At 43.8% G+C, this 71,123-nt stretch overlaps 3 protein-coding genes and 1 pseudogene across 6 annotated transcripts in view; 3 read left to right on the top strand and 1 right to left on the bottom strand.

Moving 5' to 3' along the window:
- Positions 1–11,252, top strand: part of RIPOR2 (RHO family interacting cell polarization regulator 2) — a 110,479-nt gene extending 99,227 nt beyond the window's left edge. For all 4 annotated transcript variants that reach the window (XM_032424634.1, XM_032424635.1, XM_032424636.1 and 1 more), the window contains 3 exons: positions 3,014–3,097; positions 5,208–5,298; positions 9,399–11,252. In XM_032424634.1, coding sequence (XP_032280525.1) covers positions 3,014–3,097; positions 5,208–5,298; positions 9,399–9,496 — 273 coding nt within the window. In that variant the 3' untranslated portion in view covers positions 9,497–11,252. The remainder of the gene's footprint in view (positions 1–3,013; positions 3,098–5,207; positions 5,299–9,398) is intronic.
- A 3,118-nt stretch (positions 11,253–14,370) lies between these two features.
- Positions 14,371–17,298, top strand: ARMH2 (armadillo like helical domain containing 2). Its single transcript, XM_032424768.1, has 2 exons — positions 14,371–14,643; positions 16,871–17,298. The coding sequence occupies exons 1-2, from the start codon at positions 14,376–14,378 to the stop codon at positions 17,296–17,298; spliced, it is 696 nt and encodes a 231-aa protein (XP_032280659.1). The 5' UTR covers positions 14,371–14,375.
- An 8,064-nt stretch (positions 17,299–25,362) lies between these two features.
- Positions 25,363–33,784, bottom strand: GMNN (geminin DNA replication inhibitor). The gene is made up of 7 exons (XM_032424981.1): positions 33,648–33,784; positions 31,707–31,764; positions 28,975–29,052; positions 28,200–28,347; positions 27,491–27,573; positions 27,079–27,189; positions 25,363–25,767 (listed from the first exon to the last, which is right to left on the bottom strand). The coding sequence occupies exons 2-7, from the start codon at positions 31,755–31,757 to the stop codon at positions 25,606–25,608; spliced, it is 633 nt and encodes a 210-aa protein (XP_032280872.1). The 5' UTR covers positions 31,758–31,764; positions 33,648–33,784; the 3' UTR covers positions 25,363–25,605.
- Positions 33,785–45,990: 12,206 nt separating this feature from the next.
- LOC116644902 lies at positions 45,991–62,836 on the top strand (annotated as a pseudogene).
- The last annotated feature ends 8,287 nt before the right edge of the window (positions 62,837–71,123 follow it).

The following is a 71,123-nucleotide window of genomic DNA, read 5'->3' as shown; positions in this document are numbered from 1 at the left end:
GCTAAGCTAGGGAGTGATGGGATGTTTGCGTCTCCAGTTCAACTCTCATCCTTAGGTCTTGGATTCATTTCTCACGAATGAGCCTTCACTAACCAAAGATGGCTTAGGTGGCACACTAGTTAAGAGGAACAACTTAGATACCACCTAGAAGTGTTTGACCCGCCCTCCCCAAACCTTGAGTTCTTTCCATCTTTTCATGTATGAAACAGCAAACGTTGGTACGTTAATTCTGTGCCACCAGATGTGAAGGGCTAAAGCCGTACAAAGCTACCTCGGTGAGAGCTGGTGTTTTTGTAGATCTCAAACCTTCAGAAGACCATAGGTATTGAAGCAAACTAGACATATGTTGGTTCATTTTTGATGCTTTTTACTCACCCCTCCTCCCCGGACCCAAATAAGTGGGAAATATCTATTCTTCTGGCTGTTGGGGTGTTGTTGCTCCTGTAATCATCTAGGACCCGCCAGAGGAGACGCTTACTACCTTGCAAGGTGACAGGGACTTCTTGCTTCCCAGGGCACCTCCTGTTGGCTTCCTGGAACTCTTACCAAGCTGAGTATCGTGGCAGCCACCATTTCTTGGGCAACTGCTCAAATTCAAGTGAGCAAGGTGACGCTTACTTGTTCTGTGAGACTGTACATCTCTGCAAGGCACAGGGAAGTGCCAAATGCTTTGTCGAGTCAGGAAACAGTGCCCACTTCCCGCTCAAGCCAACAGAGTTTCAGTCCTCTTGCTCAAAGGGACAGTATGGTCCAGAAGTCTCATCCAAAGATCCTACTACCAGTGGTGGACTGACCCAGGCCCACATCCAGCACCTTATCCCTCTGGAATCATTGTTATAATGCAAACACGCCTGAGAGCAAGGACCATTTAAGTTGTTATCGGCCATTTAAGCCTTGGAATGTATGGTTTGGGGAACTGGTTAAATTTTGGCTTGGTGGCTAAACCTGGGGGCTCTTGGGAGGCGTACCAGAGGGAAATGGGAAAATAGAGAATCATTGTGTGCTCAAGTTCATCCACTTGATGAGGACTATGCAAAAGCCAAAGTGAAATGGAACATTTAGTATTATTATTAATTCATAGCAACCAAAAAGTGGCAACAATCCAAATGTCCATCAGCTGATGAATATACAAAATCTGACCTCTCCTTACAATGGGATATCATTCAGCCTAAAAGGAATGAAGTGCTGACACAGGCTTCCACACGGATGAACCTTGAAGCCATCATGCTCAGTGAAAGCACGAGACATAAAAGGCCACGTATTATGTGATCGCATTCCCACAAAATGTCCAAAGTAAGCAAATCCAGGGAGAGAGACAGAGATCAGTGGTTGCCAGGAACCGGACAGAGGAGCAATGGGAATGACTGCCAATGGGTACAGGATTTCTTTGGGGAGTGATGGAAATGATCTGGAATGAGGTAGTGATGATGGTTTCTGAGTACACAAAAAACCACTGAGTCAAACACTTTAAAGGGTGAATATTGTGGTATGTGAATTATATCTCCATTTTTTAAAAGAGTAGGTTGTTCTATAGAACTGAGAAAACAGGCCGTGTTTAATCACAGCTAGATGCCGTGTCATGAGCAAACACATCATCAGGTGGTTGATGACACTTTCACGCTCTTTCATCCAGGCTGTATGGTGTCATCAGATCTGACTGGGCCATTCACTATGTATAGAGTATTATTCATTCTAGGTGCTAGGAATTAAATCAATTTAAAAAACAAAAAACCAGAGGCCCCTGGGTGGCTCAGTCGGTTAAGCATCTGACTCTTGATTTCGGCTCAGGTCATGATGTCAGGGTCACAGGATCGAGCCCCACGTCAGGTTCCTTGCTCGGCAGGAAGCCTGCTTCTCCCTCTCCCACTCCCCCTGCTTGTGTTCCCTCTCTCGCTGTCTCTATCAGATAAATAAATAAAATCTTTAAAAACAAAAAAAGTAATGTTGATGCTTATAAACACAGATGTATGTAAGTAATGATAATTAGCTTAGTAAGAACCAAGGAAAAGATAAGTCAGGAAATCAGAGAGAAGACGGTAGAGAGCCGGTCCCAAGGTGGTTGGTGAAGCAGGGCCTGGTTCTTGAACCAGTTCTGAAGATCATCAGGAACGAGGTCTGTCCAAAGGGGAGCAGAGCTCACAGGGCCCCCCTGTGCGAAGGACGGCACCCGGGCGCATCCGTGAGCCTGGCAGGAACAGCGGGCAGCTGGAGGGGGTGCTGAGCCAACTTCGCAGGATCTGGAAATGCCCATAAGGAGGCAGGCATTCCCCGTTGATGCTGGGCACAAACAAAGAAGGGAGGCCTCTGCTCTTCTGAGAGAGGGGCCAGTCGGTGGGCTCCTGATGGACGCCACGTGCTCTTGAAGAAGGGATCCCTCGTCATCAGGTGCTGGAAGCAGAAATGTGGTGGCTGGTGATCCAGGCATGAAATCAAGACCTTGACAAGACGTGTGGCCGTGGAAGAGACAAATCTAAGAAATATAAGGCATGGAGAAAGACACGAGCTTTCTCATGAAATAAGAACTAATTTTTACGTTGAGATTCTGATCCAGAGCATCCTTGGGCCCGCCTCCTCCACTCCTCCTTCCTGCTGGGATGTCCTCTTCCCAGCTGACATCTAACCCATCCTTCCCAGCCAGTCCACACATCGCCTTCCTGAGCCTGCCCTGTGACTTTGGAAGGTGACTGTCTTCCATGTGACTCCCCTAGCCTCGCGCAGCGTTCCCTGGAGCTAACACATCTCTTCTGTGCCTTCCTTCTAAACACTCTGAGCACTTTCGCTAGCCCTGAGGGTCTCTGGAAAGCTGCATTCGTAACTTTGGATCTTCCAACTTCGATTGCCCAGTGTCGGTGACCTGGTAGAATATAAGCAATTAACGTATTGAATTAAGAGACAGCTCTTTGAATAAACATGAATTTTAGTGGATTTTTGTTTTGCTCTGAAGGTAGTGTGACATGTCGTATCTGTGGCGATAGCTCTAAAACCACAAACGGGGTCCCTCCCTCTCTTTCAGGCCTTGCTCTATTACTGTGAAGCGCTGACGAAGGCAAACCTCCAGCTCCAGAAGGCAGCTTGTCTGGCCCTGAAGAGCCTGCAGGTAAAACCCAGCCTTAGAGACCCAGACAGGTCAGCTCGGAGCAAGTCGGGGGGCCAAGGACACCGAAAGCTCTCTTCCCGTGCTTGGGAGCGCCGCGTTAGCAGCGCATCTTACTTCCTTCGCTGTGGAACCTGTGTATTTGGGGATCTTTGTTGTTGATTTTCTTTTTTCTTTTTTCTTCTTTTTAAATTCTTTATTTAAATTCAATGTAGTTAACATATTATTAGTTTCAGAGGTAGAGGTCAGTGATTCGTCGGGTGCATATAACACCCGGTGCTCATTCTGTCACATTCCCTCCTTAATGCCCGTCACCCAGCTGCCCCATCCCTCCGGCCCCCTCCCCTCCAGCAACCCTCAGTTTGTTTCCTGTCATTAAGAGTCTCTTATGGTTTGTCTCCTTCTCTGATTTTGTCTTGTTTTATTTTTCCCTCCCTTGCCCTAGGATCCCCTGTTGTGTTTCTTAAATTGCTCACTAAATGTGACTTTGTTAGAGCCAACAACTTTCAGAAAACAATCGTGTGTTTCAGTAGCCCGCAGGTCAGGGTTAGAAATGTAGACCTTATCCCAAAAGAGAGGTGACATGATGATTTCCCCAATCTTTCTCATGTACAAAACAACAGCAGGGACGGGGCGCCTGGGTGGCTCCGTCGGTTAGGCGTCTGCCTTCGGCTCAGGCCTGATCCCCGGGCCCTGGGATCGAGCCCCGCGTGGGGCCCCTCCTCTGTCACTCTGGGCTAAGATAAGCTGTGGTCTGCCCACACTGCCCACCGCGGTCAGCTGTCCCCCCGCTCCAACACCAGCGCTACCTGAGCCTGGCTTTCTCCCAGGAAAGATAGTCGCCCTCTGGTCCCTTTGTCAGCTCGTCACAGTCTCGGGAGCAGCTTTTTGTGTCGCCCCACGCGGGCTCCTGCGCTTCCAGCCGCCCTGGCCCTGGCCGGTGCTGTGCCGAGAGACCCCACGCGAGGCCCCCCCCGCCTCCACACGCTCGCTCCCGTGTTCCGTCCCCGTCTGTGCACTGATGACCCCAGCCCGCGCCCCCCCAGCATGTAGCTGGCCCGCTGCTGGCTCTGTCCGCTAGCAGGTCACCCGCAGATGCACCCAGCCCACCCACCCCAGCCCTGGCATCTCAGTGGGTCGTGCGGCTCACCCTCACGCCCTTTACAGCCCGCGTCCTTCCAGCCGCGTCTGTCCACTGTCTCCCCGCTCTGCGCACCGGATCCGAGCCACCTCCCCGCCAGCGGCCTCTGCCTCCCCGGAGTCCGAGCGCCTGCCGTGCGTGCTCGGCTACGGTCAGAGCGCTCTTAACACAACACGAGCCCTGCTTCCCGAGCCCCGCCGTAGCTTTCCACGATTCCACGAATGAAGGCCCAAACCCTTCCTGCGGCTTGTAGGGCTGTCTTTGAGGGGCGCCCCTCGCATGGACTGTTTGTCCTTCTCCACCCCCCAACACACACACACACACACCCCACTGCCCCACTTGGCTAATTGCTCTACGACCGCCCTTCCTCTGTGGACACTTCCCTGGTCAGACCAGGTCACATTTCCCAGCCATGTCATGCCCTGTAGTGACTCTCTGTCCCACCGTCTGGCTTTCCACGGGACTGTAACCTCTTGAGAGCCAGAACCATGTCTTCATGGCTGAGTCTCCCATGCCTGGCGAACTGCCCGGTTCGGAAGGTGCTAGATGAATGCGCAGTAAACACAGACGAATTCCCACTGCCGACCTTTCCTCCGCGCCTCCGTTTTGGTCTAAACTAAGCATTAACAATTCGTACGTTAGCGCTGTCTTGGAAGCAGGGAGGTACAGCAGAAAGAACTCCCAGGAGTGGCTTCTCTTCTGGAAAGCAGGCTGGTCTCCCGGCTTCCCGACGCCCTCTGGGGTGTCCTCTGGGAAATGAGGGGTTTAGCAGATTGTCGGGGCTCCTGCAAGCACGCGCCCTGGGCTCCGTCCCAGGAAATTCTAGTACCGCACCCCCTGGATGACACTCAGCGAGCCGTGGGCCCCCCCGGGGGAGACGGCCTTAACGTCCGCACCAGCTGTGGGGTACTGCGTCTCGGGGGACCCCAGACAGAAGTGTCAGAGCGCTATCTCACGACTTTCTCCCTGCAGGCCACCGAAAGCATTAAAATGCTCGTGACGTTGTGTCAGTCCGACACTGAAGAAATCAGAAACGTGGCCTCCGAGACCCTCTTGTCTCTCGGTGAGTTTTTTTTTTTACCCGATTGTTTCCTTTTGGCACTCAGGAAGGGAAGTGAAAGGAGATGTTCCGTGTGCACTGTTTGAGCAGTTTCCCTCCGTGGGCTCTCTGCTCACACTCACACACACTCACACAGCGTATGTCACACTCACACACGCAGGGTGTGACACACACACACACAGGTATGAGGAACTGGTCAGTTTCCATCTTGCTTCAATGCCCTGTTCTCACCGTCTGGTGTAGAGGGTGAGGGTTGCTCTCTGGAGCCTCTCTAGATGGATCCGTCTGTGCGCTCTCTGGAATCAAGAACATAGATTTGAACCGGGAGGCTGAGACCGTAGTCAGGAATCCAGCTGGGATGGCGAGGTTGGGCTGGCCCTCGTAGGCGGGGCAGTGAGTGGCTGAGATTGCGGAGACGCGCCCCAGGGTATGCCCTAACCCCCTCCTCCCAGGGCCTCACCCTGGCTCTCCGATGAACCCCTGGTTGCCCCGTGGGCCAATGCCCACCTGAGCCCTGACACCAGAGAAAAGAAGTGAAGTGTATCTTTTATTCTGGAATAGCCAGATAAATTTTGCCCTTCACTTCACTTTAGAAAGCTTCGTGCCCACCAGGCTGCACACCTTTATTCCTGCTGGGGAGTGAGGAGGGTGGAGAGAGGCTTTCTTAATCCTGCATAACAGATAGTTGCTATTTTAATGCTACACCTGCTCTCAATGTGTAAAAACTAGACTCCCGAAAGTCCTCAAATCTAATCCGGTTGATAATACTCGTTGGAAAAAAGCCACCCCGGCTTGACTATAGTAGCTTAATAACGTAAGGGAGAATCTCATGGCATTTGTAATCACCGTGAAGATCACATCCATTGTAGGCGTCCTTTCTTACAGTTACTGGTGTAATAACACTTCCTTCTGCTATTGAATATATCATCCACTGCACAGAAATCCAAGCCAGCGTATGTTTGTTTAAAGGATAAAACAGTTATTCCTTATGGCTGTTTTAGGCATACAAATGATTTAATTCCCTAAAAATGTGCCCAGGGTGTTATTAGTTCGAGCTTCCTTTATCCCTTCATGCCCTGAAATAACAGTGAAGGTAAGCCAGACGTTAGGAACGCAGAACCAGCAACGCCTCTTCACCCAGTGCAAGCTGAAGAGCGTGAGCCCTGCTGGGGGTGCCCCAAACTTCACTTAAGCTGCACCCCCAGCAGCATTTCCGGGAGGCATCCTTATCCGCGCTTCACTTTGGCTTTTTATTTTATTTTACTTATTTATTTGACAGAGAGAGAGCATGAGCAGGGAGAGGGGCAGACGGAGAAGCAGGCTCCCCGCGGAGCAGGGAGCCCGATGCAGGACTCGATCCCAGGACCCCGGGATCATGACCTGAGCCGAAGGCAGACGCCCAACCGACCGAGCCCCCCAGGCGCCCCTTCACCTTGGCTTTTCCCCTGCGCTGCTCCCCCCAATCCCCGTGCCCCCTCACACCACCAGCTGGTGGTTCGCAATGTCAGCCGCACATCGGCATCACCAAGAAAGCTTTAAGATGCGCCCCTGCCTGGGCTCCGCTTCCAAAGATGCTCTTTCCATTGGGCCTCGGCACTGTGTTAAAAGCCTCCAGGTGATTCTACCATGAAACAAGTTTGAACTCAATGCTCTGAATCGCCTTTGACCCTAATACACAAATACAGTCTCACACAGATGGCTGAATCAGTCATTGTATCCACTGGATCCCCCTCTGGTAACGGGGCTGTCCCAGTATTCACAGGTGGCTAGGGAGCATTTCCGTATGGCCACTGTGAATGAGGAACTGAAGTTTAATTTTATTTAATTTTGAGTAGTGAGCATTTAAACTTGCATAGCCACACGAGACCGGTGGCCGCCATGTTGGGCAGAGCAGTTTTCCCCATTAGCTATGGCCATTCCACTGTGCTCCGGCTAGATCTCAGTCCGGTTTGGAACCACATGCCGGACATCCCAGAGCGCAGGCCCTTTCTCCTCTAACACCCTGACTGCTTCACAGGGCTGTTAAAAGAGCAGAGGAGGAGCCAACACAGGTCATCGGCCACTGGACGTTAGTCAGGGTGAGGTGCCCCGTAGACGGGCCCCAGTTGTATCTCTGTGGTAATGTTGGGGTACAGCTATAGAGGATTTGCTCTGTGCCGGGCACTGGGTTGAGGGATCTGCATGGGTTAGCTCATTTAATCGTCCCATGGACTCCATGAGGGAAAAGTGCAAATAGTCCCATTTTAGGGAGCGGTACATGGAAGCATAACTCACCTATGGATTCCCAGAACTTGTAAGCACTGGGATGGAATCCTGACCCACCCAGACTCTGGGGGACTCTAGGGAAAGAACTGAACACTTCTGATTTGCAATATATCCATGAGCAAACTAGGAACTGGCCAGGTATTCGCTCTTTTTTAAATAGGGTTCGTTAGCCAAGGTATCCAGGGTATGTGCAAGTAGGCGAGGTAGGAATGGGCCTAACTCAGGCCCTCTGTCTCTGTCTCCCCCTGTCATCACCTGGAAAGATGCTGTATTCAGTGTTTTACGTATCAGGGATTTGTGTAAATATTTTGTTTCAAATAAAGGGTTCTACTCCAAAGTAATAAAAAAGGTGAAAAAATATAACATTTGCCTCAGAAAAGTCAAGGCATGCAGAAACAATCAACAGAAATCTCTAAAAATTGGTGGCCTTTGCCAAGAGAAAAGTTCATCATGTTCTTTTAAATGCAGGCGAATCCCTACTTTTCTATGTGATGTATTACCGAAAAACTTAAATGTACCCCCCCTAAAAGCAAAGACAAACTTTTGGTTGATTGAGAGGCTTCTGTTTTCAGGGACTACAATATATTATAAAACCCATAATTACACACCCTTTCAAAAACCCACTAACATCAATGTAGTCCCAGCATTTCATGAATCTTTTTTTTTCTTCGCAATAACTTGTGATTGAGCACAACTCATACTCCCATCTTTGTCCTTCTTGTATTAAATGCATGAACGCCTGCTTCTTATCACTAGTTATCTATGATTTTTTTCCCATTTCCTAATCATTGTTTTAGATAGGAAAAACGGTACGGAGTGTTCAAATAATTTGCAAATCAATGTTGGCTGTTCGAGATGACTACTGATGGAAGTGACCTAGCTGCTGGCTGGTAGACAGATCACCACATGGGTCCATGGCAAAGAGTAATGTTTTAGCTCAAGTGTGACAGCCTAAGTTTGACTTTTACAAAAGACCGTTTAGATATGCCAATATGTAATGTGAAAAAGTAAAAGTCCTGTCGAAGTTCAATGCTTTGAAGTCAAGGATCAGCCATACTGAAATCCCTAACGCACTTAAAATATAATCCATATGACTTCTCAGGAAGAAATCTATCGTGTGAAATTATCCCCATCAAATGCCCATAGAACTTCTACTGTTTCACACCCTGACATTCATTTAGTCTCTGGCATTCCCTCAAAAGTTCTTGCTTGTTCTACGAAGGACAAAAGAGACAAACCCATAAAGCAGACTCTTACCTCTAGAGAACACCCTGCTGGCTACCAGAGGGGAGGTGGGTGGGGGTGGAGGGAAGAGGAGATGGGGATGAAGAGCACACTGATCGTGATGAGCACTGAGTAAGGTATAGAATGGTTGAATCACTATACTGTACACCAGAAACTAATATAACACTGTATGTTAACTGCACTGGGAGTTTTTTTTTTTTTTTTAAGGGCGCCTGGGTGGCTGAGTCGGTTAAGCGTCCATCTTCGGCTCGGGTCATGATCCCAGGGTCCTGGGATCGAGTCTCGCATCAGGCTCCCTGCTCAGCGGGAAGGCTGCTTCTCCCTCTCCCTCTGTCCCTCCCCCCACCCATGCTCTCTCTCTCTCTCAAATAAATAAAATCTTAAAAAAAAAAACATATAAAAAAAGTTCTTGGTCATTTAAACATTACCTAGAAAACAACATAATTAAGAGTATCAGAAGATGATGTCCCTACGTAAAGTTAACAGCGAAATTACACAGCGATCCATTCCCAAACAACTGGTATTGTTATCCTGAGGGATGAATGAGAAAGCCACGTTCCAACTGCTGTTGGTTTTTGATGTTCTGTGTGCAGGGGAAGACGGGCGGCTGGCATATGAACAACTGGACAAGTTTCCTCACTGTGTTCACGTTGGAGGGCGCCATGGGACGGAAGTCGCTACGGCATTTTAATGCGCTCTCCCATACAGCTCTCTTTCTAAATGGCCCTGTTCATCAAGGTGGTGCTGGGGTCGAGCGGGAATGCTTACAACTTGAAGCGCTCTGTTGAGATTGTCTGGCAATGTAACGTGTTATAGATAGAATTCAAAATCGAGTTTTCCAGGACCTAGCCACTTTTCCTTTGGCCAGTAGAATCGGGCTGTGTAGTACTCTGTAGATTTTATTGTCGATGGCGTCTGACAGTACTTAGTTAAAGAGCCCATCTTATCGCATATGTGTGGAATTTTAAAACAGCCATCTTTGTACTTTTTTGGAAGTTCTTCTATAAGCCTAAAATAGTCACGTGATGCTTTGATGCCTATCCTACGCCTTGCAGTTTTTCTCTGTCGTGTTCTCAGGGTTGAGTGGCCCCGTTAGCTACCTAATTTCACCTTAATGCAAAGCACACAAAAAAAGAATTTCTTCAAATAAAGGTTTGCCTGCAGAACTTGGTAAAACGACACATTGTAAGAGTTTAATTTTTCTTTTAATTTTATTTTCCTCAAGCCTCCACTACTTCTTCTATTTCTTTTCTCCATCCTGAAAGTCCCAAAAGCATGTTTCCATGGTTAAAAGACAGGTGGATGACTAAGAGCTACCTTATTAAGTTTATACCTGTACTCCTTAAAAAAACACATTGAAAGTTTAAGCTTTTTTAAACAAGAGCCATTTTTTTATGATACTTTTACAATAGAGATATTTTGCTGCTATGACAAATCAAAACCAAAAGTCATGGATTCAGAAAGCTGTGATGCTCTTTGAAGTAGAAGTACTTGGAAGTTGGAGGACTCTTAATGGAGTGAGAGCAGAAGGACATTCCAAGTGGTCCTTGTTTCTACAGGAATTACCATGAGATTAGGAAGGAGAAGAATGCCCCTAGGGACCGTCACTGCCCCCAGAGAAATCATTCATCACTGGGTGGGATCTCTTGGCCAAATAGTTAAAGTAACAGCTTCCTTTATTGCTTCCCTATGAGGGTAGCAAGTCCTCTAAATAAACTACAAGACCACTCAATAGCTTTTCTTCCTCTTAAGAGTATACATGATGGGATATGCCAAGATCTCAAAATAATATGTGTGAGTGTTATTTAAACTGTGGAGTATCAACTGTATTCTGGACGTGTTTGTATAAAATATCATTTAGGTGTCTTTTAAATATTTACATTTTAGCAAGACCTTTAAGAACAACTCGTATTCCATTTTAAAGTAAAAATTGTTGGGGCGCCTGGCTGGCTCAGTTGGTAGAGCGTGTGACTCTTGATCCCAGGGTCATGAGTTTGAGCCCCACATTGGGCGTGGAGCCTACTTAAAATAAAAAATTAAAAAAAAAAAAAGTAAAAATTGTTTGCCAGGCTTCCTGGCAAATAGTTCTTTCAACTGTGAAGTCATAATGTGTATATATATTTGTATATTTATAAATATTATATATATGCATATATCCTTCATTTTAAAGGTTCCTTGTACAGTCTACGGTTAGTATGTATGTCTATAGTCTATGTTAAATGGTTGAAATGATTCTTTTTACAGAAAGTCAAATCACAAATGTTACAGAGTTTTTTGTTTGGTTTGTTTGGGGTTTTTTTCTAATTTTTTGAATATTGCATGAGTAATTAATTCCATATCTTTTGTATTCATTTCTGCATTTTATTTTTGCTCGAAGGGGGTGCTTTTAGTTTTGTGGCATTTGTATCCATCACTCTTTCAATCATGTAAGTTAAAATAAAAATTATTTTTGAATTATTAGTCTCATGTGCAGAGCCTGCTCTTTGTTTTTCCCATGCCCTCCTTCACCTGGCATTTCTACAACACGGTGCACCTCATTCTCAACCTGAATTTATCATTATCTTGAAATTCCTTCACTTGTAAATGAGGATCATAATATTGCCCTCTCAGATTTGTTGTAAAGCTAATGGGAGCAAAAAGAGCTGTGTTTCAGAATCGTGTTATCTATGAGCAGAGACCATGAGCCCCCTGAAGATGAAAAGAGCCTTCATTTATTTGTGTGTGCTCCCAGCCCGGACCCCACCAGCATCATCACAGACGGGCCCCTCGCACTCAGCTGTGAGCGCAAGTATTCACCGACTGACATCAAATACCAGTGATTGTTTTTACTGAGTCAGCAGGAAAAGATTTTTTTTCTATAAGGTTCATTTCTATACTGTTTAACTGAATTGCCTTCCTTACTTCACAAAATTATAAAGTAAAATTGTAAACCCCCATTCAACAGACAACACCAGCACTTCTCACTGTATCCGAAAAGCAAATTAGTCAAATAGAAAAATGAAGATTTTTATCCCTGAAATTTTCGCAGAGACAATATCTCTTATTAAATAAATACTACCTTGATTTTGAGAAATTTCTAAGTATACTTTGTGTGTTTGCTAAAAACTAGATCTCTAATTTCTCATTTATGCAACAAGTAATTTTTTTTGCATACTTACTGTGAATGAGGTGTACGCTCAAAGAATATGACTGTTTTTTGCACTGCAGATCAGCAGTGAGGAAAACACAAAAGGCATAAAAATCTTTGCCCTCATATGCTGGCAAGGGGAGAAAACGAGATCTGGAAGGCAGTCATAATTGTACAAGGCTGGGGATGGGACAAGTGACAGGGCAAAGGTCACAGGGTAGAAGAGAGTGGTCCGGGAAGGTCTGACAGAAAATTGCACGTGCGGAACTGATGGGGTGAACCATGTGGATACCTCCGGGAAGAACATTCCAAGCAGAGGTAACAATAAGCACAAAAGCCTTGAAGAGGAGCCATGCTTGGGGTTTTAGATTTTCTAGTAGCCACGTTTTAAAAAGTACAGAGAATAGGGGACGTTAACTTTAGTAAGATATCTTTTATTTAGCCTAACATATCCAAAATATTTCAACTTGTAATCAATAACAAAAATTAGCAATATGACATTTTGCATTTTTTTCATACTAAGTCGTCAAAATCCAGTATGTAGTTTACGTTTACAGCCCATATCAACTCAGACTCGTCACACTTCACGCGCTCCAAAGCCCCTGTGGCCACCGTGCTGGACAATGCATGTCTCTTGTTTCCCACGCTGTCGCATTCCTGCCCTTTACTGCATCTGCACACGTGCTCACGTACGTGCACGCACACAGGTGTGGATTCAGGGCTCCAACGGTGCGTTACATGTTTGTCATGTCTCTTCAGGCTCTTTTAATCTACAACAGTAGCCCCGCACCCCCTTTCCTCTCAAGCTTGCATACCTTGATGTATTTGAAGAGTCCAGGCATGTACACTTTGTAGAAGATCCCAAATCTGGACAGGGGGGATCCAAATTTCTACTTTGAAAGCAGAGCCTTGTTGATAAGTTGGAAGTGAAATGTGAGACAGATAAAAGCCAAGGATGAATCCAAAACTTTCAACCTGAACAGGTGCAAGGATGGGGTGCCATCTTCCAAGACAGAGAAAGGGAGCTGCTGCAGGCTTAGAGAGGAAGACCAGGAATTCTGACTTGGACAGGTTATATTTGAGAAGCCTCTTAGACAGCCCACTGGATGGCTATCAAGTTGACGACTGAATATGTTTGGAGTTGAGGTGAGAAATCCAGTTAAAAATAAAATTGGGGGAGGGGGGTGCACCTGGCTGGCTCAGTTGGTTGGAGCATGTGACTCTTGATCTCAGGGTCGTGAGTTTGAGCCCCACATTGAGAGTAGAGATACTTAAAAATAAAATGTTTGAAATATATATATATATAAAATTGGGAGTCTTCAGCATATGGATGGCACTGAAAGCCGGGAGACTGGTTTATCTAGGAAGTATAGATCGAAACAAAGAAGAGCCTATGAGGCCTGAGGCTTGGGACACTCCACTATTTACAGGTCATAAAGAGGTGGAACCAGCAAAGGGAAATGGAGGGTGGTAAGCAGAAGAACAATTGGGTATGACAGCTTAGAAGTTAGGCAAAAAAGGCGTTTCAAGAAAGTGTCAAATGCTGAAGACCGAGAATTGGATTCAGCAGAACGAAGGTCATCAGTGACGCTGACGAGCAATCCCAGTAGATTCGTGGGTTGGAAATCTCTCTTTGGAGTACATCCAAGAGAGGATGGAAGAATACTTGAAACGGTGAGTATGGCCACTCTTTGAAGAGTTGTTGTATAAAGGGGCGCAGAGCAGTAACTCGGCGGAGGGGTTATATGAGGTCAAGAAAGTGTTTTACTTTTTTACTGAGAAAAAGTACAGCATGCTTGTTGATGATGCAAACGATCCAGTTGCGATGGAAAAATTAGTTAAGGCAAGAGAAGAGCTGTAGAGCCATCTCCCTGAGTGGGGCGAGGGGTGGCTGAAATACGCTGCCTGAATGGAGAGGGCGTCCATAACAGCCGGACAGCAGGGGTCCGTGTGCACGATGCAGCGAGGTGGGCGCGGTGAAGACAACTGTGCAAGTGCCCTTTAGCCTGCTTCTATTTTCTCAGCAAGATAGGATCAATACAGGACATCAGTGATGTGGAGAAAAAGTCTGATTACGTGACAAACAAGCAGAACAGGGATAATGCTACGGAAGGAGGTTCAGTACGTGTCGGAATAAGCAAAGTAAAACAGGCAAGCGGCTAGCAGGTGCTGCCCAAGCAAAGGTGCAAAGGCAGGAATGCACCTCGTGTGCGTGAGGGGGAACCGGTTTGGTCCAAGCCGAGATGCTACGCACCCAGAGAAGTGAAAGGAAACTTGGTGTAGCTGAAATCGCAGACGGCCTTCGATGCCGGCCTAGAGAATCAAGGCATCCCTGCTTCCCCCTGACTGGTGTATTCCGCTCTCCAGGGTTGCTAAGTGATGCATTCCAGAGTTCTTCACTATGAACTTCGGCTGCTGATCCACCACTGGCTCTTTCCACGCGATGGCTAAGACCCGTGTTTATTATGTGCAGTGTTGGACGCGGATTTACCGCTATTTTTTGGGGCTGTGTTGGCGTGTGCAGAGGTTCTGGAATGTCACTGTCAAGCACTTTTTCGTGAAGAAGGAGGAGGAAGGAGATGTCCCTTCCGCTGAGAGTATTTTTCACAAAGAAAAAATCGTGGTGCTTGGCCATTTATTGAAGGATGAATCTTTAGCTGTTGAGAAGAGGGCTCAAGCTGCGCACCGAATTGGACTGCTGGCCTTCACAGGTACGGACTGAGCCAGCTGGCCTCACAGAGCTCCTCCGAAATCTCTTTGCTTGTTATAACACTGTAAGTTAGTGACTTTTCAGAGGTCTGGTCTTAGATGCCTGGGACGTTTCCTTTGCCTAAAGTTTTAGTTCTTTGTCTTTGTACGACCAAAGACATTTGCCAATCATTTTCTCAAGGATCTCATGTTTTGCAAGAGTGAGTCCATCAAGTAAACGACGAAGAATTTTCCCACTTTTATTAGTTAAAAACACACATACCGAAATTGCCTAACGAAGTTCTCATTATTATGTTAAAAAAATCAAAGAATCTATACTGAGTTGATGTAACTCCCACCGAGTAATATGATTTCAACACAGAGTAAAAGCGCTTGGGTTTTTATTTTTTATCTTGTAAAAATGCGTCACGTGGAAACTACCTTAGAAAAATCATTAAGAGCTTAATGCTATTAAAACACCTACCAGGAAAGACAGTCAGTACATCAGTGAAAAGCAACTGTTAATGTATATTTGGCCAGAAAGTTAAGTGGTAAACTGCTTAAACACACACTGCTCTAGTAATCATCAGGTTTAAACTCACTCTCACGTTTTTTTCCTAATAAATTTCAGGATATACAATGAAATTTTATAGATAATCTTCAACAACACATCTTTTTTTTTAATTTTTATTTATTTATTTTTTATTATTAACATATAATGTATTATTTGTTTCAGGGGTACAGGTCTGTGATTCATCAGTCTTACACAATTCACAGCGCTCACCATAGCAAATACCCTCCCCAATGTCTGTCGCCCAGCCACCCCATCCCTCCCACCCCCCTCCCCTCCAGCAACCCTCAGTTTGTTTCCTGAGATTAAGAGTCTCTTATGGTTTGTCTCCCTCTCTGGGTTCGTCTTGTTTCATTTTCCCCCTCCCTTCCCCTATGACCCTCTGCCTTGTTTCTCAAATTCCTCGTATCAGTGAGATCATCTGATAATTGTCTTTCTCTGATTGACTTATTTCGCTTAGCCTAATACCCTCTAGTTCCATCCACGTCGTTGCAAAGGCAAGATTTCATTTTTGATGGCTGCGTAATATTCCTTTATATATATATATATACCACCTCTTCATTATCCATTCATCTCAACAACATGTCTCTTGATTAGAAGCTCTGGCTGGTAGCTCTAATTATCAGAGATAGATTGATCTCTTTTTTAAGGGTAAAATGAGTTACCTAGATGGGAGTTTGAGAGACTACATTTTTCAAATGGTGTCCATGAGAGAAAACATATACCGTTTTCAAGGACCAAGGGGCCCTAGGGGCCAGAATGGGTAAGAACCACTGGCACAGAGCTAGAAGGAAGGCCGGAGACTCCTGTGTGAAGGAAGGAGAAAAGGAGCCCACCGCTTGAGAAGGCCAGTTGCCTGTCTAGCCATTTGGGGGAAGAGCTAGCTATTTATAAGAGGGTCAGAATTCCTTAACTTGCTGTTATGTAGTCTTAGTTATACTGGTGGGAAGCAGGGAAGGGCTTATGCCCAGGCTTCAACGAAAGCTATCGTTGGCTAGAATATCCTTGGGCCTGTGGGACTGTGAGAGTGCCAATAAGAGAAATGCAAGCCGGTTCACAGCTCCAGTGGCCAGAATCTGGCCAACCATGCCACCTACTTCTTCCCGTCTCAATAGTCCTCATCCCATGTTTTCTCAGCTACTTTCTTGGGGTTTGAGATTTGCACGAGGGAAATCTGGGGTTCAGGTATATGATGAAAGTAGAGTCTAGGACCAGGTTGGGTCCGTAACCAAAGCAAGAAAAATCTTTTAAGGTCACGTTGCTCCCCGATCTGTAAGAGCTGGGCTGAGAGATGAGAAATCAGAGAGAACGGGATAGCAATGGACAACTCATGAAAAGCCTCTCTCTCATCAGTTAGACCCTGCTGGCTTTGCAAGGCAGCGTTTTGGTTTTTCTTTTTGTTTGCTCTAACACTCTAGGTATTTTTCAAGGACTGAAGACAGAGAATCCGGAATAAGACCATGAGGGAGCACCACCGGTTTTGCTCACCTTGAGATACTGACAGGCGGGTGCTTGCATGAAGGAACGAGGGAGGAGGCTTACGCAGGCAGGGAATTTCCAGGGCTTTGCCTAGGGAAATGCAGGAGTCACCGTGTCCGTATACAGCAGAAAGAATATGGAGGCATCAGCACTCAGATGTTGCTAGCAATACTTCTGAAATGCAAATACTTGTTTTCCAGGAGGACCGGCTGCTGGGAAATTTGCAGCTGAGTACATGAAAGAAGTAGCTCACTTGTTGAAAGATCATGCCATGGCACCAAAGGTAAAGATCTCGTTGCTCCAGAGTATAGCGTGTTGGTGTTACTTAAACCCCGTCAGCCAGAAGAGGGCCAAACATCTGAAGTTTATTCCTATCCTCGTTGAGGTTTTTGAGGACAAACTCGACTCTACGACCAAAAGTGAAATAAACAACAGCCTCCTTGTTAAATTCTGGACTTGCTATGTTCTCTCCGTCATGACGTGCAATAACTTGTCCTGCGTAAAGGAGCTTAAAAACTACAGTATTCTGAAATATCACTTGCAAATACTGGCGACTGAGAATTGGTCTGGGTGGCCTGAGAATTTTGCAGAGGTGCTGTATTTCCTAATTGGTTTTCACAGGAATTAATTTCTCCGAATGCAGCTGACGCAGCTATCTATACCACTGCATCAGCCTGGAAAACCGGAATAAATAATAAAAAGTCGATATAGTCTTCTTCGGTGTTTTCTTTTAGGTAGTTAAGAAATTCTATATACATCTTCAACGGTCACTGAAATAACCACACGTATGAAAAGGGCCACTCTTTAAAGTGACCTCAGAAAAATTAAGTTCATAATATGGGGATTCATTGAAAGATGAGTTATGTACATAACTGTTAGGAGCAATGGTATGTTTTGGGGGTTATTAGATGACGTACAGCCAAGGCACCAACCCAAGCCCCAGCTACCCCTTGTAGAGGGCACTGTTACCCCACCTGGATCCTCTCAGCCCCGATGATTCCAGTGCCGGCCCTCCAGCTGCCACGCCTTTAGCCGAGAGGCTCTTCTGGCCACCAGAACATGATTCTGTTGTATGTCGGGTCAGCAGGAAATTCGGGGGAATGAACACCCCAGAAAAGCAGCCCTCAACTCCCCTGAAGGAGCTCTGGATGGAGGTGGGGTTCCGTCTGCTCTGACCCCTAGACAGCCTGAAGGTAGGCTCTTGGGTTTTCCTAAGATGTGCACCCTCCCTATTGGATCGTTAGGGGATAGGTAACAGAAAACCTGCACTTGACTTCTGTGTTCCCCAGGGTCATGAAAAGCTTTATTGCAAAAGGTAATATTTATCGCAAGTGCCTAAGGGATGTGCACCCGTTTCTCCAGCTACACTAACAGTCGCCTCTAGCTGATGTTGTGGCCACCGTAGGTTGAATTATGCGCTTTCATTTGTCACAAACGGGCTTTGACCAGGCTGTGCTCCAGTCTGACGCTTCCGCCTTTATTAAACAGGTGGTGTCGTTCTGTGATCCTCGCTTGTATTTATTACAGGAACGCTGAGAGGGACGCGGATCACACCACGGGGACTCACGGGCCTCTCGCGGGCGGGGGGTGCGGGAGGTGTTCTCAGACCTTCAACCAGGCAAAGCTGTGTTCTGCTGCGCACCTGTGTGTTCTCATCCACGGTGGCTTTTGTGAACGCAGAGTTTCTCCAGCTAGAATCCCATTTACCGGGGTAGATTAAGGGTTGGAAATCGGAAGTCCCATTGAGAGACTGGGTCGTGGGCAGAAATTACTTTTTTTTTTTTTCCTGTGTCTCGTTTTTTTATGGTTTTGCAGCAGAATGCCCGACATGAAACATAATTGTAAATATTCGGCTGTGCAAAAGAGAATAGTGCTTAAGTACAGAAGGAGACATCATTTTTTTTTTTAAATAAATACTTAAACACAACTCGGGTCCCACAAGCACCTGGACTCGAAGGTCTGTGTGGCGGAGCTGCCTGCCTGTGGTTTTAAATGCTTTTTAAATTAAATTTTATTGTATTTTAAAGTAATACATGAACATGATTTAAAAAGTCAAATAACCCAAGGCCTCTGACAGAAAAATAGCAATCCCCAGACTCCCTCCTGATTCACACTCCCAGAAGTAACAGTTAGAATTCTTTTGGCTGTTTCTTCTGGTATTTACTTACCTCCATAGCTGTAAATAGTTCACATGCATTGCCAATTCTTTTTTTTTTAAGATTTTATTTATTTATTAGAGAGAGAGAGCACAAGCAGGGGGAGAGGCAGAAGGAGAGGGAGAAGCAGGCTCCCCGCCGAGCAGGGAGCCCGACGTGGGGCTCGATCCAGGACCCTGGGATCATGACCTGAGCCGAAGGCAGACGCTTAACAGACTGAGCCACCCAGGCGCCCCTTATACATTGCTAATTTTTTTTTCAATTTTAGGTATTTTTCCTTTTACTTCTTAATATGACAGATAAGACTTAGGGTTGTAACCCTGTCCCTTGCCTGTGTCCACATGCCCTCCTCTTCCTCTCTCAGAAATAATCATGCCATCATTGGAAGATCTGGGACGCCTGGGTGGCTCAGTCGTTAAGCGTCTGCCTTCAGCTCAGGTCATGATCCCAGAGTCCTGGGATCGAGTCCCGCATCGGGCTCCCTGCTCAGCTGGGAGCCTGCTTCTCCCTCTGCCTGCCGCTCTCTCTCAAATAAATAAATAAAATCTTAAATTAAAAAAAGGATGCATTATCTATATCACTGTTAATTAACTATATAACTTGTTAATTAAAACAAATAGGAATACTTCAATATTTTTCATGGCTAAGTCATATCGCGTAGTGTGATTTTCTTCTTCGCACAACTCTGTTTTCCCTGGAGTCTTGTTCCTTTGTTTTGTGGCTTTAGTTTCACTAATTGATTCCCACTCTCTATAGCTGTTCAACCACTCTCCATAGTTTCACACTGTGTAATTGTCAGCTCCCATATCCTGGCTACCGTAGATAATGCTGCAATAAACACAGGGATGCATATACCTTTTCAAATTAATGTTATCATTTTCTTTGGGTAAATATCCAGTAGTGGAATTTACTGGATCATTTTTAACTTTTTGAGCAGCCTCCATACTGTTTTCCACAGTGTCTTTTCTCCACATCCTCACCAACACTTGTTATTTCTTGTGTTTATTTTAGCCATTCTGACAGACATAGAGTGACATCTCTTTGTGGTTTTAATTTGCATTTCTCTGATGATTAGCAATGTTGAGCATCTTTTTATGTGTCTGTTGGCCATTTGTATTCTTCTTTGGAGAAATGCCTATTTAGGTCCTCTGCCCATTTTTAATTGGGTTATTTGGTTTTTTGGTGTTGAGTTGTGTAAGTTCTTTACCTATTTTAAATATTAACCCTTTATTGGATGTATCATTTTCAAGTATCTTCTCCCGTTCGGTAGGTTGCCTGTTTTGTTAATGGTTTCCTTGGCTGGGCAGAAGATTTTTATTTTGGTGTAGTCCCAATACTATAATTTTGCTTTTGTTTCCTTTGCCTCTGGAGACATACCTAGAAAAGTGTTTTTATGGTTGATGTCAAAGAACCTTCCGGCTATGTTTTCTTCTCTAAGTTTTATGATTTCAAGTCTCACATTTAAGTCTTAAATCCATTTTATTTTTGTGTATGGTGTAAAAGTGGTCTGGTTTCATTCTCTTGCACGTAGCTGTCTAGTATTGCCAACACCATTTATAGAAGATTCTCTTTTCCCCATTGTATGTCCTTGCTTCCTTTGTCATAGATTGACCATACAAGTGTAGGTTTATTTCCGGGCTCTCTGTTCTGTTCTACTGACCTATGTGTCTATTTTTGTGCCAGTACCATATTGTTTGGATTACTACAGCTTTGTTGTAGATCTTGTAATCTGGGATTGTGATACTTCTTTGTTCTTCTTTCTCAAGATTGTTTTGGTTGTTCAGGGTCTTTTGTGGTTCCATACAAATCTTAGGAGTATCTGTTCTAGTTCTGTGAAAAATGTTGTTGTACATACCAATACTTTATCCTTGGTCTTGGTTTTTATATCTTAGAGTTTCTTCTTTTCTACTGCATCAGAGTATTCCACTGTATGACTGAACTATAATTTATATAATTTTAAGCATGGACATTTAGATTATTCCCAGTCTTTTGATAGGTTAAAGTTGTAATAACTTTAAATATAGATCATTTCACACGTGTGAGTACATCTGTGGAATAGATTTCTAGAAATGGATTTCTTGGCAATATTTATATTTTCATTTAAGTTTCCTTCTGGGCCCTGCTTTGTCACTTTCCCTCATCTTTTCTTGACTATTAGCTGTCTTCATCAGGGTGAGATTATGTCTTTTGTAGTTTACTATTATTATTTTTTTAGTAGGAATATGGATTCTTTTTTTTTATTATGTTAGTCACCATACGTTACATCATTAGTTTTTGATTGTAGTTTACTATTATCTTTAATGGGATCTAGGGAGACACAGGAGATAAACGGCTGTGTTTGACTCTCCTGCTTAACCAGAAATTGCTAAGGCCCCTCTTCTGACAATGCTTAGAGGACTCTGGGTTAACATTTTACCTACAGAGGTGTAGCTTGAAAGGCAGCCTGGCTACATTGCTGTATTCAAGTTCTTTTTTTTGGTCTCTGGCTCACCTGGAAGTTGAAGGTGGTAAAACATAAGGCTTAGACTTGGGCTTTGGGGTATTTTTATGCTAAGCTTTGAATTTAAAACTGGTTTGCCAAAGTTCTAATAATTAGTTATTTTCCTTTGTTACCCCTTATAACTTCATCCTTCCCCAACATTTGAGTTCTCCTAGAACAGACTTGAGTCAAGAATTTGAGTGCAGGAACTGTATTTGGAAGATGATCTAAGGAACTAGCAACAGGGAAGGGAAGAAGGCGAGTGGGTGTGTGGTCAAGAACGTTACACCGTAGGTAGACGGTACTTGTGATCCTGCTGAGGGCCTGCTCTGGTAAATACACAACACACGCACCTCAGAGTTATCCCACCCAGAGGCCCCGGGAGCTCAAATATGCCAACTCCTATCCTTCTTGACCTAATGACCTAATGAGCTAGAACCTAAAATTCAACTGAGGTTTCTTGAAGGCGACAGGGTTAGTGGGGGAGTTTTCTAAACAGAGCAAAGTTGCAAGGGCCCAAGGCTGGGTAGTGGACATGTGTTGTGTCTGGTTAACTAGAATCAATTCTTTCTTCTGAGACACTGCAATTTCGAGGGGATAGCTGGCCCATGGTGTCGTCTTAAGAGACTGTCAACCAAGCTATCTTGCCCTCCCAAGGAGCAGCGACATAAGCCAAGCCACGCCAATCTCGCCATGTCAGGAAAGGGGAGAAAATCAGCACTAAGACAATGCCAATGAGCACCTGTTAGAGGGTCCCCCGTGCTGGTTTCTGCTTCTTCAGGACCGTTCTATTCTTCCAGTGAATTCCGTTTTTGTTCACAGTAGACAGTTTCTATTTTTAAAAAAGAACTCTGAGGAAGGCAGGAAGAGACATAACATGTCCCAGAACTTCTTAAGAATATTTTTGCCACATCTTAGTAACATTTATTTCTCATCACAGATCCTCTCACCATCCCCCCACACCCACTGTTTTTAAACTTGTCTGTGCTCGTATATAGAAAAGCAATTAATTTAAGGTGATTTTAAAATCTGGCCACTTAGTTTCTAGTCGCTCTTGGGACTTTCTTATGTAAATGAATTCTTTTTCCTTCCCATAATTAGCTTTCTTTGATTTGATTGCACCAGGCTGAGACCTCAAAAATAATTAGTAATAATTGTGGCCCATTCTTCTCTAGTTCATGACCTTACAACTGTTTCTAAAGCTTCACCATTAATCATTCACCATGTTTGTTAGGCGTAGGAAGATAGCTTTTTATCAAGTCTTTTCCTGGCTTAGCTGTTAAATTTTACTGATGCTATTTTATTAGGATTATGGGCTTTCTCGCCCTTCAATGTGAAGAATTTCAAGTGTGTACTAATACTGAAACAATCTCGCATCCCTAGGATAAACCCCAACGTGGTCATCATGTTTTCTCTTTCAGTAATATAACTGGATTAGATTTACCATTTTATTTAGGATTTGTCCATTTGTATTACCAGGGCTCTCGTTTCCCCCTGCTCCAAACCCTTTTGTGGGCTATCCTGGGCACTTTAGTATGTAATACTGACCTTATAGAATATACTGACAAGTTCAGTCTAATCCAGGCTTCACACGTAACATTTTTCCAGTTGATTCTTAACCTGTTGCCGTTATCCTTACAGAAGCTCCCCCGAATTTTTTAAGTCAACTTCAAGTAAGTTATGCTAACTTGCCAGGCGTGATTGACCGCTGACCGTCTTTAAGGCATTTCACTGAGGTGTTCTGACATTTGATACCTAATTAAAAATCAGACTCATCATCTTAAGTAAATTCTTCCAAATTCCCCATCATCTAGGGTCACAGTTCCCAGGTCCTGGAGACTTAAAAATCGATCCCCAAAACCATGCCAAGGTCCTTAGGCAACTGATTTGCTTTCTGTCAAGATTCTAGTTTTATCTAAATGGAAGCAAACAGCAGGTACTCTTACCTGCTTTCTTCCACTCAACATCATTTGAGATTTGTCCATGTTGTTTATGCCAACTGTTACTTTATTGCTGAGTGGTATTCCACCGTATGGATACACCACCATCTGTTCATCCTTTCATTTGCTGGTGGACATTTCGGCTACTACAGATAAAACTGAGAATGTGCCGACTAGTCTTCACGTGGACATATGCTTTCATTTCTGTTAGGTAAGCACCCCTGGGAGTGAACGGCTGGATCCTAAGGAATGCAGGTTTAGCTTTTAAGAAATGGCCATTTCCACAGCATTTGTAGTACTGAACCTGGCCGCGAGCAGTGCGGGGAAGATGCCCTTGCTTCATGGCCTCAGTATGTCGCCACAGTACGGTCACGTTTCCATTCTGCCAGCTCAGCGGCAGCTCACCGCAGGCTTGATTTGCGTTTCCCTAACGACCGAGGCTGCAGACATCTTGTCACGTGCTGGTCCGCTGTATACACCCTTTGGTCAAGTGTCCCAATTTTCCCCATTTTAAAAGCTAGGCTGTCTACTTACCGAGTTTAAGAGTTCTTTAGAGATACAAAGCTTTTGTTGGAGATTTTGCCAAATAGTTTCTCTCAGTCTATGGCTTATCTTTTCATTCTCTTCGTTCAAAGAGAAGTTTTTAATTTTTATGAAGTCCAATTTACTATAGAATTTGTACTTTTTGTGTCCTTTTTGAGAAATCTTTGCCAAAACCAGTCACTATAATTTTTCCCTTTATTTTCTTCTAGATTAATAGTGATAGCTTTTACATTAAATTGTAAAGTCCTCACTTCCCTTTTCCCTTTGCTCCCCACCACCAAATCCTGGCAATCCATCTTTCGCATTTTCCAGAAATACTTTCTATTTGCCAGGTCACCCTCTTCTGCTTAGCTCTCATTCATTCTAATAGCCTCTTGGCTCACTGCCTTCTACCCTTAACCCGTAATATTCTTTAAATTATTTTTTACTGTAGTAAAAAACACTTAGCATAAAATGTATCGTCTTAATTGGATCTTAGGCTACTGGCCCATACCTAGAACAGAGAGCTGCACGAACACAGCAGCCTCATGCAGCTACTTGAACATAAATCAAAGTTCAGTTCCGCATTCACATTAGCCACATCTCACGTGCTCAACAGCCTCGTGCGGCGAACTGGCCACCATGCTAGGTAGCAAAGGTATTTCCCACATCCCAAAGTTTTCTGGACAATGTTGCTGTACATTAATATCACTTCCATTTTCAAAGCATTCAGTTCAGGCTCTGAAGTAGAAGCTTTAACCATCAACACTGAGGTAGACTAACTCAGTATGAGAGGTAAGAACATTCAAGTTCTGTAAGGATAAATACACCTTGCCTAAAGGAATCCTTTAAAGCTCGACAAGCTCTCTATTGCCGATCTATATAAAAAGTACTTGGTATGCTTCTCAAAGAACATATTCCATCCCAAAGCTATGTACTTTGTAAACAATTTCCTTTCTCCTGTTCTTCATTCCAAACAGTACATATGGGAAATCCCTAATTGATTAATTATTCCTTCTTATTCCTCAATATACATACTCTGTACTGTAACATATGTGAAATATGTGAACAGAAAATTTCACAACCCTTGGCTTTTTCCCTGCATCTAAGTGAATGTTTACCCCCCAACCCCCCCAAGAACAATCACCCACCATTTTAAGCTTCCAAGAAGAGTCAGATTGTACCAGCCAACTGGGCCTTTTCCTGGCTACTGAGATCCATGTGGGGAGCGTCCAATACTAGATTCTCACACTCCACCATCAGAAGTACTGAGTAAGAGTATATGGAAATCAACAGTCCCTACAATGAGCCTGAAGTACAACCAGACTTGGGAGTAAAAACCTCAACCATCTCAGTCTTAGGAGAGAGAAAAAATCCCTGGCTGGCTCGGTCAGCACAGCAAGCAACTCTTGATCTTGGGGTCGTGAGCTTGAGCCCCATGCTAGGTGTAGAGCTTACTTAAAAAAAAAAAAAAAAAGGATAAATTCATTTTCTCCAAGACAGCAGAGCAACAGAAAGAAAACAACATAAAACCATAGAAACACACTTTCTCTAGCCTCGTTATACTTCATTCTTCCCAGATACACACAATGCTCAACAAGAGACTGAAGTTTATTTATCATATACACAAGTCATGTTTGACCACTGAGAAAATGCTATTTACATAAAACATCACAGATTAAAAATACATAGTATTTGTATTTTAATACAACGGGGGTCCCAGGATTCAAACAAGGAGGTCTGATTCCCACTCCGCAGTACAGTTGTTTGCTCTGCTACAAAGAACTCTAGTGGAGGTAAACTCTGGCAGTAAGTTTCTCAAGTCAGACCAGCGTGACTCACACACACGGTTTTGCATCTGTCGAGGAAGACACAGCATCTTCAGGACACGTACCAACATCTGGGGCTTCCACGTCCGAGTCCTCCCCGGTTTCCTCTTCCGAGTCACACTCCTGACTGTTTGGTGATTCGGAGTTATCCAGAGGTTCCTCATGCAGTCTCTTTTGAAAGAATAAACCAACAATTTACTGTCAACACTATACAGGCCAAGTCCGTTAGCAGTGTGCTGGTATCACTGACCCTCAATGTTCTAAAGAGGTCCTTTTCATAAAGTCTCTCAATTACATTCACTGACAGTCAAGTGTTTTATCGAAGTCTCCACCATGCTAGATCCCACTTCAGCGAAGTCACAGCGCCTAACAATTTGCTCATCTTTTTAAAGCACTGACGTGCCCTCACGGTCCACTCGAGTCAGTGCTTCTCAAACTACCTAGAGCGAAGGACCAGGTTTTCTGATTTCCAGTCTGCAGTGGACCAACACACTCAGGGCAGCTGGGAGAGCTATTACACTACTTCCAAGGGAAAACTTCGAACAGTAAGTCTGTCACAGCTTTAAAATGTAAGCAATTCAGTACAAGAAAAGCCAGTATTTGAAAAACTTTCTTCCTATCAGCAAGATGATTTTTCGAAAACATGAATAAGTTTAAGACCTACTTTTTTAGTCCAGTACTGTAAGTGAAGTCATCACGCTAATTCTTTGTTTTTCTTTAAAGATTTATTTATGAGAGAGAGGGAGGGAGGGAGGGAGCGCGCAGGGGGAGGGCCAGAGGGAGAAGGAGAGAGAAACTCTAGCAGACTCCTTGCTGAGTTCAGAGCCTGATGCCGGGCTTGATCTCAAGACCCTGATATCATGACCTGAGCTGAAACCAAGAGTCGGACACTTAACTGACTGAGCCAGCCAGGCACCCGGCCCCCCACCCACCCAACCCCAGGCTAATTCTTATAAACACATTAGCTTCTTCCAAATAAAACGTCAGATAAGACCACCAAACTTTAGTTTACCAATTAACAGTTTTATAAATGACGGTAATGTCACACTGGCATTCGTTATATTAAAACCTGTCAAAAAACTTGTCAACTGTGAAAGAAAAATTTTCCATATGTAAGTAAATTCCTTTTTATATTTCTACAAGAAAATAGATGTTCTTTTGCTTCATGATAATAATAATATCTAACAGTCATTGGGGCTCTTATGGGCAGGGACTTCTCTCCACTTTCATCGTTGTAACTCATTATTCTCATGACAAGCCTACAAAGTGCATATTTTACTCCCATCTTACAAATGAGGAAGATGAAGCCCTGACAACATACATAACCTGCTTGACTCAACAAACGTGACGGTGCTGGACAGGGAGCGAAGACTCACACCCTGGAAATCTGATTCCAGAGCCCGCACACTTACTGATGACACTGCTCCCTCAAACGATGAAAAAACAGAGGATTCTGAGTCAGGTGAGTGTGCACATACCTACCTCTATCACCTCTGCCATGTACTGCACGTGCTCCACCACCTCTGCCAGTTCTCTGTTCTCCTTCTCCAGGCGGGCAATGTCACTGTCCTTTTGCTCAATTTCTTTGTGAAGCTATACGACATAAATAAAGTTCAGTACTGCACAGATCTGCCACGCTAGAAACCAAACCACCATGCCTCCAAGTCTGCAACGGAGGGTAACCGACACACACATTCACACGCAGTTCCTACCAACGGTGCCGCCTCTGGCCCCCGACGAGCTCCTCTGGTGTAACAGTTCTGGTAACAGAGCTCCCTTTCTGATTAGACTTGTCTTAGACCAACATTAAAGCTAGTTTATATCACTCCAACCAAGCAGAAGGAACGTAATCCTGGAATGTTAAAGATGGCCACAGACTACAGTCAGTACATACTTTCTCATTTTCCTTAAGTGCTTCATAGAGCGCCTTCCTCCGTTTTTCTGCCACTTCTTTCCAATATTGAGAGGATGGATTTTCTAAAATAAATTAACGTTTTCATGTAAACCTTGAAAATACTATTATACTATTATATGCTGCTGTAAAAACCCAATAATTTTTCTACAAAAAAAATGTTCCCACAACGCTTTATAGAACATCACCAGCTTCCTCTGTTGATTTCCACTGCCATTCCAATTAGAACTAGGATGAACAACAGGCTCCTTCTAGCTTCTAGCTCAGCCACGTTGCTGCTCGGTCCCTTCATTTTCTGCTATGTGCAAGTTCCTTTCTTCAAAATCATTCTCTAGATACTTTCTTTTGAAAAGACAATTTCCAAGTCTTGTGACACTTAAGACAATCTAATGTCAGAGCTGTCATATTAATCACTAACCTTTTAATATTTCATCCATATTTGGATCTTACCAAACAGTAAAGCCTGTTCACAGTATATACCATAAGAAATTTTCAACTATCTAAACATTTGAGTAACATATCTAATAGAGTCTCCAGATTAAGAGGCTGTGGGCAGGATTTGTAACAGTATAATAAGTGATTTGTTATTTTATTTAATATTTAAATAATTAAATATTAAATTAGTTATTAATAATAATTTAAATTTATCATTAACTAAAACATTTAAGAAAAGTTATACATTTTTTCATACCTGCAATCATAAGATCAAACGCTTCTTGAGTAACTTCACTAAAATTTTTATTTTCACTATGTTCTGGGACAAAAACAACTCCAGAGCTGGAAGCCTTAGATGTTAACTGGTCGTTCCAATGTTTCCTTTTGGATAAGGCTTTAACCAACTACAATGAGAATACATACATCAATCTCATTTATTTTGATTTAATGAACAAGAAAGTTGGGTGGTTTTATCATGTATGTATTAAAAACAGAGCACTCATATGTCTGTTTGAAATCTTTGGATCTTTTAAAAGAATCACAAATTTAAAACTCTACCAAAATGTAGTTATTTTTTAGGAATTTTATTTGCAGCAACTATCCTAGATTAGACTTAGGTCTAAGGCTTAGCTGAAATTATTTTTTTTGTTTAAATAACTGAGTACCACAGAAAGGCCGTATTTTCAGACCTGTAAAAGTCTAGACACCCTCATCTGTGATTTTATCCTTTACAGACAGGGGTAAATGAATGACTGTAACATTTTATTCCCAAAACATCAAACATTATTCCTGTTGGCTAACCCATAACTTCTTACATCATCCCAGTGCTACTGTAGGTCTTCATACCAATTCTGAACTTCCTAAATTGAACCATCAATACAAAAACCATTTCTGAGAGAAACACACAATCATTATTCTTGAATTATTTCCAAGCTTCAATGACCTAGGCATCTCCGGATCAAGGACATCTTGGAAAGGTCTTTAATGTAAAGTTAGTATCATTTGTACCATTCTAGCCCGATAACACATACCTCATTCTCTCTTCCAACAAGTGATCCAGCTGCTGAAGGCTGAATCATCTTCAGAGTTCTTCTTGGCACAGGACTATTCTAAAAGTCAACAAAATTTATTATCTGGTTACTCAGTTGTTATACGGGTTATTACTCTCGTACTCCTATAATTTAGGAAAAAGAAAACACTAAGAATACTAGTATTTGGTCTGCTATATAATATTAAATAGGAGCAATATATTGGTTTTTTCAACTAGCAAACTTGTTATTTCCCTAAATTATAATAAAGTTTAAAGAAAGCCTAATGGATCACATTACCCAAACTTGACACAAGTAGCTTTTCTCCTTCCATTTCAATACATGCTGTATTATAGTCATCTTGTTAACTAATCACATCCAGTTAAAAAATATAACAAAATTTCTAAGCTCTAATACTTCAGACCATATTGATGAAACTGCAGTACAACAGGAATATTTGTATTCCCTCTTAAAAAGATCTGCCACACAGAAACTAGAAACCTACCAGACATCATAACATTTACAGTAGAAACCCACAAAAGGGGTAAACTGGGGGAAAAGGTTATTTACACTGCAAAATATTTCTTCCCCTACTCAAAAATATTCATCTCAGACTTCCTTTAAATAGCAACTATCCCCTAACACATGTATATGTATTCACCAAAGGAATACAATTTTCAAGAACACACCTTATACAGAACCAAATACACATCTAAGAGGACCCCCCCCCCCCCCGCAATCTTCACCTGACTGCAGAAGCGGTTTTGCTTCAAGCCCATTCATTAGGAGACGGCCACAAAGTCCATGCCAGAGGCACACGAGAATACCGTGAATTTGCCCACACTACTGTTTTGGAAAAAACTTAGCCTTCCTTATAACATGTAAATAGCTTCCCATATATTTCCTGATCTGAAAGCGCTCTCTCTTTTTGCAAGAAATCATTAGTTATCCTGCCGCCATGGGATAGCAAACAATGGTGAACACTCAAACAAGGGCAGCAAGAACATGACACTGAAGCAGCGTGGGAAAGTTTCTGCTTCCATGCAGTACTTCATAGGACGAGAGCTCACCTTTCCCACGGTACAGTTTCTACTGCCGATTATTATCTCACTATTGAACTGAAGAACAAATGCCAGCTACTCTGAGAACAAATATTACAACAACATTTCAGATGTAATTTAGATTATAGATTAGTCCACAGACAAACAGAAGAAAACCTAACTTTGGACCCTTAAGAATAGGAGGTGTTAATTTATTTAAATGCTTGCTACTAATAATGGCCAAAGAAGCCAGATAAATCAATGCCACACACAAAAAAATGGCCATTTTTAACTTTTGTACATGTAGGCCTGAAGCACCCAGCCCCTGAGATGAAATATGGCTATTATCATTTTCTTCATACAGATCATGCATTGGAATACCAGACTCTTTAGAGCCAAGAGGTTCAGGTTCTTAGATATTAATAGGTCTTAATCTTTTTAGAAAACCATTTGGGATTCTGGGAACCCTTCTCTCAAAAAAAAAAATGCACACAAGAGCACTACTCACATGGAGTTTTGCCTAATTGGTAGGAAATCCATGAACTCCTATAATTCACTCTTATAGATCTAGTTTTAGTCCAATCTCTTTCTTTTACAGAGATGTAAACTGAGGCTGGGATGCTAAATAATTCACCCAACGTCAGAGCTGTGGAGGCTAAATCAAGAATCAAACAGAACCAGTCCTTTTATATCCAAGATAGTTGTACTCTAGCTAGTACACATTACATTTTTCTTTAGATATAAAGATCTGCTGAAATGATATAAACTGAAAGCATCTGCTATCACTTATGAAAGGCTTTTATTTATTCTATTTAATTTAAATCTGCAAAATGATAGTTTTCCTGAAGATGTGGTCTCATTACCGGGAACCCTCACCCTCTAAGTTGTGTGGCAGAAGCTTGTTAAGTTGTAAATTCATTTAGAACCTTAAGAGCAAATCAGTCAAAGTTACAAATTCAAAATTAAATTCTGTTCTTATTGTTATATGAATAAATATTTGGGATAAGATTTCCAGTGACAGCATATTGGGATTCAAAAAGTGTAGCAAAACAAGCAGGTTCGATGGTAATGAGTATGATCTTCTCTGGACACACGTGCACTGTAACGCAAAATGTGTCTCTAGTCAAAGACACCAATTCTCAAGATACAAAGGATTTTAATAAAGTCATTTTATAAAATGGAGCAGTGGAAAGAAAGCAACCACAATCTTATTTACAGAGAATCCTAAGGAATCTACTAAAAAACTACTAGATCTAATAAGTTCAGCAAGGTTGCAGGATTTAAGATCAAATTCAAAATGCAAAAATCAACTGTTTTCCATATAGCAGCAATGAACACACAGAAAATTTAATTTAAGAACAATTCTATCTACAGTAGCATTAAAAATAAAATACTTAAGAAAAAATTAAGCAAAAGGAGTATAAAACTCAATACTCTGAAAACTACCAAAACATTGTTGAAAGAAATTAAGACCTAAACAAACGGAAAGAGATTCCATGTAATGGGATCATAAAACTAAACTGTTCAACCTTAATTAATTTTTTTAAAGTTCTCTAGTGTTACTTGTCCTCTAGCTAAAAGCTCGGCACTTCAAAGTTTATAGAAACAATAGCCAGATTAAATTTAGTTAAATTATGTCAAAATGCTTCTAACCACATGCTTTCTTCAACAAATGAAAGTGATTCTATCACATACCTTTACATTCTCTTTGATTTCTTCTTGTTTCTGCTTCATACTCGGATTCATTATACACCTGGTGGAGTACAAAAAACTAGTAATTCATACCATAAACAGAAAGTGGTTTGCACCCGAAGGTGGAGTTTAGATTTTGTTGTTGTTGTTGAAAGTATTTACAAGTATTTACAATCATAGAACTCATTACTACTATACAGTAAAACTACGATCTTTTCTCACTGTACCCAAACTCAGCCCCATCAATGACTACAGGGACTAAAGTTCGTGACTCTTACTATCTATATTACATACACACACACAAACAATAATTCTGGTTAGAAACATCTTGTTACAACAGGAAAATTAGGTATTCTAAACAAATTTACAAAACACTGTGGTGTCCTGGATTAAACAGAGGACTCAAAAAAACCTGAGAAATGGTCACCAAGAAAAGCAAAACGATAAATGGTCACCAGGTACGTGGGTATGCTCAAGTGTGTCCTGAAGAATAGCATTCTAGGGGCACCTGGGTGGCTCAATCAGGTGGGCTTGGGTCATGATCTCAGGGTCCTGGGACCCAGCCCTATGTCGGGCTCCCTGCTCAGCGGGGAGTCTCCTCCCTCTGCTTCTGTCTGCTGCTCCCCGTTTGTTCTCTCTCTCTCTCAAACGAATAAATAAAATCTTAAAAAATAAATAGCATTCTAACTTTGCTGTTTCAAAGGCAGTTTTAAGCTATAATAAAATTGGCTCTGGTACCCAGCAATAGGTCTGCAGTGATTTAATATCCGATCTGAGATTATGTATTCACATTGGCAGGGAATGTTTGACCATCACCATGAACTGAGACACTGCGGGAAGCGAGGAAGAGGGAGCAGAAGATAAAGGGATTACGCAACGTGGGTAACCAGACCCCTGGGCCAGACTCGCTCCAAACCCCACCTCCGAACCGCCGGGACAGGTCTGCGCCTGCCAAACATCTTGACTGCTGCACGTTATGCCTTCACTCGGTGCAGCGGCTTTCAGACTCCCACTGGGACTCACCTCCTGCTCAGACATTTACACCGAGCCCTAGCGCAAGCACAGACGAGCGTTTAAACCAAAAAACCCCTAATGGTGTGTGCACCTTATTTTCACTTCTATCTCATGTTAAGCAAATGCTGACCGGGACCCACTAAACTGAGCAATGTTTTCTCAAACCGCACGTCGCAGCCCGGGATCCCCAAATCGTTTACTTGGGTCTCGAACACTGTTTAGAAAAATGTAACCGAAGAGACGCGAGAACACCGAGCGCACAGCATGCGAGGCGCAAGTAGGGCTTCGGGAAACTTCCCGTTCCCTCGTCTGGCTGCATCCCGAACTGCGATGTGCGTGAGCTTCCGTCAGGGCCACGGTCCAAACAGGTGGCAGCCCCTGGCCCAGCGCAGTCTCTCCTAGGCCTGTCACACGCCGGTCGGCAGCCCTGCACGGGGCTGGGGCCCCAGGACACGCAGAGGCACGGGGGACACCAGCGGCACCAACCGCGGGTCGTTTCAGCGGGCGACGCACGACTCCGCAGGCTCCGGGCACAGCGAGCCCCACGACGCGGCGGGCCGGAGCTCCCCGCGCAGGCCGGGGGCCGGCGGGACTCGGGGCTCCCGCCGCGGCTCCCACCGGGGCTCCCCGCGCAGGCCGGGGGCCGGCGGGACTCGGGGCTCCCGCCGCGGCTCCCACCGGGGCTCCCACCGCAGGCCGGGGGTCGGCGGGACTCGGGGCGGCGCGCCGGGGCTCCCATCGCGGGCACGCGTCCGGGACGCGCCCGCCAACCAATCGGGAGCGCGGACAGGAGAGCGCGCCAAAACCGACCCAGCCAATGGGGCAGCCCCTCGTCCGCGGGGCCCTGCCTCCCCCGCGCGCCCCGTAACGTCCACTCCGACCCCGGCCGCGGCCCGGCAGCCGTCAAGGGAGCGGCCCCCGCGTTCCCACCTCTCTCACGCTTATCGGACGGGCGCGCTCGGTCCTCGTAGCGGACGCAGGGAGCTGCGGCGGGAGCACCTCGCACACGGTCCACCGCCGCTGGGAAAGCTGGCGAACTCCGCTCGCCTGCGCGACGGCCACGTGACCAGCTGACGCCAGACGGATCCCGCGAATCGCCTCCCGCCTCCGCCCCCTCGGCCCCGCCCCCTCGGCCCCGCCCCTTCCTGCGCCTGCGCGGTGGGAGTTGCGCGGATTGGGGCGGGGCCGTCCGGGGGTTTCTGCCGGCGGGGCGGTCGCTGCCCTCTGACCTTGCCTCGGAATTCTCCCCTCGGTGCAATGCTCTCTTCTCTTTGCCCTTTTCAAGGGCAGGGGGCGGGGCAAGCTCTCCCACCAGACACGCCGTCCGGGAGAACAAACTGTCGTATCGGAAGCGCCCGGCGTACCTGTCGGCGAAGCCGTGGCTGCGCGGGCTCCCGATTGTGTTCCGACGCTTGTATTTCGGCTGCGTGCATCCTGACTGTGCTGCGCTTCGGTGGGGGCTCCGCAGGCCGGACTCGGCCGTCGGTTGCTCCTGCCGCCGCTCACCGAGCGCCCGGCACGCGCCCAGGACTGGTCTGGCGCGGGAATGCAAGGAGCGGGGTCCCCTTCGCGACACCTGTAGCTTTGCTTTATCATTCCTCTGCAAAATCCTCAGCTCCCCGGTGACATAGCACGTTTGGGGTCACCGGAGTCTGGCCTTTTGTGTACATCTACCGTAACGCGAGTCTGTTTTCCCATTCCTTAACTTTTCCTGGGATTGTCATTCTCAGAGGGAGGACTGCCCCGCACCGCGCACAGCGCCGCTCTCGGGCAGAGCTCTCACCTGTGCGCCCACCTGCCCACCTGCCCACCTCCTGCCTCTCACCGGTTTCTCTTCCACCGACCTCACAATGTACAGAGCACAGAGCTGTGGTCCTGGCTTTGTTTGGGAGACATACATAAAATCTAAATTCGTAAAGGAAACAGTCCATTGATTGGAAAACTATCCGTAGACCGGATTGCCAAAGTGAGAATCCTGACGACCAGTGCCAAGTACAAGCACAGTGTCGTTTGACTGTGAAACACCAGCCAGTCAAAACAGTAACTCTGACTTCCAGTTTCTTCATTCAGCCGCCTGATAAAAAGGCATCACTGGGAAGACCCAAAATGGTATGTATATACAACGTTCTATTCAGGTAGCCTGTACTGGGTAGAGTATAAAGCAAAGTTCATAATGTTTCTTAACAGAACTAAAAAAACTGGGAAAGACAAATCTCTTCCATAAGAAAATGGTAAGCAAACCAAGGAGGTAGAATCATGAGGTCACCAGGTTAAAAACCTGAGGAGCAATAAGAGAATTGGTGATTTTCCAGAAGTATCACGAAACCCACTTACCTAAATGTTATCTGTAGTTGCTAATAGTATTTGTTAGTTTGGGAATGGTGTGGGGGAGACTTTTCCGTTATACATTTCAGTATTGCTTGACTTTTTTTTTTTTAATTCAACATACCGAAGGAGATGATTCCTGCTTTAGGAAAAATCGTGAGGCTCCCAGAGTCTGAAACAACCATTTTACCAGCTTAGGTTAGATCCTTTTTGCTTTGCCTGCTGAATGATCAACTAGTTAATGTGACTAATTCAGATCTGTACCTGCACTATCCAGTTGGGTGGCCACTAGTCACACAGTGACTATTGAGCACTTGAGATGTGGCTAGTGTTCATCGAAATATGCTATAATGTAACATACATACTGAATTTCAAAGATTTAGTGTGAAAAGAAGAATGTAAAACATTTCCATAATTTTTTGTACTGATCACATGTTGAAATGATACTTTGGATATACTGGGTTAAATGCAAGTGTTGTTAAAATTCATTTCATTGGTTTCTTTTTACTTTTTAAAATATGGCTACCTGAAAAAAAAATTAATGATCGATGTGGCTCACGTTTGTGTCTCACATTGTATTTCAGTGAGACATGACTGTGCTAAAATACCACAACATACGTCATCCCAGTGAATCTTCTTAGTAGCCCTGTCAGGTAGATGTTTTCTACTCCCTACTTCACGAGACTGAGAGGCTAAATTACAGGCCCAAGATCTCAGACCACTAGCCGGTGACAGACAGACTTCGGATCTCCTGACTCAGAGTCCACATATGGAAAGAGAGAGGTTCTGAAAATATTCCTCTCTCCAGAGGCAGAAGATCCTCAAGGCCCCAAACTACTGGGAATGTCTCTACAATGTATGCTTTCCTACTGTTTTTGAAGAACAAATTTATAGGGAAAACAATTTTGTAGGGATCTGGAAAAAAGTGGCAAGTGGTTGTCATTTAATCAGAATTTGGCCCTAGACATCCAAATATCCTGTAGTCTTATCTGCACTAAGGAAACTACGGGTATTGATCGGATAAGATTGTGCAGTAACATTGGCTCGCGTATAATCCTTCAGTTGACTGCAATGTTACATGCACAAGTTTAAAAAAAATTCACGGATGTTTCTCTGTAATCTTTCTATTAGCCACTTCCACATTGCTGTGCAGTAGAGAGCTGTTTGTTCGTGTCTTGCCCAAGAACATTTATAATCAGTTTACCGAAAGAGAAGGAAAGAAAAAGAAGCACAATAATGAACTGTAATAGAAAAACAAAACCAGTCATTTAACATGATATAAAAAATAATGATAAATTAAAATGTTAATGAAAGGCAGTAGGACCAACTGAGAGGACATATACCTTTTTAAAATTTATCATTTATTAAGGCTAAACTAAATTCCCAAGGTTTTCAGCCAGAGTTCAGAAATTGCCTATTACATGATAATCCCTATTTTTCTGAAAGCTTCCCTGGGGGAACACATAACAATTGATTACAGTCTTTTCTAAAAGCTCATATAGGATCATTTGTAGTGATCCAGTTCCTCTACTCTGAATTATATTAAAATAGTCGAATTTACGTTTTAGGTTACCTGAAATGTGCACAAAGTTGAAAAAAAATGAGAGCAGAAAAGAAATTCAGATGCAAACAATTTATCAGATTTAGGGTTTTTATTTTTTAATTTTTTTAATTTTTTTATTTTTCTAAATAGGCTGTATGCCCAGTGTGGGGCTTGATTGAACTCACAACCTGGAGATCAAGAGTCATGCTCTACCAGCTGAGCCACCCAGGCACCCTAGTGTTTTTATTTTTAAGGTAACATTTTAATAATTAATAACATGAGATACATACTAATTTTAATGATGATAAATTAGCTTTAAGATAAAAGGCAGTAAATAGGTGATTATAAAGTACCAAGGAAATGAAAAAACACATAGTGAATGTAGTCCATGATGAACATACACCATTATATGTAATAAGCCATTATATGTAATTTTTCTTTTCATTGTATTTGTATTTTATTTTTTTGATTTTTTTTTAAAGCTTAACTTCTTTCTTTCTCACTTTCTTTCTTTCATTTTATTTAAGTAATCTCTACACCCAACATGAGGCTCAAACTCATGACCCTGAGATCAAGAGCTGTATGCTCCTCCAACCGAGCCAGCCAGGCGCCCCATAAAATTTATTCTTTTTTTTTTTTTTTTTTTTTTTTGGTAATCTCTACACCCAGTGTGGGGCTCAAGCTCAGGACCCTGAGATCAAGAGTTGCATGCTTTTCCTATTGAACCAGCCAGGCGCCCCAGTGTAATTTTAAAAGGGTGTTTTTGTTTTGTTTTGTTTTGTTTAAAAAAGGGTGTTTTAACTTTCACTTTTCAGAACAATGAGTATTGATCCTGAGAAGTTCATTATTTACAAAAGACATATCTAGATCTGCTAGTTGTCATTTGTATAAAGAAGCTGCCGAAATTTCACAATGGGCTGTCTGTGTTCCTTTTTCAAAACAAGTGCATTCCAAGCAGAAATTGTTTTCTTAATCTCTCTTTTCCTTTGATATTTATTTATATTTTATTTCTTAAACCCAGACCATTTCTCTAAGGATTTGGGCATGGAGAAAATTTTCACAAAATTCACAGAGTTAATTTTATAAAAGTGAACTTGTTGAGTCAGCTTATGTGGTGAGAATGAATTGCTGGCTACATAAGGGAGGACAGGTGTATTAGGTATTTGTTCAAGAGAAACAAAACCAGTAGGATGGGTATAGATATAAAGAATTTGCCCACATGATTACGTCAGCTGGCAAGTCCACAATCTGCAAAGCCAATGTCCCCGTTTGAATCTGAAGGCCTGAAGCTTCTATAGAGCCTATGTCCCGGTTTAAGGGTCATCAGGCAGGAGGATTCTCTCCTATGGGGGGGGGATTGAGGGGATGGGGCTGGGGGAGGGTCAGGCTTTCATTTGATTGGGTGAGGCCCACTCACATTACGAAAGACTATTTGCTTTGCTCAGTTTACTTATTTAAACGTGAATCTCATCTAAAAACACCCTCACAGAAACACCCAGAATAATGTTTGACCAAATATCTGGGCACCCGATGGCTCAGTCAAGTTTACCTAAAATGAGGCATCACAATGGGAAAGAAAGCCTTCCCTGGACCTTGACTGAGGATGCACTTGGATTCCCTTCAAATGGGAAGGCCTGGAAGTACACTACACCCCATGCTCAGCTGATGGGTTAGTAGGAACATCTTCTATGAAGGAGAGAGCAAATTATGCCTTATGTCTTGTTAGTTTCAAAGGAACCAAAAACTGTGAAGTGTTATGTTCAGATGAAGGACTGCAGCTCTGTTTTCTAGTGGCAGATGTTGGCTCCTTGTGAGATCTGTAAAGGGAGGATCTGGCCCTTGGAGATAGCCACTTTCTCCCTACTCTTTTTTTTTTTTTTTTAAAGATTTTATTTATTTATTTGAGAGAGAGAGAATGAGAGAGAGCACATGAGAGGGGGGAGGGTCAGAGGGAGAAGCAGACTCCCTGCCGAGCAGGGAGCCTGATGTGGGACTCGATCCAGGGACTCCAGGATCATGACCTGAGCCGAAGGCAGTCGCCTAACCAACTGAGCCACCCAGGCGCCCCTCTCCCTACTCTTCCTCCCATCCTCCTCCTCCTGCATCAGTCTCTGTGTCCAAATTTCCCCATTTTGTAAGGACATAAGTTATATTGGACTAGGATCTGCTCTAGACTGAATGTCGGTGTCCCTCCAAAATTTTGAAACCTAATCCCCGATATGATACTATTTGGAGGTGGGGACCTTTGGGCAGTAATTATAAATGGAATCAGTGCCCTTATGAAAGAGATCCCAAGGAGCTCCCTCACTCCTTCCATCATGTAAGGACACAGTGAAAAGGTGGCCAAGAAGCACCAGGAAGCAGGCCCTCACCAGACAGAATCTGCAGGCCCCTTGATCTTGGACTTCCCAGCCTCCAGAACTGTGAGAAATAAATGTTTATTGTTTAAGTCACCCAGTCTCTGGTATTTTTGCCATAATAGTCCAAACAGAATAAGGTAGGCTCTACCCTATCGTGTTCACTTGATTCCCTCTATAAAGACCCTGTCTTCAAATAAGGTCACATTGTGAGGTACTGTGGGTTAGGACTTCAGCCTATGATTTGGTGGAGTGGGGGGGGAGGAGCACACAATTCAACCCATAACAGAAAGCTTTCAGCTCTCCTAGTCTACTCCACTCAACTGCTTGCTCCTCACTTCAGAGCGGGAGTAGCCAGCATGCACTCCAGGACTGATCAGGGCAAGTACCTGAGTAGTCCTGCCATGTGTGTTGTCTTTTCCTTTTTGTGGTCATTTGAACTTTATTGTATTAGAAGAGCCAAGCAGTTCCTACATTTTAAAACGGCTCTCATGTGACTCTTGATATTAGGGTCCTAAGTTCTAGCCCCATCATGGGCACAGAGCTTACTTTTAAAAAGCTTAAAAAGGCTCTCAAGAGGAGAAAAAACCCTTTTTTTTGGGGAAAATCTGTTCATCTTGTTCTTAATGAAAAGAATACATTTTTTAAGTTTTTTTTCACTGTAATATTTATTTTTTGTTATGATTATTTCTTTTTTAAAATTAAGCTATAATGTATTATTGGTTTCAGAGGTAGAGGTCAGTGATTCATCAGTCTTATATAACACCCAGTGCTCATTATGTCACGTGCCCTCCTTAATGCCCATCACCCAGTTACCCCATTCCCTCTCCCTCCCTCCCCTCCAGCAACCCTCAGTTTGTTTCCTAGAGTTCAGTGTGTCCTATGGTTTGTCTCCCTCTCTGGTTTCATCTTGTTTTATTTTTTCCTCTCTTCCCCTATGATCCTCTGTTTTGTTTCTTAAATTCCATGTATCGGTGAGATCATATGATAATTGTCCTTCTCTGATTGACTCATTTTGCTTAGGCTAATACCCTCTAGTTCCATCCACGTCGTTGCAAATGGCAAGATTTCATTTTTTTTTTTTTGATGGCTGAGCAATATTCCATTGTATATATATATATGCCACATCTTTATCCATTCATCTGTTGATGGACATCTAGGCTCTTTCCATAGTTTTGCTATTGTGGACATTGCTGCTATTAACACTGGGGTGCAGGTGCCCCTTCAGATCACTATATTTGGGGTAAATACCCAGGAGTGCAATTGCTGGGTCATAAGGTAGCTCTATTTTCAACCTTTTGAGGAACCTCCATACTGTTCTCCAGAGTGGCTGTACCAGCTTGTGTTCCCACCAACAGTGTAGGAGGGTTCCCCTTTCTCTGCATCCTCGCCAACATCTGTCATTTCCTGACTTGTTAATTTTAGCCATTCTGACTAGTCTGAGGTGGTATCTCATTGTGGTTTTGATTTGTATTTCCCTGATGCCGAGCGATGTTGAGCACTTTTTCATGTGTCTGTTGGCCATTTGGATGTCTTCTTTGCAGAAATGTCTGTTCATGTCTTCTGCCCATTTCTTGATTGGATTATTTGTTCTTTGGGTGTTGAGTTTGATAAGTTCTTTATAGATTTTGGATACTAGCCCTTCATCTGATATGTCATTTGCAAATATCTTCTCTCATCTGTAGGTTGTCTTTTGGTTTTGTCAACTGTTTCCTTTGTTGTACTAAAGCTTCTTATCTTGATGAAGTCCCAATAGTTCATTTTTGCCCTTGCTTCCCTTGCCTTTGGCGATGTTTCTAGGAAGAAGTTGCTGCAGCTGAGGTCAAAGAGGTTGCTGCCTGTGTTCTCCTCTAGGATTTTGATGAACTCCTGTCTCACAATTAGGTCTTTCATCCATTTTGAGTCCATTTTTCTGTGTGGTGTAAGGAAATGGTCCAGTTTCATTCTTCTGCATGTGGCTGTCCAATTTTCCCAACACCATTTGTTGAAGAGACTGTCTTTTTTTCCATTGGTCATTCTTTCCTGCTTTGTTGAAGATTAGTTGACCATATAGTTGAGGGTCCATTTCTGGGCTCTCTGTTCTGTTCCATTGATCTATGTGTCTGTTTTTGTGCCAGTACCATACTGTCTTGATGATGACAGCTTTGTAGTAGAGCTGGAAGTCCGGAATTGTGATGCTGCCAGCTTTGCTTTTCTTTTTCAACATTCCTCTGGCTATGCGGGGTCTTTTCTGGTTCCATACAAATTTTAGGATTATTTGTTCCAGCTCTATAAAAAAAAGTTGATGTTATTTTGACAGGGATTGCATTGAATGTGTAAATTGCTCTAGGTAGCATGGACATTTTAACAATATTTGTTCTTCCAATCCATGAGCATGGAGCGTTTTTCCATTTCTTTGTGTCATCCTCAATTTCTTTCATGAGTGTTCTGTAGTTTTCTGAGTACAGATCCTTTGCCTCTTTGGTTAGATTTATTCCTAGGTATCTTATGGTTTTAGGGGCAATTGTAAATGGGATCAACTCCTTAATTTCTCTTTCTTCTGTCTCGTTGTTGGTGTATAGGAATGCCACTGATTTCTGTGCATTGATTTTATATCCTGCCACTTTACTGAATTCCTGTATGAGTTCTAGGAATTCTGGGGTGGAGTCTTTTGGGTTTTCCACGTAAAGTATCATGTCATCTGCAAACACTCAGAGTTTGAGTTCTTTGCTGATTCAGATGCCTTTTATTTCTTTCTGTTGTCTGATTGCTGTGGCTAGGACTTCTGGTACTATGTTGAACAGCAGTGGTGATAGTGGACATCCCTGCCGTGTTCCTGACCTTAGGGGAAATGCTCAGTTTTTTCCCCATTGAATATGATATTTACTGTGGGCTTTTTGTATATGGCTTTTATGATATTTAGGTATGTTTTCTCGTTTAGCACCCTGAATATATCATGCCAGTCCTTTCTGGCTTTAAGGTCTCTGTGGATAGGTCTGCTGCCAATCTAATGTTTCTACCCTTGTAGGTTACAGACCTCTTGTCCCTAGCTGCTTTCAGGATATTCTCTTTGTCTCTGAGACTTGTAAGTTTTACTATTAGATGTCGGGGCATTGGCCTATTTTTATTGCTTTTGAGCAGGGTTCTCTGTGCCTCCTGGACTTGGGTGCCTCTTTCCTTCCCTGGATTAGGGAAGTTCTCTGCTATAATTTGTTCCAATATACCTTCTGCTCCTCTCTCTCTTTCCTCTTCTTCTGGGATCCCAGTTATTCTAATATTGTTTCACTTTATGGTATCACTTATCTCTCGAATTCTCCCCCTGTGATCCAGTAGTTGTTTATCTTTTTCTCAGCTTCTTTAGTCTCCATCATTTGGTTTTCTATACCACTAATTCTCTCTTCTGCCTCATTTATCCTAGCAGTTAGAATCTCCATTTTTGATTGCACTTCATTAATAGTCTTTTTTATTTCGACTTGAATAGATTTTAGTTCTTTTATTTCTCCAGAAAGGAGTTCTCTGGTGTCTTTTATGCTTTTTTCAAGCCCAGCTAGTATCTTTATAATTGTTATTCTGAACTCTTTTTTTTTTTTTTTTTAAAGATTTTATTTATTTATTTGAGAGAGAGAGAATGAGAGAGAGCACATGAGAGGGGTTAGGGGAGGGAGAAGCAGACTCCCTGCCGGGTAGGGAGCCCAATGCAGGACTCGATCCGGGGACTCCAGAATTATGACCTGAGCTGAAGGCAGTCGCTTAACCAACTGAGCCACCCAGGCGCCCATTATTCTGAACTCTTGTTCTGACATCTCACTTATGCCCATACTAATTAAGTCCCTGGCACTCAGTATTGTCTCTTGTTCTCTTTTTTGAGGTGAGTTTTTCCATCTTGTCATTCTGTCCAGACAAGAATAGATGAACGAGAGAACAAAATACTAAAATGGCAACAATGACCCCAAAGAAATATATACTAAACAAATCAGAAGAGACCCAAAACTGAAAAAAGTAAAATAAATTAAAATAAATTTAAAAAAAAGAGAGAATATAATCAGACAGGTAAACAGAATAGAGCAATACACTGGATCCTGTGTGTGTTTTGGTCTGTTTTTTAGAAAACTAGATCCCAAAATTGTAAAGAAAGAAAAACATATATGTACAAAAATAATTAAATATAATGAAAGAATAAAATGTAATTGTAAAAATGAAAATTAAAAGACAAGAAAAAACAAAAGAGGGGGAAAAAAAACAGCAACAACAAAAAAAGGGAAGAGAGATACACAGACAGGTGAACAGAACAGAGCAATACACTATATCCTGAGTGTATTTTGGTCAGTTTATAGAATAAATTACATCTCAAAATTGTAAAGAAAGAAAAACTTATATATATACAAAAATAAATACGTTGAAAGGATAGAATGTAACTCTAAAGATGAAGATTTAAAAAGACTTTAACAAAACAAAACAAAACAAACAAAAAAAAGGAAGAAGGAAAAAAAGAAAAAAAAGAATATTGAGAATAATCAGACAGGTGAATAGAACAGAGCCATATTCTAGATTTTGGGTGTATTTTGATCTGTTAGAAGAAACTGCATCCCAAAATTGTAAAGAAAGAAAAATTTATGTATATACAAAAATAAATACAATGAAGGGATAGAATGTAACTGTAAATATGAAATTTAATGATTTAAAAAGTTGATAAAATAAGAAATTGGTTGAAAAAGGAAAGAGAACAAAATTTTTAACAATTAAAATGGAAAGACTAAAGAATCATGGGGGAAAAACCATGAATTCTATGTGCTGTATTCCCCTAGTGCTGGCGTTCTGCCATTCTCATTGATCGGTAAACTTGGTCTTGGCTGGCTGTGCTTGCTGATCTTTTGGGGGAGGGGCCTGTTGCTGTGATTCCCAAATGTCTTTGCCGGAGGCGGAATTGCACCGCCCTTGCCAGGGGTCAGGCTAAGTCATCTGCTCCAGATTGCTCTAGGTGGCTTTTGTTCTCTGAAGGCTTTCCAAGCAGCTTTAGAGGATGAGAGTGAAAATGGCGGCCTCCCAGTCTCCGCCCCGGAGCCAAAAGCTCAGGGCCCCACTCCTCAGTGAGCCCCCAGAGAAAAGCAGTCAATCACTCCTGTCTCCCCGGTCTCCGCCGCACCCCATGCTCACCCGACCTGGGACTGAGCGTTTGTATCTCTGGCACATGACCCCGTTTCCAGTCTCCAAATCCTGCAGACTCCTGGGGCATGTTCCTGCATCGCTCCTCCCTGGGGAGGAAGGGGCTTCTCCCCGGATCTGCCACTTGTTGGGTCCCTGCTTGGGGAGTGGTCACCCCATAGTGCCCTGGTTCACGGTTTATGGCAACCCCGAGCTGACGGCCCACTCCTGGGCTCGCTGATTGCAGCCGGCTTCCCTGCTTAGATGCCTGGGAGCTCTGCTGCACTCAGGCACCTGCGGTCTTCCTGTGACCCCGAGGGTCCTGAGACCACACTGTCCCAGCTAGAATTCTGCCCAACTTCTCCACCTGAGCGACGTCCCTCAGCAAAGCAGACTTCTACAAGTTACGATTTTGTGCCCCGCTGCTCTATCACTTGCTGGTAGCTGGCTGACGGAGGCCCCCTCCCCCCGCCGTCTATCTTCCCAAATATCGCCTCAAATTCACTTCTCCACACCTCCTATCTTCCAGAAAGTGGTCACTTTTTTTTTTTTTTTTTTTTAAAGATTTTATTTATTTATTTGAGAGAGAGAGAATGAGAGAGAGAGAGAGCACATGAGAGGGGGGAGGGTCAGAGGGAGAAGCAGGCTCCCCGCCGAGCAGGGAGCCCGATGCGGGACTCGATCCAGGGACTCCAGGATCATGACCTGAGCCGAAGGCAGTCGCTTAACCAACTGAGCCACCCAGGCGCCCAAGTGGTCACTTTTCTATTCGTAGAGTTGCAGGTATTCTTTTCTTAGATCTCCAGTTGAGTTCGCAGGTATTCAGAATGATTTGGTAGCTATCTAGCTGAATTCCTGGGACCAGATTAAACTAAGGTCTCCTACTCCTCCACCACCTTGGACTCTTCCCTCAAAGTTTATTTTATTTTTTTTTTTAGCAATCGCTATACCCAACATGGGACATGAACTCACAGTCCACGACCTGGAGATCAAGAGTTGCATGTCCTTCTGACTAAGCCAGCCAGGTGCCCCCAAAAGAATAATTTTTGAGTGAGTTTTGAATATGAGGTCAGAATTTCAGCTTTTGACATCATACATCACCAATCTTAGGAAGTTCTGTCTTCTATGGTAATATGTTTATGAACACACAACATGTGTTCCTGTAACAGAATTGTCAGAAAATTTTGAGTAAATGTAAACATAATACAGGAGATATAGGATTTTATTCATGGACATTAGGAAAAAGCGGGAGGCTTATAAAAGATGAGTGAAAATAATAGCATATATGAAAAAAAACTATAAAAATTTTGAGATAGAGGGAAAGCTTAGGACTAGCTCAATGGAAAATGACCAGACTTGAGTTCAGAAAAGGGAAGGAGACCTTCTGGGTATATAGCTTTCCCAGTGCAGGAAGAAGCTTGGTCAGTAAACTGTATTACATTTTCCAGTCTCCGTAGCTCTTGGGGATAGGCTTCCAGCAGCAGTAAGAGAACAATTCTAGTCTACCTCTTGGGAAGCTACATCCATTAGTAAAGGTTTTAGCTTAGTAGAATATCTCAGGCTGCACGTAGCAGACATAAACTGGTTAACTTCAGGAAAAAGGGGAAGTTCCTGGGTTGGGAAGAGAAGAAACCGCGGGGACAACTCTGGGGACTTGGACAGTAGGAGCCCTTACCCGGTGTCTCCAGGATCCTGTCGTTCATGTGTTGTAGTTCCAGTGACAGTCTCTGTGTCCCTATGAGGGCTCCTTCAGGCATTAAGAAATACAGCAAGATCAGGAAACACCACCACTCTTACAGGTTGGAGGTAAAATGGCTACGAATGAACTTAGAGTGGACCTTTTAATGGAGTCAGGGAAAGGTTCTTCAGTCATTGAGCACTAAACCTGTCCGTTCCTTCTTGTCTGTGAAGTAGGATGAGAACGGAGATGTTTCTCAGGAAAATGAAACCTGGTGACCAGGTGGCCAGCCCAGAAAGAGCCCAGAGTATTGAAAGTGGAAAACGCAAGGACGTAATTCAGGCTCTCAAAAGTAGTTGAGGCCCAGGACACTTTTTGAGGGTCAAGGAAATGTTCTATGTCTCGACTGTGGTGGTGGTTACGAGACTCTATATAAATTACCCAAACTCATAAACTGCACTTAAAATAGGTGAATTCTGTTCTATGTAAGTTACATTGCAATAAAGCTAGAAAATAAAGAAGCTGAGGTAATGTAGGCAGGTCCCTAGGAGAGACCACCTGGATGCTGGGGAGAATATAGATAGAACCCCCTCACTCATGCAAGGTTAGAGCCCACCTTGTCAGCCACCGAGTATCTGTGCGTCAGCAGATACCAAACCAGAGGAGCTTGGCTAAGGGGCCGGTCAAGTGGCCCAGAGCCTGAGAAAAGTCAGCAAGGATGGCATCAGAGCACCTGAAGCCAAGGGAAGGCATCCTTAAAGCTATATTTTATTTTATTTTATTTATTTTATTATTTTATTTATGTTACTATTTTATTTTATTTTCTTTATTTTATATTTTATTTTATTATTTTATTTTATTTCATTGCATTGCATATCATTTTTAAAGCCATGTAACTTTAATCCTATGTTAACATTTGTATCTTTAATAAAACATTTCACGTGAATCAGCACAAAACCCTGCTAGTGAACGAGCAGGTATTACCTATTACCCAGAGAACCCGTGAGCAGTCGGGACGCGTGCGGGGCACCAGTGGGTCGCCTCTCCACTCCACATTCACTGCCCAGTCCCGGAGGGAAGATAGCCAAGCTCCTCAGCGACTTCTGCTAATGTCCCTTCCCGCCGGTGAGGTCTGGGTCCCAGAGAGGAGCCGGTCCCTGAGGTGCTCTTCCTCAGCACGGAAGCAAAGACGAGGACTCTGGAGAGGGCAGTATAAGGAGCAGCTCTTGTCCTGCTAGCTCCCCACCCGTGCTGAGATCCCGACCTTGCTGGAGAGGGCATGCCGAGGCAGGGAAGTCCTGTGGTGCTGCCCCCAGGGAACTTGCTGGAAATCCCTCTGGGCTTGCCTGCAGTCCACCCTCGAGGACACCAGAGGAAGCTGCTCAGGGAAGGTGTCTCCCGGAGACCAGAGCCATCCTATTGCAATATTGCCCTGGGGGCGGTGGGGGGTACCAGGGAGCCCTTAGCTGCTGGGTGCTGACCGGCTCTGTCCGCAGACGTCCGTCACCAGCACTACCCGGTATTAACAGGAAAACTGGGAAAGTAGTTTACTCAGCAAAATCTCCTTCTCCGTATCAACCACCAGGACCGCTGTTGTGCCAACGAGTTACCTCCAGTGACCTTGGGGAGTGCTGATGTCTGTGCACCTGGGTGCTCACACAGGGAGGCACTTAATCTCCTTTACAACGTGGCTCTGACCAAGCCCTTCCCTCTAAGGAGTAGAGTGCCTAGCTCATTTTAAATCAGATTGTCCCTTCGGTCTCCCTAGAGTGGAGTTTATTATGTATTATTTATTATGCCCAGGAGACTAGATCCAAATTGCCCAGAGGCTGTCGGGAAATTAGAAGTCCTTCATCTTAGTCCCCAGTCATCCCACTTAGGCCCTGGGCTGCCAGTAGGGACATTGTGTGGGACTGCCTAGGCTTGGGGAAGCCCGCAGAAGGCTCATCATCCTAGGGGAAGCTGCCATCTGAGAAAACGGGAGAGTGTGAACTCTTCGCTCTCTCTCTCTGCTCCTGAATGTTCTGATACGAGAATATCATGAGTTCAGAATTTATTTTCCAGATCACCAGGGTTATACTTAGAAATGAAGATTCACTGGCTTTTTCCTGGCAATCTCTTTAAAGGTAAAGGTAACACCTATGAGGTATTCTTGCTCCGAAATTCAATCTGAATTGGAAATCTATTGCCACTTTAAGGAAATACTGGAGATAGAGAATTATGTTAAACACCATGGGGATGCCATCAAAATCCAAAGTATAGGAAATTCTACAGGACAAATAACCTATGTTTTTCCAACAACTAAATGGCAGGATTAAAAAAAAAAAAGCAGGAAGGATGCATAGAGTATAAGAAAAGATATTAACAAATGCAACTTGTGGATCTTGTTTGAATTAACCAACTAAAAAAAAATAAGGGAAATCTGAACACTGTATATTTTATGATGTTAAGATATTAGGATAACAATGGTATTGTGGGTTTCACTCTAATGGTTTTTATCTATAAATAGTACTTATAGATTAATGATATACCTGATATTTGATTGGACATAAATCTATGTAGGAAGGAAGGGTAAAGGTATAAATCAGGTTTCCTTAACATGGATACCATTGACATTTGGGGCCAGATAATCCTTTATTGTGGAGCATCCCTGGCCTCTTCCCACTAGATGCCAGGAGCTCTCCTCAGTGGTGATGAACAAAAGCGCAGACATTGAGGGGCGCCTCACTGGCTCAGCCCGTGGAGCGTGCAACTCTTGATCTCGGGGTTGTAAGTTCTAGCCCGTCTTGGGTATAGAGATTACTTAAAAATAAAAAACTTTATTTTTTTTAAGATTTTATTTATTTATTTGACAGAGAGAGACACGGCGAGAGAGGGAACACAAGCAGGGGGAGTGGGAGAGGGAGAAGCAGGCTTCCCGCTGAGCAGGGAGCCTGATGCGGGGCTCGATTCCAGGACCCCAAGATCATGACCTGAGCCGAAGGCAGACGTTCAACCAACTGAGCCACCCAGGCGCCCCCAAAATCAAAGAATCTTTAAAAAAAACGCAGACATTAACAAATACCCTTGTGGGGAAAATCATTCACAGTTAAGAGCCATTGGTCTAAATAAAACAGTGTTGGCCTTGTGTTGATAACCACTGAGGCTAGCATATATGAATACTCGAGAATTTGTTATTCTGTCCCCTCTACTTTTATATACATTTGCCAACTTTTTTTTTTTTTTTAAAGATTTTATTTATTTATTTGACAGAGAGAAAGACAGCCAGAGAGGGAACACAAGCAGGGGGAGTGGGAGAGGGAGAAGCAGGCTTCCCGCAGAGCAGGGAGCCTGATGCGGGGCTCGATCCCAGGACCCTGGGATCATGACCTGAGCCGAAGGCAGACGCTTAACGACTGAGCCACCCAGGCGCCCCAATAATAATTTTTTTAAAAATAGTAACTTAAAAAGGATTAAACAAGGAGTGAGGGGGTGGAAATATTGGAAAATATTTGGCCATAAAAACCTTGGCACCGGGGCACCCGGGTGGCTCAGTCGTTAAGCGTCTGCCTTCGGCTCAGGTCATGATCCCAGAATCCTGGGATCAAGCCCCGCATCCGGCTCCCTGCTCAGCAGGGATCCTGCTTCTCCGTCTCGCTCTGCCTCTCCCATATGCTTGTTCTCTCTCTCAATAAAATCTTTAGAAAAAAAAAAAAACCTTGGCACCCACAGAGTTTTGCACCAGTTTATTTTTTTGACGAGCCATTTGAGGCAGTTTAAGCACAGCTAAGAGGAGTGAAGTGGTGGAACACACTATCAACGGAGGTTCAAAATTTATGACTCAAGTGATGTTAAAAAGTGTATATATGTAGTATATTTGTATATAGTCAGCTGTCTTTAGGGAACACTGTTGGTGCAGAGGATGGTGTGGATAGTGGTCCATGTGCTGTACGTGGGCCTCTGGGTATGTTTTGTTTAGCCTATATAAGTAGTGGCCTATACGTTGTCTTAAAAAATTGAATTTATTATCAACATCTTCAAAACCTGATGATTTCCATAAGCAGAGACAAAACGCAAATGACGAGCTGAGAGAAAATGTATGCAATGTATTTCACAAACAAAGACCTCATTTCCCTAATTTATAAAGAGCTCTAAAAACACTGAAGGAAAAAAGCCACAAACTCAGTGGGAAAAAGGGCTAAAGACAGGAACAGAGAGTTCAAGGAGGAAGATCTACAGATGGTCCTTAAATGTATGAAACAACACTCAACTTCACTCATAATAAGACATATGCAAATTAAAACACTGAGAAACTATTTCTTACCAAGCAGATTGGCAAATATTCAAAAGCTTGACAACTGTTCTTCCAGTAAGCAAAATCCTAAAGCAGCCCCCCATGATATCTGATCTTTGGAGTTATGCCCTTAAATAGGTTATAGTATATGGCAAAGGCAGTTGGATTTTATGAATGTAATTAAGGCCCCAATCATTTGGCTCTAAATTAACCAAAAGGGACACTATCCTGGTGGCCCTGACTTCTTAGTAGGGTGCCCTTCAACAGAGGGCTCTCCTGAGGGCAGAGACTTCTCCTACTGGCCTTGAAGAAGCAAGCCACCATGAGCATTATAGCCCCAAAGAAATGAATTCTGCTGCCAACCTGAACAAGCTCAGAGTCAGAGTGTTCCCCAGTGGAGCCTCCAGATGAGAACACAGCCCGACCAACACCTCATTTACAGCCGTGTAAGACCCTGAGCACGGGGCCCAGCTAAGCTGTGCTCAGACAGCTGACCCACAGAAACTATGAGATAATAAATGTGTTTGGTTTTAAGCTGGTAAGAGCATGACAGTCTGCCACACGGCAACAGAATAGTCATAAAACACTAATAAAACAGAATACTAATAAACACTCTTACCGGTGAGCCTGGGAGGACACAGCGCTCTCACGCACGGCTGACGCATGGGAGTTGGCTGTATGGACTAGAGCATGATGTATAATGCCGAACTATCGGAAATGACCTAAACTGCACGTAAGTAGGAGGTGGGCTGAATACATTACGGTTTCTCTACACTATGAAGCCATACACAGAGAATTAGGGAGACTCCGAGATGGAGAATTCCCACGGCAATATGCCATTAAATGAAAAGAGTAGAATGAGAGTATATATAGCATTCTACCTTTAGTGAAGAAAGCATTGAGAATGTATGTCTGTACTTATATTTTCATAAAAAAGAAACACAGAGAGTCTCAATCAGGAGCCAATGGAAATGGAATATGGTTATTCAATGGGAGTGGGGAGGCTGGCTGGGGAGCGCCTGGCGTCAGTTAAGGGTCTGCCTTGGCTCAGGTCATGATCTCAGGGCCCTGCGATCAAGCCCCACATTGGGCTCCTTGCTCAGCGGGGAGCCTGCTTCTCCCTCTGCCTGCCACTCCGTCTGCTTGTGCTCTTTCTCTCTCTGACAAATAAATAAAAATAAAATCTTAAAAAAAAAAATAATGGGAGTGGGGAACAGGATAGGAGTAAGACTTTTGAGCATCTACTTCTTTACTTTTGAACTATGTGACTATTTCACAAATGGAAAAAATAAAAAATCTATTAATGATATGGACATTGAAGTATTTAGAGGGAAACAAGCCAGTATCTGCAGTTTGTTTTGAAAATGCTTCCAAAACATAAAATGGGTGGATACGGGGATGTTTAGATGAATGTGGTAAAGCAAATATAGTAAAATGCTAATGGTAGACTCTAGGTGGTGGGTGGACAGATGTTCTCTGTAAAAGTTTTTTCAGCTTACCTGTTCGAAAATTTTATAATAAAATGTTGGAAAAAATTAAGTGAAAATGAATGAACAAAAGCAAACCCTAAAGCAATCCTGTGTATTAAGTTGGTAATGTAACCACGTAGAGAAAAGAATTAATTCAAGTACATTTTGAACACAGTGCTCTGTGCACTCTTAGTGGAATGTATTTTTTTTTTCTTTTATTAGAGAGAGAGAACGGGCAGGGGGGAGGGGCAGAGGGAGAGAGAGAGAGAAGCAAACACCCTGCTGAGCAGGGAGCCTGATGCGGGGCTCGATCCCAGGACCCAGAGACCTGAGCTGAAGGCAGACATTTAACCCACTGAGCCACACAGGCGCCCTAGTGGAATGTATTTTAAAGACAAAAAGTTTCAAAGAAATCTTGAACTTTCCTTATTAGAAATTTCATTGACTTCATGATAAGCAGGTCGGTCAGATCTCCTGAGTTACAGGAAATACCAGGCCAACAGAGACCTCAAATAGCTTGTTTAGGTTCAGTTTCAGAATGTTAATCACCTTATTCACAATAATTTACCAAATAGTCATGGCTTGTAGTTCCAGGAAGAATTTTTATATTACCCACTAGGTGGCAATACTATCTAATGTAACTAAAAGCAGAACTTGAATTTGAAAGACTCATGCATCTGACAAGCTATATACTATATTGATTTTCTCACCTATTGAGCGAACTGTCCTTTCGTTAATATCTCTGCAAAGCGATGTTCTTTAGAATTTTAGTAACAAAGAAAAATAAATCCTACTTCCAAATTCAGAATCACTGGATTGGCAGGGACCCACAGAGGTTGGCTAGTCCATTTGTCTACCTCCAAACAGAATAGCCCCTCTACTCCATTATTTTTCTCTGCCCAAGAAATTAGGGTATTTCTCAAAGTTCCGTTCCAACATTTAGCATAAAGTCAAGTGGTTCATTCATTCATGTTTCCGTGCATTCTTCAAAGAGCAAACACTTTCTGAGTAGTTACCGTATGCCAGGTAGTGCGCCCGGTATCATGGACATGACAGAACCTGCAGATGCAGGCCTGATGAGCTTATCGTCCATTGCCCAAAATAGAGTTGGTGTGGCTCCTAGTAGCACAGCTTGCTCTGTTCTTCTCAGCTCAAGCAGAGGAAAGATCTTACAACCGTAAGACACGGAGGGGCCCGTGGGGAAGAATAGATAAGTGAACGATTACAAGGCATAGTAAGAAATGCACAGGAGTAGGTAGGTAGAGACTGGCAAGAACCCAGCCAGTCTTAAGAGCAGTCAGGGAAGACGTCTCAGATGAAGGGACATTTTAGACCTGAAACTAGACAGGCCGGGGCCCAGTGGAACGGGGGGCTGGGGGGGGGGGGGAATGGGGGGAGAAGGGAGGGCTCTGCAGGTTGCAGAAGTCGGAGGGGGCAGAATGCCATCTTATTCTCAGCTGTGTCTCCAACACAGTGTCCAGCACACAGTCAACTTAGATTAAACACGACCCTCTAATGCTGTCATATGGTGTGACCTTGCATCTCTGCACTCTTTGGGTCTAGGTGTCCTCACTCTGAAGGTAACTGAGATCCCTCAGGGACGTTGTGGAGCAGGAGATGTAAGGACTTGGCTCTAAGTCTGAGGACCTCGGATACGTAAGACACAGATGGAGAAAAGAAAAGCAAGCCAGGAGGCAGGAGAAAGCAGGCGAGCGTGGCATCTTGGAGGTGGGGACTGCAGTCACACCCCAGTGGAACCAGCAAGCACAGAAAACTAGAACAGTCTGGCAGGGGAGGGAAGACAAGACAGGAAAATGCTTGAGCATGTTTACATGCTGCGAGAGCAGATCCAGGAGCCAGGGAGAGGTTGCAGGGGGCAAGGGAAAAACAGGTAAGGCTGGGAAGCCAGTGTGGCCACTGGGAGGGCGGGAGAGCACGGGAGTTAAACACGGGGGACTGGAAGAGGGACGCCCAGAGGTGCACTGAGCTCAGTCCCAGAATGGATTTTTTTTAAGACTTTATTTATTTATTTTTTTTAGAGCAATTTTGGGTTCACAGCAAAATTGAGCCAAAGGTACAGAATTTTCCCATATACCGTCTGCCCCCATCCCTGGGTTGTCCGCATCCAGAGTGGGAGTGGTACATCTGTTACAGTTCATGAGGCTGCTCTGATACATCTTTATCACCCAAAGTCCATAGTTTGTTTACCTCGGGCTTTACTCTTGGTGTTGTACATTCTGTGGGTTTGAACCGACGTGTAATGATGTGTGCATCATATCATACAGAATATTTTCACTGCCCTAAAATTCCTCTGTGCTCCACTTGTTCATCCCTCCCTTTCCCCAACCCCTGGCAACCACTCATCCTTCTCCTGTCTCCGTAGTTTGGCCTTTTCCACAGCTCATTTAGTTGGAATCAAACAATACATAACCTTTTCAGATTGGCTTCTTTCGCTTAGTAATATGCGTTTAAGTTTCCTCCATGTCTCTTCATGACTCACTTCTTCTCAGTCCTGAATAATATTCCATTGTCTGCATGTACCAGTTTCTTTAGAGTGGATCTTTTTTTAACAAATGTTATTTTCAGGAATCATGAAATGAAGCTAATAGTAAAACGACCAGAGAGTAAATGCAAAAAGTGAAAATTTTCTGTTTTGAACTTTGTACATATGTGAGTAGGAAAAAAATTTTTGATAGAACAATTACAATACAAAAAGGGGGGAAAGTAATACTTTGATACTTTTGTATTGCATGCAAAAGATACAGTTTAGGGGAAAATACTAAATACTACCACTGGATATGTTGTTTTTTTTTTTTTTTGACAGAGAGATAGCAAGAGCAGGAACACAAGCAGGGGGAGTGGGAGAGGGAGAAGCAGGCTTCCCGCTGAACAGGGAGCCCGATGCGGGGCTCGATCCCAGGACCCTGGGATCATGACCTGAGCCGAAGGCAGATGCTTAACGACTGAGCCACCCAGGCGCCCCTGACTGGATATGAGTCACTTTCCAGTTTTAAACAATTAAAAAAGAGGAAATGATGGGGTGGGTGTGTGGGATGCCAGCCACATAACTGGGAGGTCTCTGAATACCTGCATGGAGAGTACAATGTTTATTAAAGGAATAATAAAAAGTGCTCATTTCAAGCTTCCACATAGATATTAGGAAAACCCAACAGTAACTGCTACAGTTGTTTGGAACCGACCAGCAAGACTGTCCTCAGGCAGGAGTATCTTGTGACGCTGTTTAGAATAGCTGGCCCGTGGTGAGGTTAGAAGACCAGCGACGCAGTTAGGATAGCTCTGCAGTCCACCCAGGTGCAGGCTCGAGGGGCGTCGGCTGACACCACCCCGTCCCCTCCAAGTTGGCCATGTGGACATGCTTCCCGTGGCAGAAGGCAAGGCTGAAACGAGGCTCAGCAAGGCGCAGGCTTGCTGCGGAGGCGAGGGTGGTAGGAGGAGGACCACCCGGGAGAGAGGGGAAACTGACGCAGCCCTGCACCTGCGGCGGACTGTTCAGGCTCACTACACCGCGAGAAAGAGACACACGTGGGGGTACGTGGCACGGAGACTCCGGGCCCAGACGTGGTGTAGGAGCCCCCTCGGCAGCTGACCAGTCACTCTGGGCCACGCTACTTCCAAACCCGAGATTAGCAACGGGCCTCTGAGAACTGAGTGAATAACCTGAGGGTTTTATTTTTTAATTTTTATTTTAAGTAATCTCTACCCCCAATGTTGCGTTTGAACTCACGACCCTGAGACCAAGAGTTGTGCGCTCCACCAACTGAGCAGCCAGGTGCCCCAAATAACGTGAGTTTTTGAGGCTGTTCTGAGTACACCTGAGCATTTGTAGGGCCTATAAAAGAGAGCGCCTGATCGGGTGGGTCTGCCGGTGTTCTCCAGCATGAGCATCCCCGCTGGGAAGAATGCCACTGGACCCTCCTCTTGGAGGGGAGTTTCTCCCTCTACCCCGGCTGCCTTGGACTCCTGCCCGGACAGCAGGCTTGGCTTCTGGCAAAGAGCACAAGCCACAAATATTTCATGTGGAAAGCTTGTGTTTGGGACGACTTCCCTCAGAAAGGTCTGTGGGCTTGCCAAGGGCCTAGAGCCCAATAGGATGCTCTCAGGCACAGTAGAAATGGTTGTAAACAGCTGCTGTGTGGGAAGAACAGAGAGGAAACACAGGATTCAGGACCCTGTAGACGCTGAAGACCATTGTTGCCAAAGCTTAGAGTAACTTTTTCTGTTGACTTCTGTTTAGAGGGAGGGCAGATTGTTACAGTTCTCTAAATGCAGGTTTGGGAAAGTTTTTTCTCTACGGGGACAGATACTAAGTATTTTAGGCTTTCTTTATTGCATAGTGTTTGTCTGTTTATTTTTACCACCCTTAAAAAAGGAAAAAACCATTCTTAGTTCTCAGGCAAGAGAAAAACAGGCCATGTGCTGAATTTGGCCTGATGACCACGTTTCGCTGACCTTGAGAGAAATCACAAGGAATCAATCTATCAGAGAGAGCGAAGTTACTTTCTACCGTCCCGAGAACGGCTGTTTTCTTGCAAGAGACTTGATAAATAATTTTGAAATGGATGTGTGAAAGAATCACTTTCTTCCTCCCGGAATGAAAAAGAAAAGAGAATTGTCGTGGGCGAGCAAGGCACGTCTAAGTAGGCATATGAGAAATTAGAAGAGCTAAGGCCGCGCTACCCTCCATGGAAAGGAGAAGCCGGGGAAGTTATAGGATGTCTTATATGCCTTACAGATTTGCTAATGCAACTTTTTTCCTTTGGGGAATGTATGGGTTAGATATGAAATAGGTTTATGGAAAATAGATTGAAAAAGAAATTCAATGAAAAGAAGCCACACATATCCCCAACTATGTTCATGTTGGATTCGAGACCCCGGAGTGTTTAAGAAAATTAGAAAAACAAGTTCCAGCCCCAGTCGTGCATGTCTGTGAAAATGAAAAGAGAAGGGAGGCGTCTGAAGGACTAGTACAGTTTTCTCGGAAGTTCAGGATTTTAAAAGGTTTGTAGAGAAGATAAAAGGGGGAGTACCTTCCTCAAAATGAATGCAATAGGAGCAAAAACCTACACAGTGGTGTGAAACCTACAACAAACAGAGTTCTATCCTCCCCTTAGAAGCTGAAGGTTTCTGTGAGCAGTAACGTGGCTTAAAATGGATTGAAGTATCTAGAACTATACAAAACAGGATAACGTAGGAATTGGCCCATATGCTGAGTCCAGGTCAGGACTGTCTGCATCCTTTGGGCGGGTCCAGTGTAGGATGATCACGAGAGTCCCCGTTTTAAAGAAAATTGCTCCTAATTTCAAGATGGTAAGAGCAGTATAAAAACTAAGCACGGGGCCGCTCTGAGCAACTGCTCAGGGGAACACTCACGAAGCAGGTCCTGGAGGACGACTCAGGACGCCAAACCCTGCCTCAGCCCAACCATCTCTGCTCCCTTGAAGGCTCTCAAGATGTGTCAACAGTGTACGTAGGAACCTCTACCAACTTCTCCTTCATTTGTATGCAGGTTCCTGTAACGGCCTTTGTAGCTCTCTGGTCCACGGGGCCCCGGGGCACAATTTAGGCCCAGGACCTAAATCTTTCTGCCAAGCAGGAACTGAGACCGCTGTCTGAGGTTTTATGTAAACAGAGAAGAGAAAAATGACAAATGTCCGACCTGCCTGGAGGGCACCACGTCAGCCAGGGGGAGTAGAAGAGTGCCCTGTGGTGACCTCTCCCACAAGCAGAGTATCTCAGCCACCAACCTGGGTCCGGGCAGTTAGTAGCTGCTCTTCTAGGAGGACAACAGGATGGAGGTGACAACAGGGAGACTTTCTCCAGGCCTCCCACCCCACTGGGAGGGAAAGGGCTGGTAAAAGCATATTTGGCTTTAAAAACAGGAAGAGCAGTATTCTCTCCACTTTGATGGAATTAACATACGTGCCAAGAGATAGCAATAAGCCAGGAAAACAGCCCATGATTTTTCTTCATCTCCTTGTAAAGCAAAGTTTATAGTAATCTGCCAAGTTTTAACAAAGGAACGAATTGAAGCCCAGTAAGAGTGTGTAAGCATCAGATGATAACGCAGGTGTTTAAAATGGATTGAAGTATCTAGAACTATACAAAACAGGATAACGTAGGAATTGGCCCATATGCTGAGTCGTCGGGATTAGTCTTTGAGAAATCATAGGACGCATGAGGAGAAACCGAAAGATTGGGCAAAGAAATCTCAAATTTTGAGGGGAAAAAAAAAAAAGGAGAAAGTTTAATTCTCAAAATAGGGACTAGTAAATTTGAAATTTATATTGTTGGTAAAATTGTGAGCAAACTGCACTACACGAATGGTTCAGAGAGTCGTCTGTAAGAATGACATGGGGACAGAAGCCCACCGGTGCTCCGTAAACAAGTCCCTTCAATCCTGACTCTCTTAAAAAAAGGAGGTGATGACAGAGGTGCAATTATAGTGCTAAATCAATGGAATAAAACCGGTGATTCCAGCAAAACGATGAGAAAAACCTAGCATGTTGTCCTTGGGGGCAAGATAAAGAAATGAGGACAGATGAATCAGCAGTTTTAACCATACAGACTGTTGATTGATTAATGCATCAGAGTCAGCCAGTCCGGGTGGTGTCCCAGACCTGCCCAGCACCCACTGCCCAGCGTAGTAGCTTTCTCAGCAATGTCCATGTTGGTGCAGGAGCTGTGCTCCTCAGGTTTAAAGAGTCTCCTCAAGGTGGGAGGGAGAGTGGACCCTCCAGTATGGATTCACCACCATCTCCCCAGGCTGGAATCCCAATTCCAAACTAACAGGTTGATACTTTAACAAGAATAAATGTAAACAGATGTGTTTAGGTTTAAAAAAAAAAGATGTTTGTTGGAGTGCGTGGCTGGCTCAGTGGGTAGAGCATGCAACTCTTGATCTCTGGGTTGTGGGTTCGAGCCCCAGGTTAGGTGTAGAGATTAGTTAAAAATAAATTATCTAGGGGCACCTGGGTGGCTCAGTCAAGCTCCTGCCTTCGGCTGAGGTCATGATCCCAGGGTCCTGGGATCGAGCCCACATCAGGCTCCTTGCTGAGCGGGGCATCTGCTTGTCCCTCTCCCTCTGCCCTCGCCCACCCCCCGCCCAGCCCCGTGCTCTTGCTCTCTCTCTTTCTCTCTCGCTCTGCTCTCTTTCAAATAAATAAATACAACCTTTAAAAAAAAAACCCTCTAGACTAGTGTTCTATTAATGTTACCTGTTATTCAGTTCTGGACACTGCGATGTGTGTGACTTTTTATCCAGTCACATATTTATTGAAAAATAACACATATTAAAGTCACATATTTATTGAAAAATAATGTATATATGAAAATACAGGACTAAAAGGTACACACTGGAAAATTCTCCCTTGATTACGAGTTCTGGTAACCAGAAGATAACCCTTGTTCAGTTTCTTGCATACCTTTCATGTTTGCGTACGAGCGGGAACAACGTTCTGTGCCTTTGCTTTCCGCCCACGGACTGTGTATCTCTCCGGGGCAGTATCTGTAGACCTACTCCATTCTTCCGTAAGCTACACGGCATTTCATTGTGTAGATGCAGCATAATCGATTTACCTCGTCTCGGGGTCGTACTCAGGCTTTTGTTTTTACAGACAGTGCTGCCGTGGATTTCCTTAGAGCTCGGACACTGGGGTCAGACTGACTGCGGGTAAGTCCCAGTATTGTCACTGATTAACTCTGTGGCCCTGTCTTAGCTTTACGGAACTGTAATCTCCTTAAGTGTGAAACGGCAGTAGTAATCGTGCCAAACTCATAGGGTTCTTGTGAGGATGAAGTGTAAAATGCCTTGCTTGGTCCCTCATACACAGTAAGCTCTCGACAAATACAAAAGAAGCCTATTTTTTTCATTTTCCAACTTGATTTACATTTGAGATTTTCTGTAAGGTGAGTTCTTGGAAGTCAAATTGCTAGATACAAAGGTGTTCATTTAAAACTGGTAGATAGGGGCGCCTGGGTGACTCAATCGGTTAAGCATCTGCCTTTGGCTCAGGTCATGATCCCAGGGTCCTGGGATCAAGCCCCACATCGGGCTCTCGCCTGAGTGGGGAGCCTGCTTCTCAATCTCCCACTCGCCCTTCTTGTGTGCTCTCTCTCTGTCAAATAAATGAATAGAATCTTCAAAAATAAATAGAACTGGTAGAGAGTGTGAACTTGTCTCCCTGTTGGATCACCTGCTTGCCCCCTAGATAGGTACACACTGCCTCTCTCCACTCTCCTCTGTACCTTCAGAGGCCGACCTCCGTAACACCGTGTCAACAGTGTCTTCACCCACCGACTTCCAGTCAGGTTCCCCGTGGGAAACACAGGCGCAGGATGGGGGGGTGGGAGGAAGGAGCCCAGGCTTGCTCCCCTACCCCTCCTGCCATGTTTCAGTCAGAGCCCCCTCCCCTGGCTCTGTGAGCGCCCGTGCAAACCACTTCCTGCAGCTGTTCCACTTTGGTGCTTCACCGACCCTTGTAGGAGCCCTCAGCTCTGAGCACATCTATGAGTAATCCTTTCATCCCACTGCCTTCAATTACGCTTTTGACATGCCATCCGCCTGGTACGCTAACCAGTTTACATGCCCACTAATAAGCAATGACAATACTTGTCTTACCATACTTTTGGCAATATTGTCAAGTCAAATATTTTTTTGAGATTTTACCTAAAACTCTCCCTTGTTTATTTTTTTCTGAGCACCAGTGCTGTTATTTATCTTTTATCACAACACTTCCTGTTGAACTTCAGTTTCTTTTTCAAAGATGATGTATAAAGATTTATTTATGTATTTGACAGAGAGAGAGAGAAAGAGCACACGCAAGCGGGAGGGGCAGGGAGGGGAGAGAGAATCCCACGCCGACTCCGTGCTGAGCATCGAGCCTGACACGGGCTCAATCCCACAACCCTGAGATCATGACATGAGCCGAAACCAAGAGTGGGACACTCAACCAACTGTGCCACCCGGGCGCCCCTAAAGATTATATTTTTTTAAGTAATCTCTACACCCAGCATGGGCTCGAATTTATAACCCTGAGATCAAGAGTCACATACTCTACGGACTGAGCCAGCCAGGTGCCCATGAGCTTCAGTTTCTTAAAGGCCGGTGCGTGAGTACTGTCTTACTGTACTTCAGACTGCTGTAACAGAATACCATAGACTGGGTGGCTTATAAAAGATAGAAATTTATTTCTCATGGACTTGGAGGGTGGGAACCCCAAGATCAAGGTGCAGACAGATTTGGTGTCTGCTGAGAACCTGCTTCCTAATTCGTGTGCATCCTCACATGTTGGAAGGGGCAAGGGAGCTCTCTGGGGCCCCTGGTGGTGGTGGTGGTGGTTATTGTTGTAAATTAAGCTGGGGCACCTGGCTGACTCAGTCAGAAGAGCCTGTGACTCTTGATCTTGGCATCATTAGTTTGGGCCCTACGTTGGGTGTGCAGATTACTAAAAATAAATACTTTACCAAAAAAAAGTATTAAGGGGCTCGGTCCGTTAAGCGTCTGCCTTTGGCTCAGGTCATGATCCCTGGGTCCTGGGATCAAGTCCCATGGCGGGCTTCCTGCTCAATGGGGAGTCTGCTTCTGCCTCTGCCTCTGCCCCTCTCCCTGCTTGTGTTCTCAGGCTCACTCTTTCTCTCAAAATAAAATAAAATAGATCTTAAAAAAAAAAGTATTCATATATCAAGGGAAAAAAAAGTAAGTTCTATACCCAACATGGGGCTCAAACATGACCCCAAGATCAAGAGTCACATGTTCTACCAACTGAGCCAGCCAGGTGCCCCTCTGAGGTTTTTTATAAGGGCACTAATCACATTCATGGGACTCCACCCTCATGACCTAATCACCTCCCAAAAGCCACACCTCCAAATACCAGCACTTTGGGGATTAGGTTTCAATACATGAATTTTGGGGGATGCAAACATTCAGCCCATAGCAAATATAGATATTTATTTCTTCAGTATCATGTTAGTTCAGTCTTTAGAAGGCCAATTAAGAATATAAGAAAATTCAAACAAAATTATATTAAGAATTATTGGAAACTTAATACTTTACTCCAAAATATATGCTATTAAGGAATCACTATAAATTTTGTTAGGTGTGATGATGACGCTGTTGGCATATTTAGAAAAAAGAAAAAGCCCTTATCTTTAAAAAGTATTCCTATATTATAAGTGAGATGATATGGTGTCTATCTAGATTTACTTTAAAATGCTCCAGAGGAAGAAAAAACAGTGTAGGGAACACATGGAACAAGCCTGGGAAATGCTGGTAATTGCTGAAAGTGGATGAGGGGTAGGCGATGTTTCATGGTACCCATTCTTTTCCCTTCTATACCCATTCTTTATGTCTGCTGTCATGTTTCTTCAAAAATTTCCAAAATAAGTAAACAAACAAAACCAATGGCAACCACAAACAAGAGGACAACTAAAAAATTCAAGTAGGGAGAGGATGGGTAGCAAGATGCGCCGGGGGGGGGGGGGGAGTTCTCTCCTGCCCCAGCCTGGCCCTCAGCACCCACCAGGTCAGCCCTTCCCCACCCAGCGGTGATCAGGGTGACCCTCATTTTCAACAACCATGGAAAGTAGTGGCGCTCCACATACCACCTGCCCGACTGTGAAGACCCACAGCAGCAAACCATCAGGGAGACTTTCCATTTGGTACCCAAGAAAGATGAAAATGTTTGTAATCCTCCTAGAAGGAGGGTCATTAATTGGAGGATCTGACAACAAATGGACTCATGGACATTACCCACAGCATTATATTTTGTCTTCCACGTGGATTCTTTAGAGAGTGAAGCTGGTATCTTAGATCTAATCCATGTCTTCTTAGAAACATTTGACAAGTATTTTTGACAATGTCTGAACTGGATTTAATTCTCCCTGTAGACAAGGTTGACAGTATTTTGCAGAAATGGTGCTGGGGGAACAATATTGGAGACCGACATGAGTGAGATTGTTACGTGCACTGTAACATGCACAAAATACCCTGCAGAAATCTGAGGCTGACATTGCAGGAGCACCAGCCCGTGCTGGATCAGCTGTAAAGAGTATGAAGCTTGGGGCACCTGGGTGGCTCAGTCGGTTAAGCGTCTGCCTTCGGCTCAGGTCATGGTCCCGGGGTCCTGGGATCGAGCCCCGCATTGGGATCCCTGCTCAGCGGGAAGCCTGCTTCTCCCTCTCCCACCCCCCCTGCTTGTGTTCCCTCTCTCGCTATGTCTCTCTCTGTCAAATAAATAAAATCTTTAAAAAAAATATGAATCTTCCTGCAATCCCAAGAAATATTAACATTGATGATGTAAGTATAAAAGTGCCAAGCCTGCCTTCTCTTAGATAAAAAATTAGAAAGGCTAAAAAAAAAAAAAAATTTAGACTATTCCTAGGTAGAATCCAGAGGGAAAGGATATTTAAGGTTACATGCGTTGTTCACCAAAAATAGAGGAAAGTGTTAATTTTTGCTCTTGGATTTAAGTCAAGGTACGACATAGAAGTTGTGTAACATTGAGGAGTTCTGTGACTCTGCATTCCCCTGCCCACCGAAGACCTGCCTCTCCGTACGGGCTACTACAGTGATTCAGAAAGTGTTTTAGACATTTCTTTAATTATGTACAACCCAAAATATTGGTGTTTCGAATGGATTAAAGTGTAGCATTCTTTAATTCTTTCTGCTATTTGTCACAGTTGTTATTTAAAGAACCAAGTATGTATTGCATGAAAACATTATGACTTTTTTCTCTTGCCAAAAAAAGTGCCAAAGAAACTGGAAAAAAAGATCTATGATCTGCGTTCCCTCAAGTATGACTATGAACATTTAATCATGACTTTTCAGTGGTGATTTTATGTTCCCATCATATTTGGATATCTCCCAATATTTATTCATTTATTTAGAGAGTGGGGGGAGGGGCAGAGGGAGACAGAGAATCCTAAGCAGACTCCACCCCAGCGAGGAGCTCCGTGTGGAGCTTGCTCCCACGTCCCTGAGATCATGACCTGAGCCAAAATCAAGTTGGACGCTGAACCGACTGAGCCACCCAGGTGCCCCTCTCCCAGTATTTTTAAAAGAAAAATGTCAAACATATATGGTCTGTCCACAGATTTCTCACATCCTCTTTATTTTGAAAAATTTTGTGTGTACATGAAGATTGAAAGAATAACACTATGAAGGCCTGTGTGCCCGTCACCGTCACCTAGATTCAGCAGCTGTCAACATCTTGCCATGTTTATCTCTCTGCAGATACTTTTTCTTTTTAACTGACCATGTGAAAGTGTTCATGACACTTGGCTCCTTCTGTTGCTTTTTCAGGGTCCCTGCTCAGAACCCTTCACCAACTCCCCTTTCTGCTTTGCCCTTGAACATGGGTGTTCTAAACGGCCCCAGCTCCATCCTTTATCTCAAATTAAGAACCAGGACGTTTTGTCTTCTATGAAAGGCCTATCAGGCACCAGAAGATGGAGAGAAATTATTTCCTGTGGGAGAACCCATGAGAATGTCTGGCTAAGAATGAACTGCTTAGTCACTGCTCCTTCCTTTTGACCTTCCAGTCCTATGTCTTCTGGCCTTTGCATGTTTACTGAGAAACTATACCCGGAACTATTCAGAGGAAGGAATGCAGGTAAAAAGCAAAAACAATTTTGCAATGTTAGAGGCGTAGGGGAAAGATTTGGTGGAGATTAAAGCAGAATAAATAATCATCTTTCTCAATTATAAAGTTGCGGGATGTCATTTGTCCATGATAAAATTCTGTCTCCCCCCCCCCCCAGATAATTTAAAGTTGATGGTTACAAACCCCCATTAACAGGTTAAATACACTCAGTACACATGGATTTCTGGTCTTAATGCTTCACAGAGCTAATGAATGTGTTTCGCTTGAAAGGACTACATCTAATCCTCTTAGCATCAAAAGGGAAAAGCTTGTTCAACTAACTCCCTCTGTTACCTGAATGAGAGGTGAATGTTCCCTTCAGAAATTCTTTGCTGTTGAGGAGTTATGCTTTCAGTTGCGCTGAGAAGTAAGCCTGGGCAGGGGTGAGGTGGACCTTGAGAGTGAGAAAGGGAGAGAGCAGTATGCGGCGCTGATGTATCAGATAAGGAACAAGAGAGGAGGCTAGCTGAGTCCTTGAGTGGGGTTGTTTTATTTTATTTTTTTTAAGTGGAGTAAGAAATTTGGATGTTTAGGGGCGCCTGGGTGGCTCAGTCGTTAATCGTCTGCCTTCGGCTCAGGTCATGATCCCAGGGTCCTGGGATCGAGCCCCGCATCGGGCTCCCTGCTCCGCGGGAAGCCTGCTTCTCCCTCTTCCATTCCCCCTGCTTGTGTTCCCTCTGTCGCTGTGCCTCTCTGTCAAATAAATAAAATCTTAAAAAACAAACAAACAAAAAAAAGAAATACATTCCTTTAAAAAAAAAAAAGAAATTTGGATGTTTAAATCAACAAAATGCAGAAAATAAACTAGTATATAAGATGACCCTTAATAAGCCATATGTGTTTATTATTGGAAAGGACAAGTTTAAAAAAAGGAACTAGCTTAAAAAGCAGGATAGTTTCCTTTTTAATTTTCTATTATTTCCCAAATATGGTAAAACTGTGGCCAATACAGATTTAACAGAAGTAAAACAGCTGAGTAAAACAATAAAACAGCCATATTACAGTAATGTGAAATGTTAACACTGGGGGAAAGTGCATGAGAATTATATGGGAATTCTGTTATCTTTTTGACTTTTTGTAAACATAAAAGTGTTCTAAAATAAGTTTATTTAAAAAAAAAAAAAAGCCTAACCTATGATGTTGAGTAAAACAATGGATGTATGGATAATGAGCTGCTCAGTATTATCCTGGTGATTACTATAATCATGAAAATTATACCTTAAAAAAGCTTGTTAATTAAAGATTTGACATTTTCCAAGTAAAATCCATGTTAAAATATTCAGCTCAGGTTGTTGATTCTAAACTAACAAGGAGCCAATCAAACACAATCAGACTAAGAACAGTTTTCTAATATTTTGGGTACTTAGGACGCCAGAAATGCTATCTTTCTTGAGGCTAAAATAAGCTAGATGAGGCCATTTGAACAAAACAAGGCTGTTATCTGCCAGTTTCTCCTGCATTTCTGGTTAATTTGGAAGAAAAACAAAGAACTGTGGGGGATCGGATGTCCACATGTTCCTTCTTTTTCCACTTTCTGGTATTTAGATATTCCTGAACTTAGGGCGATGGTAAGATCCCATTGAGATACAGGACTCCTTCAATAAATAATTCTGTAGCACTCATTGAGGATATCACATGCCTTCTCATTAAATAGACAGAACCACAGAACCTGCTTGCATTAGAATTCACACGGGTCCCAGCTCAGTGTTTGACATTCAGTCTCAGAGACCAGACAGTGGCGAAGAATAGCCCACAGGCCACATCTGGCCTGTAGTCTTTTTTTTTTTTTTTTAAACAGTCCACGAGTTAAGAATGGTTTTTACATTTTTTTTTACATTTTTAAATAATGAAAGAAAAAAAGACCAAAAGACTATTTCATGACGCATGCAATGACATTCAAACTTCAGCATCTGTAGATGAAGTTTTATTGGAATCCACCCTAGCGGGATGGGTGCTTTCCTCCTGCAAAGGCAGAGCTGAGTGGTTCTGGGTGCGCGGCCTGCAGAGTCTCAACTGTTTACTCTCCGAGCCTTTCCAGAAAAAGTTCGTCAGTCGGTTGTAGACAACTCCCCCCATGCACACTCCTCCTCCTGGGTTTTCAGAGCAGTGTTCTCATTTTTTGGCTTTCCAACTAAGTGCCACTATGGGATTGAAGCGGCAATGGGGCAGGCTCGGTCTAGTGAGGAGGGGACTGAGAGTGTGGATAGCCAGGAGGGGCCTGGTGGACATGAACAGCCTGGAAGGTAAGATGTCAAGTACCAGAAGAGCTAATATGTGGCCAAAGAGGCTAGGCAGGTCCTGGTGATGTGCTGGAAAGAAGATCCCATGTTAGGAAGTCAACTCAGGAACAGGAGACATGAGGTATGAGTGGTCTAGGCAGAGTCTGGAAGGTCAAAGTTTGCAGAAGCTGCATGAACAAGCAGGGTGACACCAAACCCAAGATGTAATCTTAGGGCAAAGGGGACTATCCCATTTTACACGGCTTTCTGGGTTGGACAGCCTTAGGTCCCAAACTACTAATGACTTTCAGAAGAAAGTCTGTGTTTAAAAACACAGACCTCAGGGGCGCCGGGGTGGCTCAGCTGGTTGAGCATCCGACTCTTGATCTCAGCTCAGGTCTTGATCTCAGGGTGGTGAGTTCAAGCCCCATGTTGGGCTCCATCCTGGGTGCAGAGCCTGCTTAACGCAGACCTGAGGGGAACTGCACATTCATACAGATTAAGTCCTTTGATGGATGCTGAGTACGAGATGCTGGATATTAGACTCTGCTACTAGACTTCCCTTAATATTTAGTTCCACACACTACTGATTATAAGATGCTGGTACTTGTACATCTCAGCAGGATAACCTTGAGCCGGAAGCCGGTCCTTCCTTCACAACGAGGCCATGTATCTAGTTCCGTATCAAAGTGAAAAGCCATCTTCTTACCAATCTCCCAAGCAAGAAAATCTCCCTTGTACGTCACTGGAAGTTCCAACTGCCTTTTACCAATTCCCATTTGACTAGACAGAAAGTACATAGTGAACAATAGTAGGGAGAGGAAAAGTGACAGAAAGAGGAAGGTCATTTAAGTTGTGCTGATTCAATCATTCTTAATAGCCAGTGATAATAATAGATCATTTAAAACTAATAAATCAAGTGTTATAGAATAAGTGGAGTTAAAAATGTAAAGATAAATACTAAAAAGAGCAGGAGGAGGGAAGAAGTGTTAATAAACTAATTTCACCAGTTCTCATAGTAAGGAGTCATTCGTCCTGTCTAAAGAAATAGAGGAGGGGCACCTGGGTGGCTCAGTTGGTTAAGCGTCTGCCTTTGGCTCAGGTCATGATCTCAGGGTCCTGGGATCAAGCCCCATGTCGGGGTCCCTGCTCAGTGGGGAGTCTGCTTCTCCCTCTGCCCCTGATCACGCTTCTGTCTTGCTCTCTCTCTTCCTCTCAAATAAATAAAATCTTTAAAAAAAAAGGAAATAGAGGATTACATGTAAGATATGAATTTATATTTGTGAAGGTATCAACTAGAACAAAAATACAGATGGGTATTTCCTTATACTTTATTAGGAAAAACACCCATATACACTATAGTCACACCCATACAAGAAAATAGAGTCCCTGGAAGGAAAGATTTAAAAAATCATAAAAAAACAAAACCAAAACCCCCAGAAAACATGATACAAAATGTGATGCAGAATTAAGACCAAACGTTTACGTGCATGGGTTAGCTTCGCTGACAGACACTGTTACCTACCCTACAGCTACCCCCCTGCTTTTGTTTGGGGGGTAAACCCACCCCTTGGGATAAGTCACTAGCAGCCAAGCCTTTTGTCGGCCTCCCTTACACCTAAGAGGAGCCAGGCCTGTGATCTGTTTGCATGGCAAGTGGATTTGAGGGGACACCACTGCGGGGCGGCTGGGAAATAACATGTCTTGCCCTGATGAGAGGAACCCCAGGAGGACAGAGGCTTTTATGCTGTTTTCTGCCTTTGAATGTAGCTGAGAGGCTGGGAGCCACGGGAACCATTTTGAGTTCATGAGTCCACCAGCATAAGCCTGGCAGAGCAGAAGCAAGGACCCTGCGTGCAGAGGCCACCGTTGAGCCGTTGAGTGCGTGCCGGCTGCCAAGCTGCCGAGTGACTCGTATCTTTACTTCCAAAGTTCCTTTCTTTCTGTGGGCCTAGCATGCGCAGAGGTCTCGGTTAATCTTGCTTAGCAGAATATTCCTCTGCAAAGCTTTTAGCCAGTTGCCTTTTGCAGACCACTTAGATCCTTCACTTGGAACAGAGAATAGTTGATTTTGTACTAAAAATCTTCCTAGCAGAGACTCCTCCTGGTGTCGGAGTATATAAATGGCTTTCAGCTTGTGGGATGGAATTCCAGAACACTGGAAATGGCAGTGCAATCAAAGAAAATGACTCAGGAAGGAGCTTCTTGAGGTCACACAAAGGTTACGTAAACTGCTCCGGGCAGCCCTGAATTCTTTATTCTTATGAGTGTTTAAGCTCCGATAGTCACGGGGTGTTAGGACTGCTTAGAGCCTCTCACTGATTTCTTACTGACTTCTATTGAACTCATAATCTCTCTAACAGACTTTCTCTCCTTTCCCCAGGTCCCTCTGCCCTCCCTGACCCTCGCAGTCATTGACTTCCTAATCAGTCTTGCAATTATCCTGACGCCTAGTTCCCAAAATCTCTGCAGCCTCTTCCCTCCTGGCTCCCTGGCAGTCTTACCCTTCCTCCTTTCTAAAATAAACTCATTCCTCCTGCTCCCACCCATCCTACACCACCCTGGAGGACTTCCCTTCTTTCTCTGTGTTTCCCACCTCCTTGGTTCCTTCTGCGTTTAGCTGCAACTGGTCCTTGGATAGTCCCTCGTCACTCCCACCATGCTGTTTCTCCCCGGGGCCTCCCTGACCTCCTGAATCCTCCTTGCCTCCCTCTGTCCATAGTCTCAACCCACTGCATATTTGGCAATCTGGTTTCCTTCCCCACAGCTACACTGAAACTGTTCTTAAAGGTCAACAATGACCTCTTTTTAGCTAAATCCCCATTATTCTTTTCTGGTTTCTCAATCTCTTGACCTCTCTGGTGCATTAAAAAAAAAAAAGAAAGATTTCTCCTACCTCAGATGCTCTCTTCCTGGCTTCCATCCTGCTAGCTTGCTGTTCTTTCTCTTTGTGCAGCTTCTCCCCCTCATGCCCTCCCCCTGCTGGATACTCCCATTCCTCAGCCCCCGGGGCCCCCAGGCTCTCTTTGCTCTTTCACTCCAAAATCCCAAAATCCCATCTTTCCTACAGCTGTTACCTCTGTGCGGGAAAGGCCTGGGCCCCTTGCTCACTTAGGCATGTGCCCCTCACTGCTTACCATGCAGAAACTCTTGGCTAGCTCACTCAAACCATAATTTGAAGGTATCTGTCTTACCAAACTCACTCCTCCTTCCCATCGTCCTGCCTTTGGTCATGGCATGGCTATTTTCTTCGTCTCCGTATTAGTTTTATAGGGCTTCCGTAGCAAAAACCCACAGAAACGAGAGAGATTGAAGGTGGCTTAATCAAAAGAAATTTACTTCCTTACAGTTCTGGGGGCTGGAAGTCCAAGATCAAGGTGCTGGCAGGTTTGGTTTCTCCTGAGGCCTCTCCATGGTGTGCAGACTGGCCACCTTCTTACTGTGTCCACACACAATGCTGGTGTCTCTGCCTCCTCTTAGAAGGACACCAGTCACACTGGATTAGAGCCCACCCCAGTGACCTCATTTGACCTTAATTATGCCTTTAAGGGCCTTACCTCCAAATGCGGGCATAATCTGGAGTGCTGGATTTGGAGGGCTTTAACACAGACCTGGGGAAGGGGGTGGGTAATTCCATCCACTACAGTCCCCCAGGCCAAAAAACTCTACTGTCCTCTGTTTTTACCTCTGTCATCTTCTACCCAGACGTTGGGTCTTCTGGACTTTCCCTAGTAAATGCTAAATCCATGTCTTTACCACCTGTCCCAGTGCCATCGTCAGGTCGAAATCTAGTATAAATTTCCCTGCCCAGTCCTTGTAAAGCCATCTATAATCTGATCCACCTCATCTTTGCTTTTAGCATTTTTAAAAAAAGGTTTATTTATTTATTCTAGAGAGAGAGAGCACACGAGCAGGGGGAGGGGCAGAGGGAGAGGGAGAGACAGAGAATCTCAAGCAGACTCCCCGCTGAGTGCGGAGCCTGACCTTAGGCTCTCCGGCTCTGTCTCACACCCCCGAGATCATGACCTGAGCCAAAATCAAGAGTCAGACACTTAACTGTCTGAGCCACCCAGGTGCCCCTCTTTTGGCATTTTTATCAAAGCCATTCATGTACATAAAAAATAGAAATGATAATATTAAAAAAAAAAACAAAAAACAAAAACAGTCCTGCCTTAACCCCAGGCCCATTGCCCAGATGTAGGCTTCAATGTAGTTTCCTTGATCTAGAATATGCTTGAGGAAATTACTTTCCACCAGATCTCTTTTTTCTTGCCTTGCTGGTTACTCCATAATTCTAAATAATAATATTATACAAGTATTTTTAAGTTGCATGTATTTATTAATTTATCAATTTAGACATTCTGCTCTTTATGAAAGATAAGAATTAGGCTCAGAAACACTGCCCCCATATCATCTCGCCTCATTCTGCCTTCCAATTTTTGATAGTTATAAATTATTTTTAGTCCTGAGCTTTTTTCTTGCCATCCGACATTTGAGAGTATTTCTTAATTCCTTACAAAGTAAAATGAGATTACTAGGGCTCTTGTTCTTCCGTTTCTCTTTCTCCTTCCACTTTTCAACTTTTTTTTGTTTAAGAATTTTTTGGGGGGCACCTGGGTGGTTCAGTTGGTTGGGCATCTGACTCTTGATCTCAGTTGGGGTCTTGATCTTGGGGTCATGAGTTCAGGCCCTGCATTGGGCTCCATGCCAGGCATGGAGCCTACCTAAAAAAAAAAAAAAAAAAAAAAGAATGTTTTTTAAA

Source organism: Phoca vitulina, unplaced genomic scaffold (genome assembly GCF_004348235.1).
Source record: "Phoca vitulina isolate PV1807 unplaced genomic scaffold, GSC_HSeal_1.0 scaffold31, whole genome shotgun sequence".
Taxonomy (NCBI): Eukaryota; Metazoa; Chordata; class Mammalia; order Carnivora; family Phocidae; genus Phoca; species Phoca vitulina.
Note: the sequence above shows the minus strand (reverse complement) of the source record. Positions and strands in the feature narration are given on the sequence as shown.

What these genes read in the sequence shown, in the direction of transcription:
- ARMH2 (XM_032424768.1), top strand. Translation starts at nt 14,376, where the DNA reads ATGGCTAAGACCCGTGTTTATTATGTGCAGTGTTGGACGCGGATTTAC. An exon ending in TGGACTGCTGGCCTTCACAG is followed by an intron (nt 14,644 to 16,870) that starts GTACGGACTGAG and finishes CTTGTTTTCCAG; the next exon opens with GAGGACCGGCTGCTGGGAAA.
- GMNN (XM_032424981.1), bottom strand. Translation starts at nt 31,757, where the DNA reads ATGAATCCGAGTATGAAGCAGAAACAAGAAGAAATCAAAGAGAATGTA. An exon ending in TTGTTGGAAGAGAGAATGAG is followed by an intron (nt 28,348 to 28,974) that starts GTATGTGTTATC and finishes TTCTCATTGTAG; the next exon opens with TTGGTTAAAGCCTTATCCAA. An exon ending in GTTTGATCTTATGATTGCAG is followed by an intron (nt 27,574 to 28,199) that starts GTATGAAAAAAT and finishes AATTTATTTTAG; the next exon opens with AAAATCCATCCTCTCAATAT.